The 70,121-nt window shown below is 50.4% G+C and overlaps 2 protein-coding genes across 2 annotated transcripts; one reads left to right on the top strand and one right to left on the bottom strand.

The window, feature by feature from the left end:
* The first annotated feature begins 4,040 nt into the window (after positions 1 to 4,040).
* Positions 4,041 to 53,528, top strand: HTRA1 (HtrA serine peptidase 1). The gene is made up of 9 exons (XM_031461924.2): positions 4,041 to 4,598; positions 29,076 to 29,175; positions 29,602 to 29,806; positions 46,314 to 46,508; positions 47,445 to 47,477; positions 49,397 to 49,511; positions 50,150 to 50,207; positions 51,668 to 51,763; positions 52,817 to 53,528. Exons 1-9 carry the CDS (start codon positions 4,127 to 4,129, stop codon positions 52,983 to 52,985), a joined length of 1,443 nt encoding a protein of 480 aa, XP_031317784.2. The 5' UTR covers positions 4,041 to 4,126; the 3' UTR covers positions 52,986 to 53,528.
* On the bottom strand, positions 47,589 to 48,001 carry LOC135321846 (large ribosomal subunit protein eL28-like). Its single transcript, XM_064488515.1, has one exon. It carries the CDS (start codon positions 47,985 to 47,987, stop codon positions 47,589 to 47,591), a length of 399 nt encoding a protein of 132 aa, XP_064344585.1. The 5' UTR covers positions 47,988 to 48,001.
* Positions 53,529 to 70,121: the final 16,593 nt, after the last annotated feature.

Raw genomic sequence — 70,121 nt, forward strand, 5'->3', positions numbered from 1 at the left:
CAGCTCAGTCAGTACCTCTCTAACATCCCGATTTCCCCTCTCCCCAGTGCCCCTGCATGTGTTTTCTTATCCTTCTCTCTACAGTGTAACAGGCGCTGGTTTCATGTAGCTCACGGGGTGCACCCGTGCTGCTATCTACACTTGAATGAATTAAAATGAAAGAAAAAGAAAATTCAGTTTCTCAGTCCCACTTGCCACATGTGCAATGCTCAGCAGGCACACATAGTGACTACTGTTCTGGACAGCACAAGTAGAGAGTGTTCCCGTCACTGCAGGAAATGCTGGACTTTGAGCTCCTTGGGGGCAGGGGCTCAGTCATTCACTACCACATCTCCAGTGTCCAGGAGAGTGTCTGGCAGATGCTCAAGAAGTTTCTCTTGAACTAAACACAGACTGTCTTCAGGGAAGCAGGACCAGGGAGTGCCTGTCGTCACAGAAGGTGATGGCCTTCTGACTGTGGAGTGGCGGGAGGGGATAGGAGGAAAGGGAGCCAGAACCAGCTCAGAGGTCACCTTTTATCTGGGGGGCCAGGGTTCTGTTACTATGGAGAGGGGGGAAATGGGTGCTAGTGGAAACTCAGGGTATCTGGCCCCCTGCGACCAGAGGACAGCCTGGCTTGAGGGCAGCTTGGATGAGAGCATGGAGCACTTTGGATATCAAGATAAGAAGTCTGGACTTCGTTTGAGTGGGACTGAGAGAAATCAGGGCGTAGGGGAGTGTGAAGACTGGAAGAGTCAGAATATTACTTGAGGAACTGAGCTTCCAGTCCTGTGGATTAGGAAAGGCAGTAGGGGCCCCCACCCATTCAGGGTCCTTCCTGCAGTCAGGAGGCCCCACGTGGGAGATCTTTCTCCTTTTGGGAAGCACAGGCATGTCTGCTTTGTTCCAGTGCAGAAGCCCCATTTCCTAACCCAGGCTTTGGCAACCATGGTGTTTCATTGTTCATTATTCATGAATAGACTTGACTTTGTTCAAAATTAAGGCTTACAAGCTGTAAATCTGGGCCACAGAGAGGATGGCAGGGAACTTGCCTGTGTGGCTTCAGAATTGCCCCCTTTTCTCTGGAAAAATCCTCTCTAGGAATCTGTGCCCAGACCCAGTGAGTGAGAAATGACTTTCCATGGTGTATTAAAAAAAATGCATCTTTTAAGAAACTGTCTTTATGAATGGCATCAGAGTGGGGGAGAAATGAAGGAGAGAAAGAGTAACCCTTTCAGATCAAAAGCATTATTTCTAGATACGGAGATGTTATGACAAAGGGAAGGTCAGTGATGAGCCCATGATGCCAGGTTTCACCTGCTTTATTCTGCGTCCTTTCAAATGTGCCCTCTCATGGACACACAATGGCAAACACAGAACATCCTCTGTGGACTGTTCAGGGCTCCCATAATCCTTCTAGAGGGACTTTAATTTTTTTTAACTGAGCATCCATGGACTTGTTGGGACACCACCGGTCAAGTTGTCTCCTCAGTGATCTGTGTTACCTTCAGAGCAGGGAGGTGAGCTGCACTCACAGCTGGGAGATGATCGTGATGTGATCGTGGTCCTTCTAAAATCTTGGGCATTTCCAATCCTGCTTCTCAGGTACTGCTCCGTCTTCCATTCCTCCCTCTGTTGATTCCTCCAGATGAAACCACCAGCATGGCTTTCAATGGCAGGAAGGTACATCTTGCTTCCCTGGTAGAACTGCCGTGTGGCGTCTACAGCTTGCACTTCTGATCATCACAGTCAAACACCTCTTCTAGGCTGTGAACCATCACAGGAGTGATTCTATTGCCAAAAACACACTTAGGTCAGTTGCTCCAGGGAGACCCGCAGTCACTGCCATTTTCTTGGTGAAGGTCCCTGAGGGCCTTACACAACTTGCAGAAAGTCACAGAATTAAGGACCGAAAGTGGGATCTGGGATCCAAGCCCATCAGATGACATGGTTCCTGCCTCCTTCACTAGGTCACGGTAACTCACACTGGAGGGGAGGAAGGGCGTTTCAGGTAGAGAGGAGAGCATGAGCAAGGCACAGAAACTTTAAACAGGAAGGTATGCTCCAGAAAATGCAAGTTATTCAGCGCTGGGGGAGTAAAGAGTGTGTGGTGGGGGGATGGGATGGAGAACGGGGCAAGGGAGTGATGGGGACTCAGTGGGATCCTCAGGGACTTATTCTCTGACAAGGGAGGAGCTTGGATAAACTGTGGTCACATTTTGTTTTGAATCGGTTAGTTCACTCTGCAGTCTGGCCACTTGGCTGGAGGGTGGAATGGGAGCTTGCAGAGTTTAGAAGGTGTCCTGGCTCCATCACTCTTAACTTGTGGTGTGACTCTGGGCAGTCACTTATCCTTTCTGGCCCTCAGTGTTGTCATCTGTCAAATGCGAGTATTGGGATGAAAAGAAGTTTTCACCAATTTATTCACCTCAGGCCCCGTTGATCTCATCTGCCCGCTGGACTGCAGTGGGGAAAGTGTTTATCTCCTGATGGGACTTTGCTAATTATTCCCTTCACCCAGTCCACCCCCTTTTGGGGCGATCACAGCTAGCCAGGCACTCAGAGCCTCTCATCAGCAGAGGTATTGCCCTCATCAGTATCTGGCTAAGTGAATTGTGGATGAAGGCCTCACTTCCCACAAGGATGAGGTTCTGGCTTTAGGAAGTACTGCCATGGGGTCTAGGGATCCCGATTGGGGACCCCAACGTCTTTGTCATGCCCCAGGCTGCTGGACCTCCTTCTTCAGGGATCTTGGTCCCAGGGATGCCTCTGGACCCTGGATGTTAACTTACCTCACATTGGGAGGTGCTCTGAGGGGGGGAGGGTTATACATATTTGGATTTTACTTTTATACTGTTTTTGTTGGAAAAGTACCACGTGCGCAAATACAGAAGAATGGTGAAAAGTCACTAAGCGTCTAGCGCCCCTCCCCACCAAGGGCGGCCGTCTCAGCCCAATTGTACCCACTCGCCCTTGGGAGCCTCTGCCCGGCCTGGCCCAAGGCTGCGCGAGCCCGCCTCTTTCTGGGTCCTCCGGCGCAAGCTTTGCCCGTCTGCTCGGTGTTGGTTTGGAGGCCGCCACCAGCCTGGCACAGCCTGGGCATGGGGACCCATCTCCAGGGTCGCCACTGCTCCTCCTGGGGACGCCGAGACTGGCATCTGTCCCAAATGATGCACTGAGGTCTCTCAAGTGCAAGATCAAAGGCGAACTCTTCCATTTAATAACAACAATGTATTGAGATAATCATGCACGTGGTGAAAAACTCAAACACTACAACGCCCCTCTCCCACCCAAGAATCCCCCGCCGACTCCGCGCATTATCAGCTTCTCGCGTTTCCTTCCGGAGCTGTTCCGTACATGTACAAGCACGCATCCCACCCATAACAACTTTTCAAAAGAATCTCATTCTGAAGATTATATTCTAATTACTTCTGCTCTTCTCTTTCTTTCACTTAACGGTGGGTTTGGGCGCTGGCTTTCTGCCAGGTCCACGGGCCCCGCCTTCTTTGTACAGCTGCACAGGGTCCACGGTCACGGTCTCGCGTGCCGCGCACTGGGGTCAGTTCCAGAGAGATGCTCGTCCTCCTCCTCTGGAGCGCGTGACCGGGGCGAGCGGTGTCACCGCCGCCCGGGGTCTGGGCCACGGCCCCTCCCGCGGCCGGGGCGGGACCCCAACTCGGCACTTTGCGGGAACCTTCCCGGGCGCTCGCGCGCGGGGCCGCCGCCGGTTCCCCTGTGTAGAGCCTCTTTTTCATTTTAAGGTCGCGAGTCGCGGGGAGGGAAACCGCGAAAGGAGGCTACGTGGGAAGCGTAGACCGGGAAACCGAGCCCCGAGAGCCGGCTGACCCACCCGCGCGCCGCCCCGCCCGCGCCCACGAGCCGCGCCGTGCCCAGGCGTGCCCGCCCTGCCCCCGCCGCGGGCGGTCCCCGGTCCAGCCGCCCGCCCGCCCTCCCGCCATCCGGCCGGCCCCCCTCCCGGGCGCCGTGCCCGTCCCCAAGGCGGCTCGTCACCGCCGCGAGGCCAATGGGCTGGGCCGCGCGGCCGCGCGCACTCGCACCCGCTCGCTCCGAGTCCCTCCCGCGCTCTCCCCGGCGCTGCTCCCAGGCCCTCGCCCAGCCCGCCGCCGCCGCTGCCGTCGGAGCCGCCATGCAGCCCCCGCGCGCCTCGTTCCTCCCGCTGCTGCTGCTGCTGCTCGCGGCGCCCGGCTCCGCGCTGCCTCCTCGGTCCGGCCGCTCGGCGCCCGGCGCCGCCGGGTGTCCGGAGCGCTGCGAGCCCTCGCGCTGCGCCCCGCCGCCGGGACACTGCGAGGGCGGCCGCGTCCGCGACGCGTGCGGCTGCTGCGAGGTGTGCGGCGCGCCGGAGGGGGCCGAGTGCGGTCTGCAGGAGGGTCCGTGCGGCGAGGGGCTGCAGTGCGTGGTGCCCTTCGGGGTGCCGGCCTCGGCCACGGTGCGGCGGCGCGCGCAGGCCGGCCTCTGCGTGTGCGCCAGCAGCGAGCCGGTGTGCGGCAGCGACGCCAAAACCTACGGCAACCTGTGCCAGCTGCGCGCCGCCAGCCGCCGCTCCGAGAGTCTGCACCAGCCGCCGGTCATCGTCCTGCAGCGCGGCGCCTGCGGCCAAGGTACCTGCACTCCGGGAGCTCCCGGGTCTCCCTGCCCCGTCCCCGACCCGCCCCCGCGGGACTGACGGGCTGGCCGACGGACAGCGAAGTGTTGAGGGGTGTTCCGAGTACCCACTGGCTGGGAGAGGCGGGCATTGGCCCCGGGGTGGCAGCGTTCCGCTGGCTTCCTCGGAACCGAGCTTTGCACCTAGCCCAGGGTCGGTTCCGCGCGCGGCGGGTCCTGGCCGCGCTCTGTCCCTGAGCCCGGAGCCCGGGTGACGGGACATCCCGCTCAATGGCTGGCTGCTGGGTGCCCCGCGGGGGGCCACACTGCATCAGGGCCCGGGGGACAAACAAGACAGGAATGTAGGCATAAAGAGAGTAGAGAAGTTCGGGGCTGGGAAAGGTGCCTTGGACTGAGCGAGCCCGAGGCGTTGGGACAAGGACTAATTTCTGGGGCTTTCCCTTCCTTCTCTGCATCTGCGCCCCTCCCCCCTTTAAAATTAAGCATGCATTCATTTTTTAAAAATTACTTATCCTGTCACTGAAAACTTTAACTTTTTATTTAAGAGTAACAGTACTGCCCGTCCAGCTCCCCAGTTTCCCCAGGTGACCCCCTGGGCAGGCACCGGTTTACTACCGCGGGCATTATAGCGGCGTCGCTGACTGCTTTGCTTCCCGTTTTGAGCCAACTCTACAAAAATGAAAGTGACTCCTTTTGAATTAGCTGAACGTGGCAATGGATCACGAAAAATGCAGAGGCAGGGGTTGGGGAGGGAGGGTTAGGGATGAGGAAGAAGTGTACATCTTTCCCTCTTTACGCATCTTTTCTCTATCAGCAAGCCCGGTCTTGGCGGGGGAGGTGGTGGTGATGGGGCGAAGGGTGGAGCGATCGTCTAACTCTCTCGCGGGACCTTCCGGAGAGATGCTTCTGCTCTCCAGTCAGAGAGACCATGTGGAAAAACAATACGGAGCTCAGCGTTGGCCAATCCAGCGGGGAAGGGACGGGCCAGCCCTGCTTGGCAGTGCACTTGGCTGCAGCCACACGCTGCCTCCTCACCGTGGCCAGTGCATGGAAAGGGAAAGCGGGGAGCCCAGCGTGAGGGGCTGGTCTAGGTTTTCTTTGTAGGAAAATAATGCGGCCGTAGGGCCTGCACAGTTTGACTGACACAGAGAGGAAGGTGCTAGAATGGGGTAGGTGACAGAGATGGTGTATTCCAGCAGCAGGGGAGCAGAGAGCCAGCCTCCGCCCTCAGGAAACAGACTAGAGGGTGGAGGAGAGTTATGCTGGAGAGAAGGGACCCTGCAGCGTCTGAGGTATGGGCATGAAAACACGTGCTGAGTCCGTGCGCCAGGTGTGTTACAGGTGTGACCCCACTTCGCGTTCACCACCTGGCGAGGAGGGAGCCCCTGCTGTCATTCTCACTTAAGGGTGGGGGAACTGCTTGCCCAAGGCCACTCAGCTGGAATTTGAACCTCCAGACAGTCTTACTCAAAAGCAACCCAGTGCTTAACTCAAGGCTGGGGAAGAGAGGTCAGGCAGGGTAAAGGAAGTTTCTGGGGGGGAAGGGGCGGGGAGGGCAGGAAGTGCATCCCAGGTGGCCTGGGGAGAAGGCTGAGCAAAGTCTTGTTTGGGAGGTGGTGAATAGATTGGTGTGGCTGGGAATGATTGGGGAAGGCATCCAGAGTGACCCGGCTGTTGGCACAGAGTACCGGGGCCGAAGAGGCTGGCCTGTGCTACGCGTACTCAGATGTTCTTGAACCAGGGCAGCTCAAAAAAAAAAAAAAAAAATTCCTGGATAGGACCAGCCTAGTGGTGGAATGCAGAATGTACCAGGGCGCGGAGTTAGGGCTAGTGCAATAGTCTGGGTGTGAGGTGATGACTTTAAAAAAGCACATTGTACGCTTCTGTCAAAAACAAGCCAGCTGTTACTGTTTGGAGTCTCGCTGCACGGGGCCTGGAGTAACTGGCACTATCCAAACACCTAATTTATTGCCAGTGAGGTGGAGTCACTTAGCAGGCCTTGGAGTTGGCAGAGTTGTTAATAGTCACCATGTGAAGGGAAACAGGTCCTCTCCCACTGGCCATCAGGCCTGCGGCAGGCTCCTGGGAGAGCCAGTGTGGGGACAGCCATGGAAGGATAAGCTTGGCGGTCTAGAAATGCCGGAGAGACAGACAGGGTGCAAAGCCATGTTCCTCTGTCCCTCTTTCTTCCTGCAAATATTTACTGAGCACTGCAGTGTGCCTGGCACTGCTTGTGTGTGTCTGCCTGGCACATTGGGGCACCTGGCAGATAGGTGGGTGGATGATGAATGAATAAGTGAATGAATGGAGAAACAAGAGGTGTTGGAGATACACGGCCATCCAGTCTTTCTTCAATGGAAAGCTTCGCTTTTGCTGCCCTTCACCCTCATCGAACACTCCACCCGCCCTTGACTTCCCGGAGGTACCTCTGAGGACAGGAGCCTGGGAGCCAAGACTTCATTCAGTGGAAGCCCTGCCCACGAGCAGGTCACCTGACGTCATTGTTAAATGCGGTGAATTGGCCGCCGGCTCTGGCTGAGAGGCTTGGCAGGAGTGCTGTTTTAGCTGGAGTGGACATGGGAGGCCTTACGGAGGAGGTGCTGTTGGACTAGAAGCCTGGAGTTGGAGCGAGGATGTGGAGAAGGAGCTCCCCAGACAGGAGCGGCTCCACGACTCACAGGATCATGAGGAGGGTTTGTCTGGAGCAGAGAGCCAGGCGGACAGGAGGGAGGAAATGCCGGCAAGGGGCACCCGGGAGCCACAGTGGATCGTTGGATGGCAAATGTGTCACCATCCAAAGGACAGCCCTTTTATCTATAAGCTGTTTAACAAAGACTTCAGAGAGAGCCTCTAATCATGGTGCTGGAAATGTGCTGGCAAATCATTTATTTCAGAAATCAACACTGCTGTCAGGGTTTGGATGAGAAAGTAGATGGTTATACCACAGAACAAAGCTGTCATCTGCCACCAGGAGCAGTTTGGATTAGTTTAATGCAAAAATTACATACCAGTCAGGGGATTACAGAAAAGAAAGAAATTGCAATTAATAATAGTCTGATAGTGAGGGTCACATACATTTTGTGCTTGTTATGTGCCAGGTACGTGTTAACCCATTTGATTCTTCTCACCACCCTGGGAGGGTGTCCTGCAGTCCTTCCTGTGTTATAGCTGGGAGAGAGAGTCCCAGAGCAGCACCTCGCCCAGGACTTGAACCCATGCATCTGGTCCACAGCCCATTCATAATCACCATGCTGTGCTGTTGACAGAGAAACTGAGATTATAAGCCAACCCCAGCTAAGCTGAAGCTAATAGCTGAAATAAACAGTGCTCCAGATGGCCGTGGCCTTGAGATGAAATGTAGGACACGACACAGCTCTCTCTCCACCAGCGCGGGGGCTGGAGGACACTGTGGCCCCCAGTTGCCTTCAAGGCAGCCTTTGATGAAGGAAAGCAAAAAAGCAGAAGGGGCTGTGATAAAGATGCTTGCAGACCAGAGCTCCAGGCCCCACCCTCTGCTCTTGGGGAGAGAAAGGTCTCTCTGGACTCCCAGACATTGCAACAGACCAGCCAGAATGGGCAGCCTTGCAGATCTCTGCTAAAAATGGACAGGAAGCCAGGAAGGGAGCCTGAAAAAAGCTCTCCAAACGTCAGGAGTCTAGTCCGTTTCTCCTAGCACTCACTCCGGGAAAGCCCCCCTCAAGCAGCAGCCCGCAGTCCCGAGGTCTCCAAGCCCAGGAACTCCCCATCCTGGTCTCATGCCAGGCCTGATGAGGGAGGGCTTCTGAAGGTGGAGGCCGGTCACGCCTTCCTGATGCAGAACCACCACTGGCTTAGATGTCTTCTGAACAGTTTATAAGGCTTGGCTCACTCTGGTTGATTATCGTCTTTTATTCTCTGTTGGTTTTGCTAAAGAGTTAAAATATTGAGGTTTTATAAAATTAGTAAGCCAAGAGTATAGAAGCCAAGCGTTTGAGTAACTTCATTCCATCCAGAAGGGCTGTAAATAGGTTGCATTAGCGCTTAAAATAACTGCATTCAGTAAGAGATTATGGCTGGGACCATGAGCTAACTGCGGTCAGACGCCCGACAGCCTCGGGACTGCGGGGCTGGATCCTGAGTCCGTTTGCCGTTGTGTGCTCCTGGACGCAGTTTGATGCCTTGGATTGAGAAATCAGACTTTCCATGAGCTTATATTTCAAGTGAATAGCTCTGGTCAGGCTTAATTTGAAGAAGAAATCAAGCTTGGCAGTGGGTGAGGGTTCCTTGGAAGGGGTGGAGGGGGCGGCAGGCGGAGACTGGCCCTGACCCTTCCTAGGCTGTTACCTGGCCAGGTGACCAGCCCCTGACCTCTCAGAGCCTTGGCAATGAGGGGATTGGACCACATCTCTCCGAGGGCTCTTCTAGCTGGAATGGTGTGTGATTCTTGTAGGAAAATGAGTCTCTGAAGAATTGTGGTAACCTCATCAGTGTTTTAGAGCCTGGGCTGGCGTCTTTAAGCGTTCTTTCTTTTTCTCAAATTATTGATGATTCAAGCCAAGGTTGGTGTTGAATGCCTTTGGCCCATCTTGGGCCTGGTGACCTTGCACTGCAACTTTGTGCCGGCTGCTGAAAGCCCCTGGATGGCCACCGTGGTGACATGCCCAGCCCCAAGGTATAAGCTCTGTTGAACCTGGTGCCCCTTGCTGACCTGGGGGCTCTGAGGCCAGGCTGCATGGGTCCTCTGGGGAGAGAATCCTCCCCGAGCCCTTTATCCTTCCTTCCCCATCTCTACTGAGAAACTGAGACATACAGCCATTCCAGATGCTTTTCCAGAAGGCTCCCAGAAATGGCCGGGAAGTTGGTGTGGCCCAGTGCTACTGGGTGACATGTGACTAGAGCCACCGACAGGTACCAATGGACAACTTGCTGAAGGACAGAAATGAGTGGCAGTGAAGACACATGTCTGTTGCTGCTGGAAGGTTGCTGAGTCCAGGTTTCAGAATTAGTGACATGAGTGCTATTTCTTAATTCATTCAGAGCATTTATTGAGCACCTACTGTGTACTCAGAAGGTCCAAGTATAGGGAATTACAGGTGAGTAAAGCTGTGTAGCCTATGATCTCAAGGAGTTCGTAATAGGTCATATCATACCCGGCTTAAGGAGTCAGATCACCACTTTCTAAATGTGTGACTTGTATGTGACGAACTCTCCAAGTCTCTTGTTTCCTCATCAGTAAAATAATAAAAATACATACATCGCATACGCATGTCCCAGGATTGTTGAAAGATGGAAGCACTCAATTATATGTTTTTGGTGCTTAGAGCTGTGCCCAGTGCATTACTAGAACTGGGTCAATATTAGCTGTAATAACATTTACCATCACCATCCCCATCATCAAGACATCTAACAAGGAGTCAGCTCAGTGGAGAAGTGCAGTGAGGATGTCTCCCTGCGGATAAGGTGGGCAGGTGGCTTAAAGACGGCATCACAGAGAAGGAGGGTGATGTGGGACCTGTGTGCTGGAGGCTGCCTTGGAATTTGCCAGTGAATACGTTAGAAAAGTTTCTCTGGGCAGAGGGAGTCAGATACCACCTTGGCTGTCACCTGCTGAAACCCCCAGTTGTTGTCTGGTTCGTCTGAGGCATGTGTGACTTCTCTTGAATGAAGAGCTGCGTGTCTGGAATCCCTGGGATTTTACAAATGTCACTCTTGAGTTGGTGATGCTCCAGAGACAGCGGGATATAGAAGCCCCAGGACCTTCTTGAATGATGCTTTGTTTGGTTTCCATGCTTTGGGACTTCTTCACGAGGAAAGATTTGTCACATCTTAAGGAAAAAAAAATTTGGGAGTCTACAGATAACCTATTATTTTAGATTCCTAGGACAAAGTGTGAAGTCAGCGCATTCCATAAAAACAGTCCTCCACAGCATCACGTGACAGCAGCTGGTCCCTCACCAGGAGATAATCATGTCTCCTTGGGCACATGATGGTTTTGGAAGGCATATTGTAGTGGCTGGAATTTTTGATAATTTTCAAATTTGAATAAGCCCTGTCTTAATGAGTCAGAGCCTTGTGCAACATTTTCAAACTTCAGGAAACATCTTTTTCATTAGTTGTGCAATCAGATCTTGAGAAGAAGACAGTAGGCCTGTCTGCATGATGAGCTGGGTGTTTTGTTTTTTTTTCCTCAGAGTTTGGCGAGATTTGCAGTAGAGTTCCCTTTCACATAGTCTCGGGTGAGATTTTACTGGATCATCCAACAGTTGAGTCATCTCACACCCCATGACTAGGAGAACCCTCTCTTTGGTGCCAGTATTCCAAGTGGCAGTCACCGTTTGGTGGGGATGGATGGACACAGAGGCTTCTTCTGCCAGTTGGGGTTGCCCAGACAGATGGCTGCCAACTGGTACAGAGGAGAGAAGTCTCAGCATTCAGGGTCACATCTGCTTTTCTTTTTCTCTGGCAGAGTGAGCTGGTATGGGGTCGGGGAGTGGTAAGATAGGGGACGGGGTTCTCCAGCACAGCCGGCTGGTGGGGAACAGCACTGGGCAGAACAGGGACGTGAAAGCTACCACCGCTGGGTGTGTTCAGGGGGTTGGGTGTGTGCTCATTGTGTTACGGGCCAACCTTGTGCTTCCCTCATCGCCACCCAGGGAGGGAGGAGCGTTATCTCGTCCTCTAGTAGAGGAAATAGGTGAGGCTCCAAGCAGTGACCGATAATTGTCCAAGGCGACCTGGGAGGACGACACAGAGTCAGGATCTGAGCCCAAGTTGGCCTCACCCCCAGCTGCCCTCAAGACTTCTTTGACTCAAGTGTTACTTGGAAGCGTGTTGTTTAATCTCCAGAGTCTTGGGGCTTTCCCAGCTCTCCTCTGTTATTTCTAGTTCAGTTTCATTGCAGTCTGAGAACAGACTTTGTATGATTTCTGTTCTTTTAAATTTGTTAGGATGTGTTTTCGGGTCAAGAATGCGGTCTCTCTTGCTGAGCGTCCCATATGAACAGCAGCCTCTTCTCCTCTTGTCGTGTGGAGTGTTCCATAAGCCTCAGTTAGGTCTTGGGGATTGATAATGCTTTTCGGGTCAACTGTGTCCTTACTGATCGTCTCCCTGCTTGGTCTGTCCATTCCTGGAAGATGAATGTTGAAGTTTCTGGAGTCTCTTCTGAAGCTCTGAACTGCTGTCTCCTTTATGGCCTCTGAGTGTTCTAGCCTCATCTTGGACCTTTTAGTTGCCAACTCCCTTTGGCCTCCGTTTCCTCATCTACAACGAGGGGATAACAGTGCTGCCAAGGAGACCTCAGAAGGACACTGTGAGGGTCAGATGAGATAATGAGTGTGAAGGTGCTTTGTCAACTTCCGGTGCTGGAGCACTGAGGTTGCAAGGAATTAGGACCTCGAATTGGCAATGCCAGACTCTTCCAGGACTCCCGGGAGAACCAGCACCAAACACGGGATCCAGAAATATGGAGAAAATAATATGCTTCCTGGGTGCCAAGACCTGGGTCACCTCTGGACTTGTCAAGCACTGACCTTCTGTTTCAGGGAAGCCAAAAGCAGAGCTCACTACCATCATCTCCCATGGCAGAATGCTTTGGCTCAAAACACTAGCATCCAAATATTATACAGGGCACACAACCATCTCTTGTGCCTACATCCTAGAGAACACATGCTCCTTATCGGGGAAGCTGTAGTCTGTATTCTGAGCTCCTCAGGCTGAGTTCCTATTGAACATTTGTTGGTCAAGAAATGGCCCAAGTTGAGGTTTCTTAGATCCTAGTTTGACATTTCTCCACCAGTTTGACATTTTTGGCTCTGAAAAATGTAGCTCAGTATGGTTCAGCCCTCACTGGCAAACACCCAGGAGGAAAAGTCTGGTCATAGCACAGAAGGTACAGGAGGAAGGGCAAGAACCCGGGACCACCTAGAAGGGCCCCATGTGCTCTGACATCTTCCCGTCTGTGGGGTTCTGTAGTACTGTCGTCCAGGTCTCTTCTCTTGGAGTGCCCACCGCTGGCCACCCATACAGTCCTCCGTCCTCTGAAAAGCATCACTGTGCTCTTGCCTTCCACAGCCCGCCTCTAACCACATCAACTCCCCGTTTTCATGTTTTCTGGGATCTGATGGACAGAGACACCTCCTTCCCTGCAGAGATGCTCTTGACTGGCCGAAGCCACCAGTTGGCTTATGGACAGAATCCCAGAGCACAAAATCTAAGTGCGGAAGGTTCTCGCAGTTCCCATGGCCCAACCCGTCACTTTAGAGAGAGGCATCCAAAGGGAATATGACTCTCACAAGCTGCTTAGCTCATCGGGGAGGGAGGCAGGGTTGTTGGCCAGTGTGGACTCCATCCTGAGGCCCAAGGCAGAGCCTTGGAGCCCTGCCCACCTCAGCTGCACCTTTCTGCTGGAGCTGGTGGGTATTTGGGACAGGCTAGGGTCCATGCACATGATTTTCCCAGGAGGCAGAGAAACCGGGTGCTTCCACTTAGTCTCCCACTAAACAATGATGCTGAAGAAAACTCCTCCCACCCCTCACCCCAAAAATCCCCTCTTTGGGTTGGAAGATGACCAAAAAGCTATCTATGTAATGACTGACTTCTCATCTCAAGAGTTATAAGCACATATTAATGCCCTTGAACCAAAATTACAGTGCTCTTGCTAAAAGGAAAAGAAATCAGTATAAACAGCCTGGTAAATGTGCCAGATAAGTCAGCGCTAAGACGCTTCAATGTCTTTTAAGCTGTGGTTAGATTTTCTTTGGGATGACTGTACCAAGATTTTCCTCTCTTAGCATAAAGGCTCTTTTTAACTTTTCACTGTACTGTTCCGATATCATGAGAAATGCATTCATACATTTGATGGCATATTGCACTGTACCAGTTTTTTAAAAAAGTTATAAAGAGAACTTGTTACGTTGAAAATGAAAGAAGACAAAAGATGCAGGATTCCCCCATCATTCCAGCAGCTTCATCACTTCTGTCCCGAGCAGCACCATGCTTTGGTTTACTAGTCCCTCTTTGTGTCCATTTGGGCCCTGGTTGCTATTGTAGACAATACAGAAACAAACGTTTTCATGTTCATGGTTATTTCTGTACTAGGGTGGTTCTTTTGGGATAGATCCTAAGAAGTGCAGTGGCTGGATGGAAGGGTGAGGACTTTCTATGTCCTTTGGTGTATGTTGCCAAATTATTTTCTAGGGGGTTGGACCCATATTCATTGCTCTCAGCTATAGAATTATCAACCTCCTAAATCACTGGAAGCTGGGGCAGCCAAGAAGAAATTCTCCCAAAAGACATCCTTCAGGATAAATGGAATAGGGCGGTACCAGCCGCTCTGCTCAGTCAGTAAATTACGTGGTCTGTCTTTAAGTGACTTTTATTCCCAGGTTGACTGATTTTAAAAGATAAGCAGCATTTGAGGTAGAATGAGAACTTTTAAAATTTGGTTTTGCTTGTGAATGGAGCTGTGATTACAGACTGACCGAAAGGGGATTGTGTGGTTGTCAGGTCAGCTGATCCAAAACTTGTGTTTTCGGCGATGGACCAGGACCAGCCAGGGGACGTGAAGGCCTGAGGTCACAAGCCCGGCTGTGTCAGAAACTCTGAGTCCCTGGCCACCCAGCCCAGGGCTCTGTGCCCTGAGCCTCCCGGCTGCCAGCTCTGTCCAGGATGCAGGAGGAGGCCAGACCGTGTTTGTTTGGAAAAGTGAACAATATGTTTATTCAAATGTTTGTTTACACATAGACCAAAATATAATGTAGACCAAAATATAACGTGAGCCACATGTATAAAATACAATTTTCTAGTAGCTACATTAAAGAAGTAAAAAGAAACAGTGATCCCTTTTTTCTTTTTTAATGAACTTCTATTGAGATATAATTCACGTGCCATAAAATTCACCCTTTCAGAGTGTACAGTTGAGAGTTTTTATGTTATCTACAGCGAGGTGCATCTATCATCACTATGTAATTCTAGAACAGTTTTATCACTCCAGAAAGTAATCCAGTACCCATTAGCAGCCACCCCATACTTCCCTTCTGCCCTAGGCAACCAGTAATCTGCTTTCTGTCTGTATGGATTTCCCTCTTCTGGACATTTAATGTAAAAGGAATCATGCGTTTGTGGTCCTTTGTGACAGGCTTCTTTCACTCAGCATAATGTGCTCATGTTGCAACGTGTATCCGAGCTTCATCTCGTTTTATGACTGAATAATATTCTGTTGTGTGAACATAGGAAGGCCATGCTTTTATTTTATTTCCTTTTCCTGATGGGGAAACCCTAATCCCAGCCCCCAAAGTCACTTTGAAAGTCTAGATGGCTGAGGTGGCCCTGACTTGTTCTATCGGGAGACACTGGAGCATGGGATGCAGGAAGCCAGCCTTGAAAATGAGAGTATTCTGTACAGATGGGAATTATATGCTGGAAGGAAAAGATCAGGAAATGCACTTTTCAGATTTATTAGATCATGTAACTTTTTCTGGAGCTGGCAAGGATGTCGGCAATGGTCTAGCCTACCCCCTCGTCTTACTGACGAGGTAACTGAGGCCCAGAGAGGGGAAATGGCTTGTCTTGGGTCTGAAAGCCCACTTTTCACTTCTCACGTGAGCTGAAGATTCCTTCTGACTTTTGTCTCAGTTTTATAAGTCCCCCTCATTGTCCTCCTCACACCTCAAGCAAATGGGCAGGGGATACTTCTCAGGAAGAACGGTCCCCTTCCTGGATGGAGGGTCTTGATTCACAGCCCCCCCCCCCCCATCTTCCCAGCTTCCTACCCCAAACCCCAGGCCCGCCCTCCTCCACTGGGGGCCGTGGGAGGGTGGCTGCTGACAGCTCAGGAGCCTGTCCCAGACGCATTAATAAGCAGAACCATCACTTCCCAGCCCGCTGCTTGTGGCTGGACGATTCGGGAGCCTGAACTGCCCTGGCTCCTTCAGACACAACAGCCAGGAGGAGCTGGCGCAGGAAGAGAACCCAGCTGAGAAATCTGGGAAGGTCATGACCAGAGCCAGATGCTTATCAAGAGGAGAGTTAATAGCGTTTTTGTGGACTGAGCAGTCAGCCTTTTCCCCAAGGATAATAATAGACACCATGTCGGCCATCCAGGAGACTTCCGAAAAAAGACATTGTGGGGTGGAATTGATGGGAAACTTTTCTCCTAATACATAAAATAGGTCAGCAAAGACGATTAAAGGTGACAGTACCCACCAAATCCACATTCACCACAGGTTTACAAGCAAGGACTTTTTTTTTTGGCCAGTGAGACTGAAAAGTGATTATCAAAGACAGGCACCTTTAAACATAGACGCGTTGTTCTGGAAAAGCCACCTTTTCCCGGGAAAGTGGTTGCTGCAGAACTGGGCCGTGCTGGTAACTGACAGCCAGCTGGCCAGGTGCCCCTCCAAGCTCGTTCCTCACCCGCAGGCTGTCTTAGACTTGTTTGGGTGGCCCTTTCTCTTCCTTCACTTCACCTGCCCAAGTCTTTGCAGCACCATCGACAACAGCCTTGGCCCAGCCCCTGCAAACAGTCATTTGCTCAGGGCACATGGATGTGGGGGACGGCTCTGCAGGCTGAGGTCTGGCGTCGGGTGAGCTTTTCCCACCCTGCGCCGTCTGGGAACTGCAGTGGAAAGAGGGGCTGCCAGCGCTTGGATGTGCCAGTGTGGGCAGGAGACTGAGGCCGGGCGCCCAGGCTCTGCCGCCTTCCCTCTTTATTCATCAGGAGGGATGAAATGGGTCACACCTCGCTCTCCTGAATTTTATTTATTTCCGTGCAAATGGCAGGGAGTGCAACAGCCCGCCATTCCATTTTGAATCTTAAAGAAAAAAAACCCAAAAAACAGTTGCTACTTGCGAATTCAGTTTAAGAAAAATAGTAAACTGACTATACTGCAATTAAAAAAATTAAGAAAAGAAAAATAAGGCTGAGGGCCTTTGGCCATGGGAAGCTTGTCTCCAAAGCTGCGTCTTTACCATCTCTTTCTCCCTTTGATTTGCAGACAGTGGCCCCAGTGATGTGCGGGACATTCAGGTTGATTTCAGACTTCAGCCAGCTGCCTTGGCCACAAGCAATGCCTTTCTCCTGCTAGTGCATTTTCTCTGCAGGGTTCAGAGAAACCTAGTTGCATGGGCCCCTCTGCCCTGGAATTTGCAGCCGCAGCACCGATTAGAATGGGGGTCTGGTTTTCTGGAATGTGCAAGGTCTCGCTTCTGTTTCTGCTGCCTTCATGGTCCAGACCAGCGCTGGGCCAGACTCTGGGTTGCCGCTATGGCTGACAAGTCTCCTTGGAATTCAATGGAGTGGGACAGACAGAAGGCAGTCACTCAAACTGCAGACATGGAGAAAATGAGTCTTGCTGGGCATCTTTGCTGCATTCACTGGGTTGTGCTTTTCTTTCCTCCCCCAGGCCCCAGCTCTTGCCAAAGGAGGCCCCATCCCCTTTACAGTTCATGCGTCATTACCCATTAGGAACCTGTTTAAAAAGATTCCTCTCCTGACCCTCAGGGAGAAAGTAGTCAAAGTTCAGTGGAAGAGGAGGAAGCACTGTGTTTCTCCGCTGTCCTGGCTGCTTTCAGCGCAGCCTGCCTGCTGCTCTTTCTTCCCCTCCGCTGGGCTGGACTTCTCCTCTGCCTTCAAGGTAATTCTCAAATTCATCACGCAGACTCACAAAGAGAGCTTTTCTTAGTGAAAAAGCATCCCCCGTGCTCTCCCTGACGGTGGGCCAGCCCTTCTCCCAGCTGTGTGGTGTCAGGTTAGTTAACTGCTGGCCTGTCTCCTGGGCCTGTCGCCACACGCCTGCACACCTGGGACAGGTGTCCCACCTGGGCCTCGGGTGCCCGCGCTTGGCCAGGTTCTGGAGGCCAGACTCCAGGCCTGCCACAAAGGTCCTGGTGTGGGAGAAGCGTGGCGGGGCCCCGGCGGGCAGTGGAAAGCTCAGTCTTCTGGCTTCTCTTTCCGCGGTGCCAGCGGCTGGCTGTTGCAGGCGCCCCCGCATCAGCCGGCCTTGGACTGCAGCCGCTCCTTCTCTCTGCTGCTTTGTCTCCCTGCAGGTACACCCCTGCCCCATCAGAAGTGTGGGGACCTTTGGCTCTGGGCAGTAGGCACAGGGGAAGTAGAGGGAAAAGCTTTGGATCCATCCCTGTGTCCCCTCCCCACCTGCACCCCCAGCCTTGCCAGGCTCCACATGGCCTCTCTGTAAAAGAACAGAGTGGGTGAACATGGGCCCCGGGCCCTTGTGACGATGTGCCTGGAGTGTGATAATTTCCTCCTGGTGGGATCCCTCTGGATTTGGGCCTGGATTTATTTAACATCCAGTAGCCTCCTTGTAGTTATGATCAATCTGACCGTACTGGGGACAAAGAAATGTCCGGACATGACCCCGGGACCACCTAAAGATGAGGAAGAAGACAGCCTCCGCCTGCAGCCCCATGGCAAAGAGTTCTGGGGTGTCACTGGATTCTAGGCCTGAATCTAGGCTGGCACTTGGAGGATGGGGCTCCAGAAACTGGATCCCATATGGGGGGGGGAGAAGCTCCTGCTTGGGGTGTTGGGGCTGTGGGAGGGTGGCTGATGACAGCTGAGGAGTGTGTCCCAGACCCTTACTCAACTGAACCATCCTCAGTGGCTATTTAAAGTGTTCATGGCGCCCCACTGGGAGTCTGCTGTGTTTGTTCCTTTATTTACAGTTTCTGAGCCTGTAGGAGACTGGCTGGCTGTGTCTGCTGGTGGCCAAGAGAAATTTCCCAAGGCTTTTGGGCAAGACTTTGAATCTAGAGCAGTGGTGGGTCCCAGCTGGCATCTCAGGGTAATTACTTCTCCTGGTCCTTCATATGAAAATGGGAACATGTTTTTCATTGGCTTTCATTTCCAGCCTCCTCTGTGCAATGCATTTGTGTCCTTGCCTTCAAAAGAACTGTATTTCCTTTGTCACTTATACCCAGGCCCACACCACAGAAAGGACGGGAGGCGTCAGGGGGACTGGGGCAAGTGCAGGAGGGTGGCTGCCCTGACCGGCCTGCCATAGTCCCTTGGTGAGCAGACCCTGGATGCATCCAGCCATCATTTTGGTGGAGTTTCTTCCCATATTGTCCTTTTCTCAGCATCCTGTCAGTTGTCAGGACTGGGCTGTGCTATGACTAGTAGTCTTTAAAATATGAATATCTTTGCTGGCACTTAAAGTTGAAGAAATTAGGTTAAAAATCCTGAGTGAATTCTTCCCTTAACTCCGTGGAGCTGAGAGGGACCTTGGAAGCCACTAGGTTGAGCCTCCTTATTTTAAAGTGGAGCAGCCTTTGGTTTGAGGGGGCTGGCCTCACGGCCTGTGAGCTGTGCTCAGCATCCTAGGTCATGGGAGATGGGCACCTGCCTCCCAGTTCTTGGAGTGTTGCCTCCGCCCCTGTAGGCTGACTCCTGGGCTCAACCAGATTAAGGCAGCATCTCTATCAGGTCCTGAGCAAATGTGATGCTTCTCAGTATTTCATGGGCATTTTGGATTTTAAATCAAATGACTTTGGAATACAGGTAGGGCCGGTTTCACGGGTGTGCGACCTGTCCAGTCCCGCTGGATTTGCTTAGGAGGACGCTGCATGGTTTAATGCTCTGCTGTGACTATCTTGGAATTCATAATAATTTTGAAACAAGGAGCCCCCACATTTTCCTTTTGCACTGGGCTCTGCAAATCATCTAGCTGGTCCTGAATATAGGACAGTGCATTAAAATGCGAGTGATTTGATCAATCTGCTCCTGCAGCTGATTTGAATTTGGGGAACATGCTGTTCCCGTTGAATAAAGGAGGATTCATCCCTTTTCCCTCGAATACACTGCGTTCTGTTTTCCAAATTAGCTCTACTTATCGACTCAGTCGAGAATTTGGAAGGCGCGATTGTTCTTGCTGGAAGCGAAGGTTGGGTCGTTAATCCTGAATCCTGGCTCTGAGTTCTCAGGCTTGGGAGTGGGAAGTGTGTTCCCACAACTGTGTGGGCCACAGGGGGCCGGAGGCTGGGGTGAAAGGGCTGGGACCTGGAAGCGAGGCCGCAGATGCAGAGCAAAGAGCTCCAGCCCAGGAGCCGGACAGATGGGGTCAGCCTCCTGCCTCTCCTGGTCCCCAGCTCTGAAGCTTTGAGCAACGTGCTTGACTTCTCTGAGCCTCAGTTTCCTCATCTCTCTGTAGACAGGGGGATCCACCCTGCAGGTTTGCAGGAATAACTAGAGAAAAATGTATTCGGTGCTGAGCATTGTGCTTGACGCACAGGGGATGCTCTGTAAATGCATGCTATTATTCTTGCTGGTGTTAGTACTTTACCGCCAAGACTGAAAGTTGGGTAGGATTGACCAGGTGCTGGGGAGGGGAATAAGAGTTTTAGGCAGGAAGGAAAATAGATGTGAATGCAAGGAGGCGGGGTGGAGCGTGGTATTTCTGGAGGTCTGGCAAGAGGTTTGCAGGAGTGGAGATTGTGCATTAAGGTGTCTTGGGAGGCAGAGCTGGGGACTCAGAGCTACGGGCTGGAGTGGCTTGTGGGGGAGACAGGAGACAGGGATGCCATGGGGTCCTGCATTAAGTTCACGCACCCCAAGTGGCAATTTTGTTGGGGGAGACTTCGAAAACAGGCCAGACCTGCCTGAGTTAGAATGTAAAGGTGGGATTCTGAGACGTTGCAGAAGTATGAGCAGTGCCTCGCGGAGGGGCTGAATTGTACCTGGGAGGCTGAGCGCAGGGCTGAGAGCTGGCAGGCGACCTTGTGGCCTCAAGATGGGCATGAAGTTTAGTGCTTTACCTGCTTCTCTCACTCAGAACCCCCAGTCCCCAGAAGAAGCGGTCTTAGCTCCACGTTGCAGGAGGAGAGAGACCGAGGCTTGGACAGGGAGGGCCACTGCCTGAAGTGACCCAGCTGTGAGGGGCAGAGTCAGGACTGGAGTTGCCCTGGAATTACAAAGAACCTGGTGACCTTTCCCAGCCCTGCCAATCCTGCTAGAAGGAACTGGGGTGGGGATTCAGCTCAGCCCGTCTCTCCCAGACACACTGAGTTTGTGAACCCGAGTTGCCACGCCAGGTGGCAGCTCAGCATGGAGAAGGGACAAGGGACAGAGCCGAGGGGCAGAACATCCAGATCCAATTCTAGGATGACTGGAGCTGGGTCTGGGGCACCTGCACTGACGTGGAGCAGGGGCTGCTCTGGAGGGCTCCCTTGGTCCTTCTAAAGTGGATCTGTCCCACGCTGGCCATGGTGACTGGTCGGTGACTGGCAGCCCAGCTGGTGTCCTGTAGGGGCAGCTCAGGTGTCCTGCTGGCCTGGTTCAGGCGTCTCCATTCTACCCTGTGAGCCAGCCATGTGCTCTGGAGGGTCAGGGAGCCGCGAGGGTGTCCCGCCACCTGGGCGGGGATTGGCATGCCTACCTTTCCCCTGGCAGATCCAGGTTTGATGGGCTCTGAAACTTGTACGATTCGGGGCACCCTTTTTAAGAAAAAGAATTCAAAATTATGAATGCAACCTTAGGCATGGAAATGATTCTTTATTTAGATTGAAAAAACAAACTGCCACAAATTAAAATTGTATGAAGTGGGCAAATACTACAAACTCCACACAACCCAGAAAAATGTCATGATGTTGTTAGTAACTACCAGGTGGACCTTCACCTTTAAAATACTCCTCCCTCCCCCACTCTTCGGCTGTAGGCTCTTTGATCAGCTTTTCATGTGACATATTTTGTAATGTTTCCTATGGAGAGACAAGAATGATTATTATTATTACTCGTATTAGTAATTTAGTCTTTCCGGGCATACTTCTCTGCTGCCCACATACTTCCAGAATGGATCGGTGTGGTCCATATGTGTAACCTCTGGCCTCAGGTAGGGGAGCAGGCAGGGTGGCAGTGTCAGTGTCCCTGGAAACCATTTCTGTCCCAGGACAGGTAACTTAACTAGATGCAGAAGTGACTTCAAAGCACATGAATATACATCATTAAACCCAAAGAAGATGATCCCTTCGGTTTTATTTTCCCTTCAGCCACGTTCCCAAATGCCCACAGCCTCTCGGACAGGACAGAAGATGTGTGACAGAGGGAACGAGACACTGCAGTTTAAATATTTTCCTTCTACAGTTGTCCCAGAAGCCTCTGACCACCGAATGCTTGGCTAGGGCCCTCGCAGGGCGAATGCGGGCTCTAAGCCGCAGCCTTGTTTACCTTTCCTGTAAATGCACTTCTGCTCCGAACTGTGGCAGCTGTGCCGGAGTCAGGATTATCTGCTGGAGAGAGCGCGAGAGACATCAGGCTGAGGTTCCCAGACTTGCATGGTTTGTGACACTCTTGGTGTCTGAGTAATTTTTCACGCCCCACCATCCACCCAACCTGGGCCAACAGAAGGATTTGGCTGTTTCATTTGTCAAGTAATTAGGTCCCAACAACTTAATAAGTATTTGCATCCTTCCAACACGGTAGTCATTTGACAAAAAAAAAAAGGAAAAAAAAAAAGACATTTTAATTGCATTATTCAATATCCACAATTACTTACAAGTGGTCAGTGTGCGCCTGTTGGCTGCCATACAGTCTCTCAAATCTTGGAACCAGATTGGATCCCACCACCCCATTTCCAGTTCAGCATTGATTTTTGTATGGTACTTGCTTTTAATCACAGTGACCACCAGAAATCCAAATCCACAAAGATATGGGACCATCAGAAGAACGTAGCACAATCTGATTTCAACTCTGTGAGCAACCTAAAGCTTCTTCTCAGGGTGTCCACCAGATACTTGACAGTCCAGGGTATCAAGCAGCACTGTGTTTCCCCAGAAAACTTGGAATATCCTGTGGGTTTGCTGTGGCACTCGGGGGTGGCTCGCTGCAGAGTTTGAGAACCACAGCCTTAGGACTGGAAAGATTTCTTTCTTCTTCTGCCTCACATCTAATCTTTACCTGACATTTTTGCCATAAAGTTGAAAGAAACACACATTTCAATGCATTTAAAGCGCGTATGCAATTGTGTGCTAAACCTTTTCTGTTTTTGTTTTTTGGGGCGGGGAGGGTAATCAGGTTTATTTTATTTTTTTTAAGAGGAGGTACTGGGGATGCGCTCTGCCACTTGAGCTATACCCTCCGCCCTGAAACGTTTTGAGAGAAATACAGATAAAAGTCTGTCCTTTGATTCATAGTCCTCTCATTGTGATTTACACTTTCACTGCAACAAATTTTCTTCCTTGTGATAATGTGTGTCAAGTACTTCACTTAGTGCCTGGCTCTTATCAGTAAGCACTGAATAATGGAAGTGTCTCTTATTCAATTTTGATAATAATTATTGAAACTTAACACTATTGGGGGGCGTGTCCAGGACACGTGGTTCTCAAACTGTGTGTATATCTCTCTTCCTATAAAGAAGTTGTTGAAAGTAGTTAAGAAGTATTATCTGTAAAACTCCAGGGATGATGGGTTCCAAGGAAGCAACATTTGTGGAGTTTTGTGCATGAGTAGTAGTTCATAAAGAGGAAAGATGAATAATTTACTGTCTTTGGATGGGAACCTGGCAAATGTTGGCTACTCTTAATGGGTCATTTGTTATGTTAAAAATCAGCAGTGATAAATATTTATTAGGTAAGTAGAAAGATCTGTCTTTTGTAAAATGTGACTCAACATTCTTCTAATCTTAGTTTTTCAGAATTTTTCTGTTTAAAATAAAATCATGTAGTATGTCATTCAATTTTTCTCTTTTTGAGAATTATTTTGATATCCTAGGTTCTTTGCTTCTCACATAAATTTTAGAAATAGCTTATCAATTTCTACAAAAACTCCTGCTGGGATTTTCTTTGGGAGTATATTGAGTCTGTAGAGCAATTTTAGGAAAATTGATAGCTTAGTAATAGCCTTTTGACCCCTAAGTATTTATTTAGGTTTTCTTTAATTCAGTTCAGCAGTGTTTTGCAGCTTTCAGTGTAAGGTCTTGCATATATTCTCTTTCTGTTTGCTGAGTGTTTTTTTTTTTTTATCATGAATGGATATTCAGTTATGTCAGCTCTTCTTTTTGCATCTGTTGAGATGATTGGGTTTTCTTTTTTTAGTATGTTACTGCAGTAAGTTACATTGTTAGGCTTTCAGACGCTACACCTACCTTATTCATCCCTTCCTGGGATAAACCCCACCTGGTAATGATATGGTATCCTTTTTATTATATTGCTAAATTCTGTTAGTTAAAAAATTTAAGGACATTTAGTCTATGTTCATGTTGGATATTAGTCTATAATTTTCTTATAATATCTTTGGATTTTATATTAGGGTGATGCTGACTTTATAACGTAAGCTGAGCAGTGTTTCCCTTCTGTTTTTAGAGAAAGTTTGTGAAGTGTTATGTTGCTTCTTTCTTAACCGTTTGGTGGAATTCACCAATGAAGCCACATGGGCCTGACATTTTCTCTGTGGGAACATTTTTAACGATAAATACAATTTCTTTAATAGGTACGTAGGATTATTCAAGTTATCAATATCTTCTTGAGTGAGCTTTGATAAATTATGTCTTTAAAAGAAATTTGTCCATTTCACATAAGCTGTAGAATGTACGTGCGTAAGTTCATTCATAATACTCCCTTATCCTGCTTTTAATGTCTGTAAGGTCTGCAGGGGTGATCTTTCTTTGATTCCCTATATTGGTCATTTTTGCTTTTTCTCTTTTTTCATTAATCAAGAAGGTAGAAAATACCTACCTTTCACTTTTCTGAATTCTGAATTGCCAGCTTTCTGAATGCCAGCTCATTCCAACTTTCTGTTCAATAGTGGAGCAGCTAGAAGGGCCAGGCCTCGACCCTGCTTGAGACCTCTCAGCCTCATTACCTTCCACCACGTGAGCTCTGGCCTAACTGAACCAGGCCCTCGCTTTGCAGAGGGGGTCGTATTTGTCTCCTTCTGGTGCAGCTCAGCTTCCGTTCATGCTGGATTCTTCTGCTGACCCAGCTCCTTGTCTCTGTCTGAGATGGCTGTGAGGTGCTCTCATAAGCTGGGCAACAGAGGTACACGTCACAGCCAGAAAAGCTGGCCTGCCACACAGCTTCCCCCTGCTGCCTCTGCGCTGGTGGCCACAATGGCCCTGCTGGGGGGCGTGTCCAGGACGCGCATAAATGTGCCAAGGTGGGGAGAGTGGTTCTCCGGACGCCTTCACCTCTCCCTTCGCTTCTCTGCTGTGCCGCTGAGGTGTGTGGTGCTCACACCTGTCCAGGGCTGCCCCTGAGCAGCACCTTCACCAGTTCCTTTTTTTTTTTTTTAAATTTTTAAACCGTATGCCATGACTTGGCCAAGCACTTCATCATATACAGGAGCTCATAAAATCAGCACCAGAAACACATGTAGTAGGTGTTATCATCATTGCATTTTATGGACGAAGGGATAAAACTTGGAGGCGTTAGTTCACACACTTAAGGTCACACAGCAAGTAAATCCTACGCCAGGTGTCACACTCCAGTCCTTCTGAGACCAGAACCTGTGCTCTTGTTATGGAAACGACAGGCCAGTCAAGAAACAAGCACCACTCGGAGGGTTGGAGTACTTAGATATATTACGCCGGCGGGCTCAGAGGGGCTTCTGCTCCGAAGCTCTGAGCACCTCCAAGACGTGCGCATGAGGTTTTATAGGGTAAAGTACAAGCTTGGGGTATTCGGCCAATAGGCATGGAACAGCTTTAGCAGCATTATCATCACAAAAGTGGAGGCGGGGAGGCAGCAAACCAACATTCCAAAGCCAGTTATGTATCTTTGAAAATCCAGCTGGCTAGCAAAAAAACGTAAACAGCAAACCAACACTAATTAACTTAGATTTACAAGTTAGTCCAGCAGAACTCAGATCAGTATTTCAATACTTAGACTTGTGAGTTATCTTGTTAGCCCAGCCCAGCCTCTCCTTCACATTCCTAGACCTGTGAGTTATCTTGTTAGACCAGCCCAGCTTTTCCTTCACACTCTTACCCAGTCTCCCCATGCTGAGCGGCCTGGACACCCCAGCCTTTTGTCTATCTGCATCACTCAGAAAGTGGGTCGTGGCAGAGCCAGCCTGGGTCCATCTCTGGGAATTTTCCGCCCAGGCAGACCCCTCGGGGAGGAAGACAGTTGACCTGCAGTTGAGATCGGAGCAGATGGCGCCAGCCAGGGTTTCTAAAGACCAGGAGGCAGCAGCGGCTTCCCCTGGTTTGATGGACGACCTTTTAAATGGAGCAGGACCCTAGCACTGAGCCAAGCTGCTCTTAGCAACACTATTCCTCATTCTGAGATCGCATTTGGAGAAGACAAACGCTTCTTCTTTGGCTCAACATTTTGCCCACCTTTGAACTCTTAGTTGGCAGTTCAGCTGTTTCTGCTCTATTTCATCCTCCCACTGACCTCGATCCACTGATGATGATAACAGAGGTCATTCATTGCTTTTTCACCCAAGCTGCACAATCAAGGCTTGTCAGTGGAGCTTTTCAGTATGGTCTGTGCACCCACTGCTCCTCCTTCCTGTTCACTCATCTGCAGAATTAGGAGAGTCCTGTGCCCAGTCGCAAATTCCACAAGCTCCTTATCTTGCTGTGGCATGTTGGAGTGAGAGGGAGACTCAGGGATTACATCATAGAATGTTGGAGAGGAACAGACTTCACAGCTCATTCTAGAGGTGGTTGGCCCCATTTTACAGACGGGAAATGGAGACCACCCAGTAGACTATGGATGGAGCCCGGGAGTTCTAGTGTCCCGTCCAGGGTCCTCCCTGCTCTCCCACATTGCTGTCCCAGGTGGGCAGGTCTGGGGCCACTTTCTCTAGGGTGCGAGAAAGCAACTGCTTCTCATTTTAGTTGGAAAAACCCATTCACTTTCACCCCTGATGTGGGCAGATTCTCCCAGGCCTACGTGGAAAGTAGAAAAAGGAAGTAAGTGAATGAGTTTTTAGTGGCAAGACTCTAGTAATTGTCCTTCTTGTGAGGATCTCAGAAACTCCATCCTTCCCTGGGGGTTGCTGGCCTTGTTAAAGGAGTTCAAACTGCTTTTGACCTTTCCCAGGGAGCTGGTCTAGGAAACCCACATGCATCTGTTTACAGCTGCCTTTGGGTGATGTTCACCAGGTTCTGTGTCCAGGAGTAATGTTTCTGTCCCCTTATTTATGGCTCCCATTGGAGACTTAGGGAGAAACATCAATTAAACACAGCTACCTGGAATCCTGGGAGGGCAGCAGACACGGGTGGGGCCAGTATGAAACAGAAAAGTTGTAGATTTGGCCAGATTTGTCTGTGATTTATACAATCTCTTAAGAAAAGTTGGTATCTATGGAGAAGTCATTTATAGTTTATGAGCCTCAGTTTCCCTAAATATAACATGGGAGCAGCATCTGATTTTCCTCTTCTACAGGAAGGGGACCATGTGAAAAGGTTTTGGAAGCAAAAGTAGTAAGCATGATGCTATCATGACTTTGTGGAATTGGTTTATCTTGCTGAGTACTTGCAAGTCTTTTCCTGCCCCTTGGAAAAATCAAGCCATGCAAAAAGAGAGCAGATTCCAACTGTGAAATAAAGCATCAGCCACATGGATCCGTCTCTGGGACCAAGAGGGGCCCTTTGTTCACCCATGGTCCCTCACTCACCTCCAGGAGGGAAAGCTTGGGAGGATGTCCTGTGCCCAGAGGTCTTGAGCCGGAAAGCTGAGACCCTTGCTGGGGTCTGGACAGAAGCTGTGGTGTCCTAGGGTCGTCTACGGACATGCAGCTCTGAGAGCCACAGGGGCTTGAGAAATGTCATAGTTTCCACAGTCACGAGCCCGGGGAATGGCTGTGCCCGCCTCGCAGAGGGAGGCGTGTGCGTACGTGTGAATTTATGTATGTGCGCGAATGTAAGAGTATGTGTATTGAATGTGTTTCTGTGAGAGTTGGAGGGAGTCTGCGTGAGTGTGTATGCATGAGTGCGAGTGCGTACGTGTGTGTGGATGAGTTTGTGTACGTGTGAGTGTGAGTGCTCATGAGTGTGTTTGTGTGAGTGTATGTGTGTGCATGTGTAATTGTGTGTATGTTGGGGACGGGGCGCACGGGCCCTTTGGTGAGCTGGGGCATTTTTGCAGGCCAGCTGTTCCCTCGTAAACTATGGGCTGTTTGTGAGTCCTGCTGAGTGACCAGTGACAGGAGAGACCAGTGCTTCTCAGACCCTCTGTGGTGAATGATCAGCATTCTTTTCCTTTTATTTCCTGCCCATCGCGGACCAATACTTTTGTAAAATATGCTAAAAATGAATTACTACCAAGATGTAATTAAAAAGATACAGAATACCAGCCCCAATTTCAAATTTTTAGATGCAAGAGGCATAAAATTCCTCTGTCAAATTGCTCTGAAGGTTTCAGAAAGCTCCCTGTGGGTTTCTGCACGGGGCCGGGTGGTTGCAGGGTGGCGGAGCCGCCCAGCGCTGCCCTGAGCTGGACCCACGGGCCGAGGCGGAGATGCGAGAAGGGCTGGGATGTGTGGGTCTCTAGCTGCAGACTAGCCTGGAACCCCTCTGATGTTCGAGCAGAGACTTAATGAAGGGTCTCAGCAGGTGGCACGGATTTGGGGCCAAAGTAAGAGGCTCAGGCTGCGCCTCCCAGCCACGCCACCTCTGCCACCCGCGTGCCAGCAAAGTGGGGGCTCTCGGACCCTGAGTCTCTGGTCTCTGAGCTCATTTCTGAGTCAGAAGCCATGGGTGTGTGCACCTGGCTGGTGGTAACTAACTTTCTGCTTTGCTGGGAGCCCGACATTGGATGTGTGATAGCTTTGTCTGAAAGTAGCTTTACAAATGCCCCCCATATGGGGATTCACTAATTATAGTGCATATATTTTATACAGAGAATTACAATCATTTGATTTTTCTTTTTTTCTCCAACAGCATCAAAGCGTGTCTTGTACCTTTTGGTCTGGGGTGTCTCGGGGTGGAGGGAGTGGACTGAATGGTCAAGGTGTGGTGGAAAACTGCTGTGGGGACAGACAGCAGGAAAGACACAATCTGTCTTTGCCTTAACGCTTTTTCATAATAGTCTTTTTAAAATCTGAAGCATCTGATGAGCATCCCATCAAAACAGCCTCAGCCTACCCCCGATGGTGGTGATGTGCTGAGAAGGACGGTTTTGTGGTGCTGGGGAGTCGGGGAAGGGACTCTGGCAGAGGATGATGCCATTTCAAGGTGACCCTGGATGGCCAACTTTTTGGAATAGCCAGTAAGAGGTTCAGGTGTTTGCCGATGCCTCTGGCTCAACATTTTCGGGGTGAAATCTTTGAGCGCAAGGAAGTCAAGCAAAGGGGTCATCTTTGCTGGATTTTGCTATCTTATCTGAGTGGGTATTTTCTCAAGAGCCAGAAAGACTTTTGCAACTGAGCCCAAGTCTAGGATCTTGTCCTCACCTCCCTTCTGGTTCTAGAGACCTCTGTGCGCATCTTTTGGCTCCTCTAACCCACACTTTTCTCTAGGTGACCGCAGCACAGGGCACCTTAAATATCTTGTCTTTGTTAAGCATCTTAAATATCCTGTCTTTGTTTCTGTTCTCAGGGCAGGAAGATCCAAACAGTCTGCGCCATAAATACAACTTTATTGCCGACGTGGTGGAGAAGATCGCTCCTGCCGTGGTTCACATCGAACTGTTTCGCAAGTAAAGAGAGCCTTCGTTTTCTTCCACTGCCTCTGAAGCTCCCACCAAAAACGCTGCCGTTAACAAAACATCAGAGCTATTTTTGAGACACTTTAGAGTGTCACTGAATATAGTCCTACAGGAAGATAAGCATTTCTCCCTTGGGATGTTTTCCTGTTTGACTATTTAAATCTACATTCTTGACCCTTCTAGATGTTTTAAGAACCTCTGGTTCTGAAGAGGTTCCCTAAGAATATTTTCTAAGTGGAATTTTTAGATGCATATCAAAGTCAGCCTAATACTCCATTTTTTAAAGTTAAATAAACCCAATATATAAAGTAGCAATTGCTGAGTGTGTGTTGCTGTTACCAAACCAATTCATCAATGTGTCAAAGAATTGATTTTTAAGGTGTTTCAGCCTTAACTGGGTACCTTTTTTGGTTCTAGGCTTCCTTTTTCTAAGAGGGAGGTGCCGGTGGCCAGTGGGTCTGGGTTTATCGTGTCTGAAGATGGACTGATTGTAACAAATGCCCACGTGGTGACCAACAAGCATCGGGTCAAAGTTGAGCTGAAGAACGGTGCCACCTATGAAGCCAAAATCAAAGATGTGGATGAGAAGGCAGACATTGCACTGATCAAAATTGACCACCAGGTAAATGTGTTCCCACCTCCAGGACCACGTTCTCAGGTGCCTTGGCTAAAATTTAGCAGAACCTGGAGAGATCAAAAGGACTGGAACTCCCTGATTTCATGAGATTCTCAGGGAGAGCACCAAAGCGGGTCTGAACCAGTCAAGTCTGGACCAAAGGAGAGCATTTAGGAGATGCTGAGTGTGGTCTGGGGTGGGGAAAGGGAGGGAGCTCATGGGAGCTTCTTTAATAAGCAGGCGATAAGAGCAGAGTTCTAACAACAGTATTTTTTGTTTGTTGTTTGCTTGTTTTAATGGAGGGACTGGGGATTGCATCCAGGACCTTGAGCATGCTAAGAATGTGCTCTACCACTGAGCTATTTCCCTCCCTTCTCTGCTTTAAATTTTTATAAAGTAAAGCAATAGGTTTGTGAAGAAATGAGTAGATAAGCAGTGAAATTGAGTCTCCCTTCTATTCCTGCCCCCGAGGCAACTGTTGCTACAGGTTTTTGTTTATTTGTGCACTCACCCGTGTATAGAGTATTTACCGGTTTTGAAGTTAGCCATCATTAGCATGTAAACAGCCGCTGTGAAAACAAACCAGGTCTCCCCAGTTGGGTCTTTGCAGAGTTAGGAGATGTATTTTAAAGCAATACTCCGTACTCAAAGTTTTGGAAATCTTGAGTTAAAACAAAGCTACTGAATTTCTTCCTCGTAGCCACTTCTCAGCGCTTTTAATATGCTCATGTGGCTCTCCTGCCAAAGGATGTGTGCAGGGAAAACTACAAATATCTCAGTGTAGAACTTGTCGTTCCCCCGCCTCCCCAAAACTGAGACATTAAGAGCTCAGTTTAGGAAATGGTTTGCTTTCTATTGAAATATTCTTCTTGTAGTCATTTTCCCTCTGTTGATTTGTTTAGCGAAGTCTTTCTCTCTGAAATTGAATCCCATTGCTGTTAGACTGTCAGAAATTTCCACTTGCTGATCTGTTGATGACAGGGGTTTGGTTTGCTCCGTGCCAGGTGCTAAGGAGGTTGTGTCTTCTGGTTTCTCCAGGCCCCTGTCATTTTTCCCGGACTTCCTGTGGAAGGAGGACTCAGCGTAGGTTCGAACCTCGTTTCTGGCCCAGGAACAGATCGTAGACTGAGAGCCAGGAGGAATCTTCCTTTCCAGCTCTCCGTACATTTTACCTGGATGGGGGCTGTGAGGTCAGACCCGGGTGGCACAGCACAGACTGTTCATCCGGACAGAAACGGGTTCTGTGCCCGGTGTAGGTGACTGGCCTTTAATGAGGTTGCAATTGCATATTATTTCTGTTGGGTTGCCGTGGAATTTCTGTAACAACTCGTCTTTCAAAATGTGCTTATTGGTCACAGCGTAATCATAATAACTTCTACTCGACAAGCTCCAAAGCTGGACCAGGCTCTGACTTCATTTGTCACTGTCACCTGACCTTCAAGTTAGCTGTATCGTTCCCATTTTATATAGGAAGAAACAGCGGTTCAGAGAGCTTAAGCCACCTGCCTGAGGCCACACAGCTATGCTGTGGTGAGTTACAGCCTCCGAAGCCAGCCAGACTTCCCAAGTGCCCAAGCCCACGGTCATTATAGGAAGGATACAGCTGGTCTTCTGTTGTGATGGGTGGTCTGATGGGATGGCTCAACTTTAAATAGCCCATGGGGAGGCTGGCGCACCCCTGTTTAGGAACAGGCTGCTTGAAAGGAGTCCAGGATGTGGTAGTCTCACCGGAAGGAGGCTGGCCAGAATAGCACATCCTGTGGCTGCACGCGGGGCTTCTCAGCTCCTCCGAGCCCTGGGAGGGCAGCCCGCCGTGGGGGCTCTCTGCAGGCAGGACGCTGGTCGGATGCTGTGTGCGCTGCCCCCGCTGAGTAATTTCATGTTTGGCACGCGTGGGTGAATCCCATGCAACTGCTCTGGCCCGGGGATATTCTTTTCAGATTTTGAGCCAAGGTGGAGAGTGTCTCCTCCTGTCATCCCCGGCATGTCTAGGCAGGATGTGAACTCCACAGACCAGCTTTGCAGGGTGTTTCTGACCCGGCTCTCGCTGTTCCCGGGAGGCTAGCCTTCTGCCAGCAGCATGCTATTTGAGATGAGTTTCTAGCCCAAGAAAAAGGAGCTTGCAAATTTAAAGTTGAACTAATGTGGCTTTTCAAAATGGAATCGGAAATGAAAGGATATTGAATTGCAAACACCCACACAAGAGACTGGTTTCCACTGACTAACCTTTTTTTTTTTTTTTGCTGATAGTCATTGGAAGTGGGAGAGTGAAAACATCTCTTCCAGCTCTTTCTATTTTGTTCCCTTAGTTTGATGATGGATTATTTAGGAGAAGGGGGCGGAGACCGGCTTGTAATGAGGCTCAGTTTGGATGGAGCCTCTCACCTCGGTGAATACAAATTTGCCCAAACGATTTTATAACGTGCAGGCAATGCGTTGGTTGGGGGGTTGGAGGGGAAAGGGGGAGGTGGGCTTGCTTTGCACTGTGTCTCCTCCGGAGCAAGAAACAGAGCAGGAAATCTCAGAAGAAGCAGAACAGAACCAACAAAAATTAGACTCATGGACCGAAATCATTCCAAATGGCGCTTATGCTATGAGGTCAAGGTCCAGCCTCCCCAGGGCCATTTCCAAATAACTCAGTAAAACTTGTGTGACCACCCCCCACATACATGGGCCCAGTGGTTAAGTTGGTGGCTCACAAGCTGGGCCCATTTCCTCTCCGCAGCACCAGCATTTCATGTGAAGGGTTCTCCATTACTTAAACAGCAATCCTCCTTCCTGAGCGTGCTATTCTTGCCACTTTTAATGAATGGAAATGACCGCGGACACCTGTTGTCACTGTCCACTTGTCACCCACGCCGCTCCCTCTTCTTTTGGGAGCAGCAGCCAGCATTTTCCTTTGGGGTCTACTTCTTCCGCACTGGACAGTCTTGGTGGGGACATCAGTCATGGCGCCCCACCCCCTGGGGCCAAGGGGTGGGCACAGGACCATCAGATCGAGCAGGTCCTCCTCTTGGAGCTGCAGCTGGATGTCACTGGCAGATAAACTACATGGGGAAGGCTGGTGTAGCCCCCGCTACTGAGACCTCCGGCGCTGAGTCCCTGTCCTTTCTGAGCCTGATCTGCCTCCTTTCTCTTCCATTCTTCAGGCCCCCCTCACATTTTCAGTAAACCTCCCTTGCCTTGAAGTTGCCAGAGATATTTCTGGGCTTGCAACCAAAGGCCTTTTTTGCTTTTCACTGCTGAGCAGACACATGTGCACTCACTTTCCCCGCTGTCTTGAGCCAGGAAGAACTTTTGGAAGAAAGCTCACTGAGCAGGGCAGCCGTCTTTTCCTGCTCTGCTGCCCCCACCAAGCTGGAGGAGGAGGGTGTCCCCCAACAGGCCCGCCCCCTCCAACCGCAGCTGGCCTGGACATTTCTTTCTGTGCTTCTGTCCTAGCATTTGCAACTCCCCTTTTTTTGGAGCCGTGACTGGGGCCAGCATTCACCAGGGGAGGGAAGTAAGGACAGTGTGCATGCAAACAGTTTAATAGAAAGCAGCTTTGAGGGCAAACTAGTTCAGCTTCAGATAAAAACAGGTTCCAAATGTGTTTAACATGACGCTGGCTGTGTTTGCAGAACATTTAAAAATTTTATCCAAAGGCAGCATTTTGTCCGTGCAGTTTTTTGCTGAGTCGTTCAGGAAGAGAGAGAGAAAATATTTGGTTTCTTTAGGCCAGAGTGCAGGACAGAAATACTGGGGATGGACTGAAGGAGGGAAGAGAGGAAAGTCACTTTTGTCCCAGCTGTTTCTCCAGCCAAGTTGATTAGGAACAAGCAAGAGAAAAGCACATACACCCCCGTTGATGGTTGCAACTTTCAGATGTGTCCTGTCTGCCCCCTGGGAGCCCCTTCATTCTTACAGAGAGATCTTAACTCCTTAGCGGGGCCTTCAAGACCCACCCAGCCTGATGGGCACCCCTCTCTCCCCATCTCCTCTGCTCTCTCTGCCCCTCACCCACTCTGCTTAGCTACCCCCTCCTCTGTTGTCTCCCACAAAGCAGGGGTGTTCTCCTGGAGCCTTGGCCTCCCTTCTCGGGGTGTCTCCCTCCAGCTTCTCCATAGGTGACCCTCCGCTCTTTAGGCCTTGGATTAAAATCTGCCTCAGACAGCCCTTCCCTGACCCACTGCCCAGGGGTGTGCCCCACGTCCCAATCCCCCCATCACTCGGGGCACATGTCACCCCTGAGATGATCACATCTCACTGTTCATCTTTCCCTCCTCATCTCTTCATCGTTACAATTGTCTTCTTCACTTGTAGATTTAAGTTCCTCTGTGCTGCTAGAGTGGGAGGGACACACCTGTCTTTGTCACTTGTCACGTAGTAGATGTGCTCACCAGCAAAGTCCAGGGGATGAATTCAGAGCCCTCTGCCCAGGAGGAAGCAGGCCCACTCACCGTGGGAAGGGGGTGCAGGAAGGCCCCAGGGCCCATACCATGAGTTACTCCCCTGCTTCCTGGGGACGAGGTGACTGGGCAGCAGGCTGCTGGCAGAGCAGAACCCCCACCCTCCAGACTCTGAGGCTAGTGCTCATCCGATCCCGAGGGCTCCCTGCAGTGTGGATGGCGTGTGGCTTTGCTGGGGCCCCAGGAGCTCTGAGGTCTTTGGGAACTCAAAGCCCTGGTGAGGTGGTGAGGTTTCCTGTGGGCTTTTCCCTGACGCCAGCAGCCCGGGGAGTATTTGGAAGCAGCCCTGTCGAGGCTTGTGTGGTGATTCTCTGCCTTCACCCCTAGGCCTGCATCAGTTCCCGGCTACCTTCGGGCCAGATGCCACCTACAGCCCTGTTTGAAGTGGCTGAAGAGTGACACCTCCGGGCCCAGGGGCTGCTTTGTTGGCAGAGGGTCCTTTTCCTGCTGGGCTGGCTGCTGGAGCCAGAGGAGCTGACGCCACTGATTGTGAAGTTCAGAACTGGGGTCTCTTTGGCGGGTATCGAGGGGCCTGGGCCCTTCAGGCAGGAGTCCTGGGAGCTGCTGGGCCGGCTCTGGTCCCCGCAGGCCTGTCTCTCAGAACTTGGTCTGCTGTGTGGGGGGTCTGCTGGGCTGACTTCTCTGAGCCAGGAGGGTCCAGGCGGCCCCAGGGACGATGGCGAGGGAGGGGAGTGGTGTGTCAGGCGTGACTCATGCCCCCTGTTCAGCCAGTTCGCCTCAGACAACCTGACTGTCAGAAGACGGCGCTGACTCAGCCGCCTGAGCCCGTCCAGAAGTGAATCAGATAACACGGAGCCTGGGCTGGAGCGGCCGCCCATCTCCTGGAGTCCGTCACTCATCCTTGTAAAGTAACGGGAGCCTGGAATGCGGCTTGCAGTACCATAGCTACCCACGTATTTTGTTTCTGTATTTTTCCATTTCGAATTCCCCCGACTCCCTCCGTCCGGGTCCCGGTCGTTTTGTGGTTTGTCCTCTTTCCCTCACCGAACCGTCAGGGCTGCACTGCGTTGGCTCAGAGGCCACAGCCCCTGACGATTTTTATGAGGCTTCTATTACCGTATTGATTTCTAACCATTTTTAGGGGGATGTGAATCAATATTTCATTAGGTGATGTCAGTCCAGACGCTGGCGTGGAGGCCGGCCTCTTTGCTCTGGGCCAGCCTTTGTCCCGGGGCTCCCGGGGACGCGGCTCCTGCGTGTTCCAATGGCAGCTTCTCGTGGAATGTGAAAACATTTCAGTTCCCCAAACTATCAAAACCGGAGCCCTGTGTGTTCTCTGGCCCCTTTTCAAGAACTTCGTTGATTGTTAAGGAAATTCTTTGGCGATGTTTTTCTCTTAATATGGTAATGCTTTTTTTTTTTTCACTTTGGCAGTCTCTCTTCAGGGAATTAGACTAAGACGATCCTTTATGGTTCTGACCAAGCAGTTCCCAGCTTGTGGGGACTGAATTTGTAGGTGCCCCGCTGGGAGTGTCTCCTGTCCCTTTCACTGAGCGGGGAGGGCATACATCGGTTCCATTTGCCAGGTTAGTGAGTGTGTAGCCACGTGTTGGGGTCCAGGGTTGGCTAACTGTGGCTGCAGGCCAAATCTGGGCCCCCATCTTTTTTTGTAAATAAAGTTTTATTGAAACACGGCTATGCCTGTTTGCTTATGTAAAGTCTATGGCTGCTTTTGCTGACAGCAGCAGAGTTGAATAGTTGGGATGGAGACCACATGGCCCGTGAAGCCAAAAGCACTTACTTTTTGGCCTTTCCCAGAAAAAGTTTGCCAACCCTGGTGTGAGATGATTAACACCTTATTCTAGAGGAGCCGAATGTGCTTGGAGCCGAAGATGCTCTTAAGACCCAGGTGAGGTGAAGCATGAGGTGACCCCGGGGGGAAGGGCAGGGAAGCTGCCCTCGTGTTCTTGCTCTTGGGAGACTGTGCTTCTTTGCTGAAGAAAAGGCTTCGGTCTTGCCGGATGAAGCACAGAGAGGCCTAGTTTTGACCCATTTCTCTGTGATATCTGTAGAGAGGAATTTTGTGAATTCCAAGATGTTTTGCAAATGACTATCCAATTTTCAATCCTGATGATCTGTTAAGGTCTCGTTTGTTTTTTCTTTCAGTTATTCCTTATCCATTCACGGAGTCCGTAAATATTTACTGCGTATTTATTTGGCCAAACACTGTGTTAGGTACTGAGGATGTAACAGCCATGGGCAAAAGCCACAGAGCTTATGGTCTAGTGCGGGAAACAGGTCAACTAGGGTAAATGTGGTGGTGGGTACAAGGAAGGAACAAATGGAAGGAGCGGTAGGAGGCACTGGGGGCTGGGGAGCCCTCCGATGCTAGTGTAGGCGGGGAAGCTTATCTGAGCAGGTGACGTCAAGGCTGAGACATGATGGACAGGTAGAGCCAGCCAAAGGGAAGATCAGGGGACTAGAGTTGCTTAGTTTTTCCTTTTCTGCTCAGTCTGAGGACCTGGACCTTGGGCCTAATGTAAACTTATTTCCCAGTGAGTTCATTAGGGCCCCCCAGAACACAAGCTTATCCTTGGGATTAGCTGATTCCTCTGCGTATTGTCTACGCCCCTTGTTGGCTTTGGTTCTTTGAGGTTCCTGGCTGTGCTCTGGAAAGCTCCAATTTCTTATGTAGTTTATCTCCTGAGAGTCTAGAGGTGCACAGGGTTCATAATGAGCTGGTCACCTTTCATTCATGGCAAGATGGGGGCAGTTTCCCAAAATGGGTTTTCTAAAACCATCCAGACCACCTTCTATGGTGAGGCAAAAATAAGGCCTTCTGGTGAATTGAGGACCGATTGTTCTAATAAATGTGCTAATTAACAGGTCACTCTTGTTCAGTAGGGCCCCAGAATCTGATAACGAGAACATGTGACTCATGGTTTTTCCCTCTTTGCCTTGGCTGCTAAGCAGCTCATAGAAACTGTTGGCCCTGTGGCTAGAATATTCTCTATGCCCCATTTTATGTTGTGAATATATATGAATTAACTTATTGTAATAAGCCCTGTGTCATTGACCATCTCAAGTTATTTTTACATAGAGGAGGTTATACATCTTTAAAATTTTTTTTTTTAAAGAATGATACATCCTGGACAACTTCCCTGCATATGGACCACACAGGCTCTAAGTGGTTGTAGGGGAGCGGCGTGAGGGGAGCCACTGCGCCTTCAATTCAGTTCCGCAGATACTGAGTGGCTGCCATGTGTTGAGCACTGAGCCTACCAAACACAGTGAGACCGTGGCCCTTCCCTTTGGGGAGCTGGTGGGTATAAGTTGTCCCTTTGTCCACCTAAGCCCTGAGCCTGCAACTTTACAGATGCCTGAAAACCAGGCTGCATCCAGAGTCAGTTAGCTGCCGTCCTTGGCTAACCCCAAATATTGGACTAATCCCCCTTTTGAGATTCTGATGGCTCTTTTAAGATCTGGTTTGTTTATTCTTTCATTTATTCACTTTCACATCCGTTGATTTTCATAAACATTTCTTGGCCAAACAACGTTGTAGCAGCAGTGGCCAACTTGAAGTCACGGATAAAAGTAGAAGGCTGACGTCCGGAGAAGACCAGAGTCACACTTGATGAGACAGTGCTTTTCCTCCTGCAGATGCCACCGAATATATACAGTCACTGGCCGCTGGGCTCCCGTATAGAACTGTTGATATTTTATGGTTTAAATAACAAGCATACGGGAATAGAAATGCCGGTGTTTCTTGATACAGCTTAAAGGGGAGTAAATATTCTGGTGGTGTTTGTAAACTGGGGAGGAAGTGTGTCTTATTTGCTCTTTCTCTTTTGTTTTTGTGCAACCGTCACTCCCTGTTCTTTTTCTCTCTTTGCTTCCATCTCCCCCACTTCTCTTCTCTCTCCCACTTGAATCACGGCCCCACCACCCTCCCATTCTTCCCACGTCTTCCCTTCCTCCCCTCCCTGTATGGCAACTAGAGAAGTCACTCTGGGGCAACGGGTGCTGGTAACTCTTGATGACACCGTTCTTCTGAGCTCTGTGTGTGTTGTGATCTCCTTGCCGTGTAGGAGAGCCGTCCCGCCCTGGCCCCTCGGCTCACCTGCTCACTGCAGCCACCCTCCCTTGGTTGTGCCCTTGACCTTGTCATCACTGATCTCCACCTTCTCTGATCTGAATCCCAAGCATCTCATTCTTGGTCCATCACCTTCTCACCAGGCCTGGCTGCTTGGTGGGCATGTGACCCCAGCACTCACAGGCCCTGTGCTCAGAAGGGAACCCCGCTTGACGGTTTAATTCTCTGAGGTCTCCGTTTTAATTTTATCTTTGAATTTGTGTTTCGTAAGTGAATTTGCTGAGACAGTAGAGTGTGTGCTGGGGGCTTGGAGCCCTCCCCAGGATGGGTTCTTGGCTTCCCTGCTCCCCAGTGCCTGGGACCCCTGGCTACACACAGCGATCACTGCCACCCTCTTCCCCCAGGGAGTGCAGGCACAGGAAAAGTCGGATTTGAGTGCAAACACCCTATGGCATTTGGGGCAGCAGATAGTGGCAGGGCTCAGGTGGATGATGCCACAGGGCATTTTCCCAGCAACAAGGCAGGGACAAGCCTCTCCCACCCCATCCAGGGGCCTAGTGCATCCTGGTGCAGAAGGAAGTTGCAGTGCCCTTGGGGGTCATCCATCCTCTGTGAGTTGGGACAGTGGGCCCTTGGGATGGGAAGATGCCTGGCTTGACTTCCCTGCCCCTGATCGGGCACAGTGCATGGGTCTGTCCAGGAGCTGGTGAGCAGAGCCCTGAGTCTGAGGCCCCTGGGTCTGCATTCCCTCCATGAATGTGTTTGTGCCCCAGGGAGCATGACACCAACCAGCAGATGAAAACATCAGGACGGATCAAGAGAGAGAATGTGGAAGAAAAGAAAAAGCTTTGTATTTTAGTTCCTTTAATGGTACTTTTTATGCACTTTATGAACAAGGGGTCTATACTTTCATTTTGTCCTGGGCCCTGCAAATTATGTAGCAGATTTCTAGTTCGTCTGGGTCCACTGATCTGCCCACCTTTCCACAGCCCCTCGCGAGCTCATGTCCCTCCTCGCCCAGACTGATCTCTGTCTCTCAGGTCAGTCTTAGATGCTCACAGCCTCCTGAAGTCCTCCGAGGTCTAGTTTGTTGTACCTTAGGAAGCATGCAAGTTCAATGGGTCTGCTTCTTGCTGAGTAGGGGGCACGTGCTGTTTTCCCCCACTGTATATATTTCTTTTTTTTTTTTTTTAAAGAAAATGAAATGTTAGCATAACTCTTTCCAGAAGACGCGCTGAATCACTTAGCTGAGTCTCAGCCAGTTACTGCAACATTAGCCTTTGAAGCAAATTTCAGCCAGCACCCAGGGCCAGCCTGGGAGCCCCAGCCCCTTGAAAATGCGTGTGCCAGGCAGCTGGCAAAGACAGTGGCGTCTGCAGATTGAACAACAAAAATATTTTTGTAACAGGAGCACTTTATACTTTGCAAGGAAGAGAAAGAGCAGTGGACTTGCATCATGAGGTTAAAAAAAAAAGCTGCCAATTTTTCTTCTAGTTTTATTGGTCTTCCTCTCTCCCGGTTCCAGGGAGTGAGGCTGCGATGAGAGGAGGGCTCAGGGCTGTGAGACAAAAGCCAGGGTGGCCAGAAGCTGAGATGTTGATGGGTCATGGCTTTTAGGTCCTCTCTAGATGATTACCGGCTGAGCCAGCGCCTGGAGGATTCCAGGAGTCGCCTCTCCTCTTGCAGCTGTAAGAGTTTGCAGGGATCAGCTGACCCCGTTGCGGAGTTGTATGGAAAGAGGTTTATTAAGGACTCAGGGGCCTGTTTTGATCTGACCAGTTTAACCATTTTCTGCTAATAGGGTTTTTGGGAAATCTACCAGGTCTTCTGGAGAGATCCCTCACTGTCAGAGCTGCGATGACCCCGACTTTAAAAGCGGTAAAACTGAGACCCAGAGAAGTTGTCAAGTGGCCCAAGGTCAGAGTGAGTTAATTCAGATGTCCTGCTCCTTGGGACTGGGCGCCCCCAGGCTACGTGGCAGCCACGGTGGTGTGTATGTGTGTATGTGTGTGTGAATGTGTGCAGGTGTGTGTATTTTGTCTGTGTCTTCACTTCTGCACTGCCCTTTGTTGACGCTGGAGAATAAGCCAGAAGGACCCGTCAGCCGGGGGCCTTACTCAGCACTATGGTTTCTTCCCTGCGGGCATCAGCAGCTGTGACGCACCTTTGGGGGAGCCCAGGCCACACAGAGAGCCGGTGAAGCCACCAGTGCCACAGAGGCCTGCCTCCCCCACCCCAGCCGGGGCTTGTCTGAGGATATTTCAGGCTCCCATCGGGAGAAAGAGCGTGGCCGGGGCTCCCACCCTGAGGACTTACCAACTCAGCTTCCTCTGACTGGCCTGTCTGGATTTTCCTTCATCTCCGCCGTGACCCTGGCGTGTCCTCTCTGCGGCTGTCTCCCACCCCGTGGAAAGGTCTGGCACAGAGCAGCTCTTTTTTGATGGCTGGCTGCGTGCCCTGAACACCTGGGCTGTGGGCAGAGTGGGCTGGCGAGAACATGTGGAGTCTGGGTACCTCCACCACCAGCAGTGGTGGGACTGTCAGTCCCGTGTCCCACCTGCTCACGGCGCGGCTGGTTGTGAAGGCCGAGGGGGTGACAGGGCACGAGGCATGGAGGGGGTGAGAGTAAGGGAGGAGGTGCGTCTACACTGGCCAGGCCCTGCTCGGGCCGCTCGGATCTTGCGCTGACTGCCGTGTGCAGCTGTGACCATTGCTCTCCTTTGAAGCAGACTTCTCTTGCTCCCACCCCACCCCCGAAAAACCTGCATGAAGGACTTAGAGCCCTTTCGAGAGCCCTTTTGAGACCACTGGGAAAGGAACCATTTCTTCCTAGGCTTTGGTGGACTCCGATGGCGGCCTACCACGCGGCCTTCCTCCTCCCTGCTGCCGCAGCCCTGAGTTAGTTTCAGGTCCACTAGTTTTAGGTCCACTCCTGACCCCACTCCATTCCTAATTCAGGCAAGTCCCCAGAGGGCTAAGGCAGTCATGGGGGCCACAGTCCCCCTCGCCAAAGGGCAGTTGAGGGTAACCTGATGACTGGACAGTGGCCGATGACCCAGGAGGAGGACTGTGCGGGGCCCTTCTGGAGTCTCAAGCTGTTCGAAAGAGATGCAGTAGGGAGAAAGGATCTTGTTACTTCCATGGGGCATCTTCACATCCTCAGGAATGCCTGGAATGGTGATGGCCCTCTTGTGACCTTGAGAACAGGCTGCTGTCGGTCAGATGGAAAGATGGAGGAAGCCCCTCCTTGACCTTGTCCTTGAGCCTTTGAAGTGATCAGCCCTGCCCCTACCCTACCCTTGAACAGGTGAAATTTACTCCATTTCACTTTGGGTTTTCTGTTACTTGCAGCGGGGAAAAAAAAAAAAAACCCTAATTGATGCACCCAAAACATTTTTAGTGTTGACTTCTATATTTAGCCCTTAGGGAAGATTCTAGGCTGAGTTGCCGTTAGGGAGGGAGATGGATGTTATCTCTTTTTACTGCTCTGTGTCCTCCTGGCTTGTATGTATCCCCGCCCATCAGACAGTAAGCCTGGAGGGCACGGGTGGGTTTCATTGATCTTTTGTGTTCTCTGTGCCAGGCCCCAAATGGATGCTCAGGGGAGGTTTGTTGAGAAGTTCTGTTTCATGTAGGCAGGGTTTCGTGCTGCCAGGCCCTCTGGTGGTTGTTCTTTTGTTTGTTGTAATCTAAACGAATGGTGAGAGCCTTCTTTACTCATGCTGTGCGCCAACCTCTTCTAAGTTTTTGCAGTAAATCCATCACACAGTTAGTATCCTGCCTACAGCTCGTGTTTAGTAACCTAACACGGACATGGTATGTCTGGAGTCCACACGCAGGACGTCTGACAACCTCATCTGGGCTGTTTCTCCCTCGACCAGGGTGGCGTGACCGACAACCCGGGTGCTCAGGGGATCCGGGTTCCCTTCCAGGCCCTCTTGTTGGCTGTTCCGTGAGGCTGTGTGTTTAGTACAAGTGAGCCACTTGCAGGCTGAGGTGGGTGTGCATTTTAGCCTAGACTTCCCCTCTCCCCTGCTGGCCTCCCAGGCTCTTCCCTCTCTTGAGCAAGAGCCCGACCTTGAAAACTGGCAGTGTGGTGGATTCACCTTGGGATGCCCTTTGTCCTGGAAGGACTGGGCCAGCATGAGCTACAGGCTCTCCTGGTGAGGCTCCGGGAGCCTCGGGGTTTAGCTTCTGCCCCCGGGAGCTCTTTCACGTCGCTGCTTTGCTGCATCCCCTGCCCCCGCTCCCCTGCAGTGGCTGGAGAACCTGAGGTGATGCATGCGCGTGCCCGTTCTTCCTCCTCCCCCGTTGTTCCTCCCATCTGCCAAATGGAGGATGGATGTCTGCACTCTTCCTTTGTAGGCGAACTGCAAGGCTCCAGCGAGATGCTGAGATGTGGGAAGTGGCTGTCAGGAGAGGGGCTGGCGTCTCCATGATGGCCTGTGGCCTGGCCGCTTCAGAGGGAGACTCAGACAGAGTGTCTGCAGCCGGAGCCTTGAGACGGCTTTGATGTGGGTGGCGCGGGAACCAGCCTGCGGATGGCGGCGCAGGGTTAAAGCAGGAACGCATGGCCCCGGCGTTTCCCATCCACGGATCAAGGCTGAGGCGTGCCTTGGCGCTTCCAGCCATATCTGCATTTCATCTCCCCCAGGTCCCCTCATGGAGCATGTGTCTAGACAGCTCTGGAATAACATGCTCAATTACCAAGTAGGAATTTGGCCAGCGGAGGTATAGCTGCGCTGAGCAGACAGGCCAGAGGTGAGGACAGAGGCTCAGGATGAGCCCCACCTGGACCTGGAACAGGCTGGAGAGCCTGACGTCACGGGGCCGGCCGGCACCTGGGGGGAGCAGGGGCCAGACGGCTCCCATAAGGCATTTTGACCTCACGAAGAGCCGTAAATCTGGCCTGGCCCACACCTCTGTCCCACGTGACTCCCTTGTAACGATTTCTGCCTACAACCAGAATTCCAGGTTAACACTTACAAGCAGAGAGGTGGGGGGCCTGTTCTCTTATTTAGCCAAGCTGCTTATGAGCCTCGAGGAGTCACTACTCCTCTGAGCCTCACACATCCGTACAATGCGGGGAATCACGCCCCAACTGCCCGGGTGGTCATGGAAGTGCTTTGTCACCTGGGAGGTCAGAGATCATCCCTTTTACACCAATCCAGGCTCATGTTCTAGGAATCCCGCCTTGATGTGTGTCCACTTGCTGATTTCTGTCTTAACGATTGTCCTTCAGAATCTATGAGACGTTTGAATGAATAAAAACTTAAACTTGCTGTTGCCATCGGTGTAGGTTTGGCTAAATGACCACCTGTGATCCGAATTTCCTCCCCTTGTGTTCAAGTGAGGACTGGTTCTCTAGGAGACTCTGGGCTCTTATCACTGGTGTCCGTTCATCCAACCCTGCCTGGTCACTTTAGTGTGGACGACTTCACTGCGCCGAGCCAAGCTTGTCCACAGGGTTCTCTGGGCCTCGTTACTGGTCGCAGGCTTGGCCCTCCCACAGCTGAATGACATGCAGGCCCTCGGGGTTCTCCTCCCCTCCTGGGGGTCTCTCTGTCCTCACAGCTTCTGCTTCCCCAAGAGCTTCTGTCTTCTCTCCACATCCCCTGGGCCTGAGCTCAGACTTGGAAGAGAGGAGTTCCAGAGGGAACTGTCTTTAGGCCCCTCTGCCTTCTAAACCCCCTGAGAGACGAGGGCCTGGCTCTGGCCCCCTTCCTGGGGGGAGGAGGTGGAGTGGCAGGCCGGGGAATTGAGACCTCCACAATGAGTCCTGCCATGTAACTTTCTCATGTGCTTCCAGCTTGTGGCTGAGCTGATGTGGGCTGGGCCCACCTTTTTGGGTTTGAACTTGACCTCTTGTCTTGAAGTTGGTGGAAAGCAACTAATCCTGGGCAGCCTGGCAGATCCTGCCCAGGAGACTTCACCGCTGCGTCCCCTTGCCCACCCCTCAAGCCCAGCCCTGAAGGCCATTCCTGGGCCCTGAAGAACGGCAGTGTCCATGGTGGGCCTCCCCCAGAGTGGCCAAGTGCACATCGCCAGCCCTGACTCCTGCCCATCCACCCGCTGTGCCTGTTGGATGAAGTCATTCTTGGCAAGGGCGGCTGGCGCTGGCCCAGGGTAAACAGGCCGGGCTGAGCTCATTGGCGTGCTGCTGGACTCTGATGAGCTCGGGGAGGGGGAGCTGCAGGCCTCCCCTTCTAGAGCAGCCCTACGTGCTTCAGCCTCAGGTGACTCCCAAGGGCGAAGTGTCACTGTCAGGGCAGACCTGAGCCGCCAGTCTTCTCCTGAGTGGAGGGCTGGATGACATGGACTAGCTGGCAGGAGTTTAGTTGGTGGGGTTCCCCCCACTGAGTCTGCACAGACCCCAATGTTAATAACAATAACCAACACACCTGATGCTTACCTGTCCCACTTACATGATGCTTGGTGGAGCCAGGTGTCAATCAAAGAGCTGCTCAGATCTTAAGTCACTTAATTCTCACAACAAACTGATGAGGAAAGTGTGCTAAATTATACCTGTTTTCCAGATGAGAACACTGAGAGAGGTTGGAAGCTCAGGCCCAGAGCTAATCAGGCCACCTGGCTCCGGGTCAGTGTGCTTGACCGTGGTGCTCTCCTGGGAGGTCTCCCTGTCTGTGATTTGAGGGGCAATCCTCTTATGCAGCCCCCTAAAGTTTTAGGTCTTGGATCCTTCCTTCAACATCCCTTCTTCCTCCATGAGTTTGACTCAACATGTTCCTGACCAGCATCTTCCTTACTGGGGACCGCAGGGGATCTTTGTGGCTTGGTATCGTGTAGTGGATGAGAGAATCTGGGTTCAGGGTTGCTGTTTTAAGTCCCTGGCCTATCACAAGTCACTCAGTTGCTTGGAGACTCCATTTCCTCATCTGTTAAATGGGCCCACCTCATGAGCTGGTGTCTGCTCCACCCCCAGCAGAGGGGATGCTGAGCTCCACCCACCCCACCCTCCCAGCCCCCTCTCCTCTTTCCTTCTTTTTTCGAGGCAGACAAACATGAAGATGCTTGTAATTAGCATGAGGCCTGGGCTAGGTCTTTGCTTTCTGGGCTGGCCCTCATTGTTCAGAGCAGCTGCTCATTTTGACTTGGGAAACAAAGGTGAAAGGAACTTGGTTTGCTTTGCTCCAGGGAGGAAGGGAGGGAGGAGAGCCTAGAGCCTTCGGATGGCAGCCCTGCTCTCCTCAGCCCTGGTGATGCGAGCTGGCTTTCTTTTGTCAGTTTGGGTCTGAACACTAGTTTGGGGCTCCTGACTGCCTGGCTGCCATAGGACACTGGGGATACATCAGGCTTTGTTGGGTTAATCAGCCCACTTGGGCCCAGAGCAGAGGGGGTTGATGGAAGACTGTTCCTGGTGAGGAGAGGGCCCATCTCTTGGGTCTTGGCATCTCAGGGCTCTGGATGCCTTGCTGCCCCCAGCCCCATCCCTGCCCCTGCCCAGGACGGCATGTGCTCAGCACAGAGATGCACCGGACTGAGTCAGGGCAGCTCCGAGCCTGCACAACTCCCGCTTCTCCAGGCCCGGGACGGATGTGCCTATGATAAGTGGGGGCAAATCCAGTCTTTCCCTCCACCTGGGGGTGTGGGCTCCGGGTCCTCCCTGGGACTTGACTCTCTGAGACCACTGCAGTCAGGCTTGCCCCAAATCTTAAATTTGTCCCCCTGTCTCCCAGTCTCAAGGTTTGAGAGCAGGTCTGTGCTGATAGCTTCAAGATGTGCCGAGACCCTGAGTCGGCCTCCAGGGTCCTTCCCACGTCTTGGCGTGCGGCTTCAGTGCTCGCTTGACCCACAACAGCTTATGACGCGCTGATTATCTTGGGTGGGAGGGAAGTTAGTCCTCAGCCGGGAAGGGATGTGAGGCTGGACCTCGGTTTCCTACAAGGCCTGGTGAATTCTAGCGGCCCTCACTTCTTGGTGTTCCACATCTGTGCATTTATCTGTTCCATTAACTTAACCAAACGCAGCAACGCCAACCTTGTGTTTCCAGGGAAAGCTGCCCGTGCTACTGCTTGGCCGCTCCTCCGAGCTGCGGCCGGGAGAGTTCGTGGTCGCCATCGGAAGCCCGTTTTCCCTTCAAAACACAGTCACCACTGGGATTGTCAGCACCACCCAGCGCGGCGGCAAAGAGCTGGGGCTCCGGAACTCGGACATGGACTACATCCAGACTGATGCCATCATCAATGTGAGCCGGCTGCTGCAGCCCATGGGGGTCGGACGGGGTTTGGGAACCAGGAGTGGAGTCGGGATCCCCAAGGTGCTTCCAAGGGGTTCCCTTTGAACCTTTAAAGCAGACAAGGCCGAGGGCTTGTCCTCAGCCTGTTGGCAATTTCCAGGGACTCCTGTGATGGTCACTTTAGTTTGCTAGAGCCTGCAGCCTGGAGGAGCTCTCCATCCTTCCCCTACCTCAAAGGTCAGCGGCCCCTGGTCAGAACTTCTTGTGCAGCTTGGTGGCAGGAGGGACACTCACCTTGGCACAGGCTCTGTAGCCCCCAGAGGTGTTTGCACTGCTTTGGGGTACAGTCTGAGCACCAGGCCCACCCATTCAACATCTAATGAGGTCAGGGATAATCCTGCACAATCTCATCAACGGAATCTTTTTTTAAGTCACATTTTTCCACTTCAGCTGTTTCCCTGTAGGACTGACATTTCTAAAAAGCATTTCCCCTACATCTGTCCACTAAATAAGAAACACAGCGTGTTTTGTGCGTGTGCCGCCTCTAATAGGCTTTATTCCCAAACTTTCTTGTGATCTGCATAAAGTAATGAAAATAGGACAAACCTGTGGATTTCCAGTCCCAACAGCAAAGTAGGGGGTCACACAGGTTAGTGGGGCGGGGAGTTCGGATGTGAAATGCCGTGATACGGGAGCAAGTGGGCCGGAGCCTTTTGCCAAGAAAAGATTTGTTGGGTGTTTTAGGAAGTTTGTAGTTGGCCTCTGGGCTTTGAAGCAATATACAAATGTATGTGTGTATGTATGTGTAATCTCCCATTTATGGCACATCTAAAATTTTCTGAAAGTTGTTAAGGTCCTTTTTTTCCAGCAAAATATTAGGTTGACAGTAAATTGGACCATGTCATGACGTGAACTCATAACCTTTTAATTTTTGCTTAATTTCAGTATGGAAACTCTGGAGGCCCATTAGTAAACCTGGTAAGGCCTTTAAAAAGCTATGCACATGCTTTTTTTTTTTTTTTTTTTGCTTTCGCTTTCTTTTCTTTTCTTTTTTCGGCTGACATCTTTATTGCTTTTGGGAGGGGGTGCTCAGGAGCTTTTGGTGGGGCGGGTCTGCTTCCTCTTCACCGTCACCGGCTTCTGGCTGTGCAGGATGGCTCTGGCTCTGCGGATGGCAGCCACGCGCAGATCCATGCGGATCATGTGACGGATGCTGCTGAGGGTGGCCCGAGCATTTTTGTTGGTGGTGGTCCGCACACAGAAAGTGGCTGGCTTGGGCTGGCGGGACCTCTGCTTCATCACCACCAAGACACCTTTGCCGTCGGCTGCTGGCTCCACGCCCACCGTCTTGCGGTGGATCAGTCCCTCGTAGCGGAAGGAGTTGCGGGCCTTCAGGTTATTGGGTTCCGGGCTGTACGCCTGCTTGCGCCTCTTGATTAAGAAGCTGGAGCAGTTCTGCACGACTGTCCGTTGCAGATGCGCAGACATGGCGGCAGCTCCTCTCTTTTCGGCGGCCGGAGACGGTCTTTTGCTTTCTTTTCAAACATGAGCTTACCAAAGCACATCATCAAATTCTTTTAAAGTGAAATCTGTGAAATTTAAAGTGAACGTACCGTACCTTGCAAATTACTCTTACCTTTTCTGGAAAGAGTCAGGCCTGCTGGCATTGCAATTGGAAATGTTATGCCAGTGGAATGCTTGTGTTACAATATGACAAGCAAATGCAGTGGAATTCAGGTCCAATCCAGGAGAAGCTAAAGGAGCTCGTCTTTATTTTGAAGGTGTCAGCAGTCCTGGCCTATCCCTGAAGGCATGTTCCTCAAATAAAGTCTCCAGGCTGCGGAGGGAGCTGGCTCGGCTCATCCACAGTCTTTGTCTTGGCTGGGAGCCCTCCCTTAAGACCTGGCTGGAACGAGGAGTTACCCGGCTCACAAAGATGTCGCCTAAGCTTATATTTAAACTCATAAGCACACAAAGGGAAGCCTTGGAATCAGACTGTCAGAGCCGAGATCACCCATCTCAACTCTCCTTTACAGGTGGTAAAATTGAGGCCCTGTTTAGCCAAGCCCAGGATAGCAGTGCCACCTGGCTGGTCCCTGGAGCTGGGGGCTGAATTCTCAGTGCTACAGGAAGTGTGGGAGGAGTGACTTACACTCTCCTGGCAGTTCCCTGTTCTAAGCCTGAGCTGAACAAACCTGCAACAATAGTGTTCGGAATAATGGTTGGATGGCGTGAGGCGAGGCTTTTGTTCTGGGATCATTTCCTATGGTGTGGCGTTCACTCGACTGAGACTTTATCTTGAATCGAAGCACACCGGGTAGATTGGCTTCCTCCACAATTTAAAGCTACTCGGTGACACGCAGAGGAAATGAGACACAATGTGGCCCCTCTGCCTCCTGCCAGCCCCCGCAGTGCCCCTGAGGCTGCTCTGAGATGAGGCTTTGTTTTCCTGGTGATGGAGCGAGTCTGCCCTAAGCACCAAGGTGGTTTCTCCCTGATGTCAGCAGAGGAGTCTTAAGAGCATTAAAAATAGAGAAGCAGGAAGGTGTGGACATCACCTGAAGGACTCTGGGGGTTTTAGAAATGTATTTCTGGTCAAAGGAGCAAATATGCACTTTGAGATTGTTTGATGCTGCGCTTGCATCCTGGCGATCACCGAGGTTCCAGTCTGAAGTGGGTGTTGGGTCTTCCGTCACTGAGTATGGCTTATGCTGTGCAAGTCAGGCCTTTCCATCTACGACCCAGCAGCCTCCTCCCTCCATTCCGCCCACCCTACCCCTCTCGTTCTGGAAAGTAGCTCTGAGACTTCTTTCATGCAAATCCTCCATTCTCTTTGGGTGTGGAGCTTCCGGTCAATCTTCACGGATTCAGTCAGCTGTTTCCATCTTGCTTTTCAGGATGGTGAAGTGATTGGAATTAACACACTGAAAGTGACAGCTGGAATCTCCTTTGCGATCCCATCTGATAAGATTAAAAAGTTCCTAACGGAATCCCACGACCGACAAGCCAAAGGTACAGCAAGGCCCAGGCAGTCCACAGGAGGTTTAGGCCCGGGGCTGGGCTGCCCCTTGGGGACTTGGGGCAGGGCCAAGGGCACGCTTGAAGGTCAGCCACGCTTTTCCTATCAAGAAGGAAAGGAATGCACACTGTAAGCCCCTGGTATTAGGTCATAGATGTTTGACAACTTTTGACCTACAGTCGTGACTGTTTTTTAGGGTTTGACCTAACAGGTATGGGGCATGAGCCTAGGTGATTTCTGTACATCATTTTACTGCATTATTGGTTATGTCATTTAATTCCTTTGCCCAGTCAGGTGGGAATTATTAGTCCCATTTTACTGATGAGAAAACTGAGATCCAGGAGCTCCTTCATTCCGCAAACGCTTATTGACCCGTCTGCTCGAGGTCAGGTTGGGGGTTCAGGGCTCATCAGGTTCCCTTGCAGGCGTGATGTTTACCTTCTGCCTGGAGGAGGGAGGAGGCAGGCAGGGGGCCCAGTCAGGAATTCGAATCACAACCTGAGTGCCTCCCCCGACGGCCCTGACCTTATGCTCCAAACAAGGGGGTTGGACCCCATGGCTCCTGGTGTCCCAGGCACAGCCACCAACTGGGCTGACCTTCTCTTGTCCTTTTTTTTTTCTGTCACACCAGGCAAAGCCATCACCAAGAAGAAGTATATTGGCATCCGAATGATGTCTCTCACATCCAGGTGGGTCCCAGGACCTCCGTGTCTGTCTGTGTCTTAAATTTAAAACAAACATGAACTTCAGAAGACTCTCACTGGCACCCCTGGAAGAGAAACCTTACTTTGCCTCCAGACAGCTCAGTTTCTGGTTAAAATCAAGTACCATCAGGAAAGAGAGGAGGGGCCATTAGCCTTGGCCTCTGGTTTTATCTTTTCTGTTTGTTTTGGGGTTCTGAGTGGGTCCTTCCTTCTGGAAGATTCTGCTCTCCTCTTCGAAGGCAGGCCGGGGTGCTGGGCAGTCTCCCTCCTGCTTTCCTTTCATCACTTGTTCTGTTGAAACCACATTCCTGGAGTGCCCCCAGCACCTCCCTCAGCCCCAGAGCGCCCTGCCTTTCCTGAGCTCTGCCGCCTGTGGGCTGTGCTCCTGGAATGCCGGTCAGACTCAGCATGACCGATGGCTTGTTTTCCTGAGCTGATGGAAGTTGTGGTGTGTGGCTGCCAAGCTTATAGCACTGGTGTTTTAACCTTGGTGGAAAAATCTGGTGTAATCGCAGGAGTCCTGAGACCTAAGGACCTGCTTGAAACTGTGGTAGGTAAAGCTGGCAAAGAGCAGAATGTGTTAATATAGAATTAATATCTTAATTATTATAATTACTTACCTATTAATTAATTGTGAACATAGCACTGTAGTTCAGATACATATAGTGGTGCCTTTCTTAGCGCTCCAGAATGCGGGCTGATTTGCCAAGATGGCACTGTGAATCAGGTCTTGTCCTGGAACTCTGGTCTGGAGACGGAGGCGTAGGGAGGGAATACAGGCCCCAGGATCTAGGTCCCTGGGTCCTCATCCCAGATCTGCTACTCCCTGGCTTGTGACCTCGGGATGACCTGACCCCTGAGTGCCTCAGTTTCCTCCTCTCCAGGTGAGGGTAACAGTGCAGGCGTCTTGGTGTGTGGTGAGGATTGAGAGATCTCATGCGTGTCAGAACTCGGATGAATGGGTGGTGGCCGTGATCACTAGTGGTCATGGTGGTAACACCCCTTACTAATCACGTGATTGCTCTGTGCCTGGCACCGGGCCAGGTCCTGGACCTAAATAATCTCATCTAATCCTCATGACAACCCCATGTCATTATCCCTGTTTTGCAGGTGAGAAAAACAAGGCACAGAGAGGTTAAGCAACTGCCCAAGATCACACAGTGGGAAAGAGGCAGAGCTGGGGTTCCAAAGCAGGCCAGCTGCTATATTGTACTGACTCCTTAAGCTACTGTCAATTAATTAGTAATAATAATGATAAAACAGTTCCCTTGCTGTTACCTAGTAAACTGTGACACTAGTCAACAGGCAATTTAAAGTGGAAGTGAAACCCTTGAGGGATTTTACCTTAGAATCAGGGACAGGAGGAGAAGCCAGGCAGGAGCCCCGTCTCAGCAGTGGAAGGCCTGTTACTTAATGTTAACACAAGTGCTTTTTCTCCTGAGCAGCAAAGCCAAAGAGCTGAAGGACCGCCACCGAGACTTCCCAGATGTGCTTTCAGGAGCGTATATCATTGAAGTAATTCCTGACACCCCCGCAGAAGCGTGAGTTCGCCGTTTTTCCCCCCTTTCCCAATACCCCTGTGTTTCCTGGAGGCAGTGGGATGAGAGGGTGGTTCTTTTCATATCAGCTCAGGTGACAGTGAGAATCCTTGACAAAGTGGTCAGACATCCTTGGTCAATCCTGCCGGTCAGGCCTTCCGACCTGGTTCAGCTTAGGACTCATCAGCAAAAGGGTGCTTCCTTTCTGCAGAAGTCCTCTTCATGAGCGGGTATTAGATGGAAAGAGTGAAATTGGACTTGTTATGAGTCTCCAGGATGGGCCTGGCTGAGGAAGGAGGGTTTAGGGAGAAGTGTCCCTGAGACCTTGGACAGTGATCCCACGCTAAGCTTCTGGAGGCATCTCCTCCTGAAGCCTTCTCTAATTGTCTGTTATCAGTCAGGCCATGCTTGTCCATACCCCTCAAAAAGTAACCCAGGGAACATCAAAGTACGTGAAAAGAAGTAGCTCAACTCACAGTCAGGGTTTGTTACCTGGTTTCACGCAAAGAGAGAAGTGCCAGACCAAGGAGGGGCCAGCTGACTGTTTCCAGCCATTTACAGAAAAGGTTTGCTGACCCCTGTGCTAGACCATTAAGGACCAAAACAGCTTATTTGATGCTGTCATACAGAAGAGCTTAAGTTTCAGCAACAAGAACACAAAGCGGGTGTCTCACAGTAGAACCATCAGGCCATCCCTGTGGGAGCTGCTCTGAGTTGTGACCCATCACAAGCAAGTTGGCCACCGTCATTGTAGGTGGTGGAGGCTTATATCCTCACCCACTTTGGGATCATTCTGTGATAAGGTCACGCTAGTGTTGGTAGGCATTTCTGCAATGGACATGATTGATGATTTGGCCCAAAAGCCTCAAAAGGAAATAATGCGACCCACTGGCGGTTCAAGCCATTCTCACATAAGCTAACTGCCACCCCACCCTGTTTGCTCTGGGTTTTTAGGTTGTAAACTGTGCCCCTGTTGATGTTAAAGCTGATCCCCTCTCATGGAGTTAGACCAGGAGGAATGGGAACATTACGATTGTGTTTCCCTTTGTGTTGCAGGGGTGGGCTCAAGGAAAATGATGTCATAATCAGCATCAATGGACAGTCGGTGGTCTCCGCCAATGACGTCAGCGACGTCATTAAGAAGGAAAGCACTCTCAACATGGTTGTCCGCAGGGGCAATGAAGACATTATGATCACCGTGATTCCCGAAGAAATCGACCCGTAGGCAGAGGCATGAGCTGGACTTCATGTTTCCCTCAAAGACTCTCCAGGGGACGCTGCACGATGACTCTGGGCTGGTGGCACCGGGTGCCCAAGACTTTTGACTGCCATGTTGCTTGTTCAGCAGAAACACTCTGGCCAACGAATCCTTCTTGATAGTTCGCAGGCAAAGCAAATGTAATGTTGTAGCCCCGCAGACAGAAGCTCGCCCTTCTGTATCCTATGTATGCAGTGTGCTTTTTCTTGCCAGCTTGGACTGTTCCTGCTTGGACAGTCAGCATTTGTCTCCTTTAACTGAGTCGTCATCTTAGTCCAACTAAGGCTGTTGCTATAACGTGTAGATGAGAGCAAGGTCCCATGGAAGCCAGAATGGTACTGGGCGCGTTTGTGCTTTCCTCCAGGTCAGCCCCCAGAGGAAGGAGATGCCGAGACCGCGGGAGGGTGAACGCTGGCTTCCCAAACGGCCAAAGTTGCCTCTTTTAGGAATCTCTTCAGAACTGGGAGCACAATGACTTGGAGTTTGACCTATTAAAAATACTTCGTCATACTTTGCTTTCTGGTGTCCTTCTTTCCCGGAAACAGCTGGTTGCAGTCTCTTTGAATTGATTGTAACGACAGCGGGCTCCTCATTAACCGCATTGTCCACGTGGGCTGAGCCCGAGGGCCTATCAGTTACTTCAGAGTCATCCTAGGGGCTCTGCCAGTGCTGTGGAAAACTGCTCAGCCACCCTGGCTTCACGGAAGGGGCCTTGAAGACGGTTGCACTTGCATCTGGAGCTTTTCAAACTAAAGAGGGGCTGTCAGCCAAGATGTCCACACGTCGTGCCGTTGGTCAGCCAAGATTTTCTGGGCCTCTGCTCTGTGCCAGGTACGGCACAGGGCTGAGTGTAGAGGGGGAAATACAGAGCGGGACCCCAGAGCTTCCGTTGAGAAAGCAGGTCTCTTCCTGAAAGGGAGATGGTTCAGGAGACCAGGACAGGACCCAAGAACAGCCTTAAATCCCTAGAAAGCATAGGCTAAAGCTGATTCCAGTTGTCCTGGGCTCTGAAATAGAGCTAGACCTTAAGTCTTGGTGGGGTGGGAGCAGGGCTCCTGTACACATGCCCTTGAACAGGTGCAAGCTTAAGCAATGGTGGGCACTTCTATCTCTGTAAAAGCTTCCAGGGAAGCTGGACCCCAGAAGATGGCTGCAAAACTTAGCTGGGAAGTTTGCACAGTTCTGAGTCCCTGTGGGGAAGCACACACTGCAGGGAGGCTCTTTGCAGCAGAAGCAGACGCTGAAGGCTTTCTAAGCATCAGCAGTCAAAAGGGGGACCTTGGACAGGATGGAGGTTCAGTTCTCTGGACGAGAGCTTAATCCTTCCCCGACCACTAGATCTCTCAGATCCGTTTGTAGCTGGCGAGGCCGTGGGAGGCTGAAGGCCCAAGTGAAATGGAGGCGCAGCAAAGCCAAGCCCTAGTCAGTATCGATGCTCAGCCGCTGAGCAGCGCGGTTCTGTGGAACCCGGTGCACCCCTTTGCGCTCTGCTTAGATGGCCTCGTGGGGTCAGGAAGGAGTCAGCAAATCTCTTTCCTCCTGGCGCGGGTTTTGCATTCCCTCCCTCCTCACTGAAGGTGGTGACTCAGAGAACGGCTTGTGGCTTCAGGGGTTCATGCTCAGACGTTTTGCCTGCGGGCCTGCCTCTCTGGTGGTCCCCGGGGCTGAGGGGCCGCCGCAGGTGGGGAAGATATGCTGGGTGGCATTGAGGTCAGAGCAGCCCGGTCCCCGCCCATCTGTCTTCAGCCTGTCATCCGCTCGGGAGATCACAGATGGTTCTTCTGGAAGGAATCAGCCTGGCGGCTGACGGGCTTGAATCCTCCATAAACACTCAGCAGCATCTCCCGAAGGTCCACAGGACGCTGGGTGGGGTCAGAGTTTTGCCTGTGTATGTGGCAACACACAAGGCTGCAGAAAGGACAGTGTGGCATGTTGTCGGCACACGATGTGTTTGGTTACAAGGCAGCAGTGACCTGTGGGACCCTGTGTTCTGGGGGCTGCACGTCCTAGCACCCCATACTCATCCCTTAAGCTTTCACAGGACCTCTCAAGAACAGATGTTTAATCCTGCTTTGGCCTGTGATGGAGGTTTTGTGCAACGTGAATGAGACTTAAAACCAGGGAGGCAGAGCTAAGTGGAAAGAGCATGGCTTTTGGAGCTCAAGGGGCTTGGGTTCAACTCCACTGTCTTCATTTTACTGGCTGTGTGACCTCTGAGCCACTTACTTAACCTCTCTGCCCCTGTTTTCCATCTGTAATATGGGGGTAATATTAGTATCTACTTCCTGTGACTGTTGTGGGGATTGAATGAATTAACACACAGCACATAGCAAGCACTCAACGAACACTAGCAGTATATATGTTAACTGTCTTTGAGGCTCAGTTTCTCCCTGGGTAAAATGAGGAATAATAATGTCCCCCTTGGACTGGAGTTGGGAGGGTTAACCACGATGGCATGTGGTTACAGCTGCCATTGTAGTTGTTAGTCTGCCCTCGTTCTGGTCTTCAAGGACACTCACAGTAGCTGACATCTGTTGGGTGCTTGCTGTGTGACAGACACCATGCTGAGCATCTTACCTTTATTAGCTGGTCATTCAGTCCTCAGATCAGGCAGATGCTAGCTGGAGGAGCAGCAGCTGCCCCTCTTCTCTGTCTCTGCAAAGCCCCCTCTGCTCACCGATGTATCTTCCAATCTTGGCTCCCATGGCACCCGTCCCCTGGTTCCAGCTTTTGTGAAAATTCTAGCAATGATGCTGGGTTTCGCCAGCACGTTTGCATCACTGAACCATCCCCATCCAACCCTGCCAGATGTTTTGCTAGATGCTTTGGCCAGGAGAGAGGCCCCGAGTACAGGGGTCTCTTCTCTGCGCCTTCCCGGCCCAGCTACGGGGTGTTGTGCCGGCCGCTCTGCACAGGACCCTACTCTTCTCTGGCTTAATTTCTCCACCTGAAAATTTGGAATAAGGCCCCTGTCTGGTAAGCGTGGTGAAGGGCAGCGTGTGTTTATCAGAACCTGCTCAGAGCTTGTCTCCACCCGGTTAGCACTTCAGATAGCCCATGCCTTGGAATGGTGGTGATCTGATTCGCTGGCAAGGGTACTAGGCCCATTTTGGTAAATGTCTCTGATGTCAGAGCCAGGCTCGCTGAGGTTGTGCAGAAGCCGGTGTATGTCTGGGTGAATGGGCCAGTCCAGGTTCAAGGTTACTGTGAAAGCTGCCATCATTTCTGAAGTTGTATATAGTGGGAGGAGAGGGGTCCTGGAAGGTCCCGGGCCTAGTAGCCCCACCCCTCACCTCCGGGTCAGCCCTCCTTTCCCCACTGCCTGCCTGCCTGGGTGCGGGTCTCCCCCGCTCCACAGTGCCTCCTGCAGCTTTCTCCCAGGGTCATCTTTACAGCCCATGCCACCGCCCAGCTCTCCTGCAGGGACCCCCACGCAGTTCTAAAGAATTATCGCCAGAATTGGTTCACGAGATGTGACCATTTGCCACCTGGATCTGAGAGGACCATCAGGATGCTCGCTCAGAGAGCCTCCTGGTTTTGAAAATAGTGCTGTTGGTTACACTTCTGAGCAACCCCCCTACCTTGTTCCCCACCCCAGGACGCAGTGAGCCACAGTGCACAGAAAGGAAGCTGCCTGCCAAGCACAAGGCCAGTTCTTGGAATGAAGTAATGCCCATGTGTCGGAAGCACACATCAGGAGGGCCCTGGCCTTTGCGGGCGCTGAGCCTGGTTCTGCAGGGTCTACCTGGGCCGCTGAGCCCCGTCTGTGTCCTGCCTCTGGGGCTCCTCTGGGCAGACTCACCGCTATCCACGGCGGCTCCCAGGCGGAGGCTGTGGTCCTCTGGCACTTCCAGCAAAATGTGGCTGGAGCACACATCGAGCAGAGGCCTTCCTGCCATTAGGAAGCTGTTTAATTTAGAACTTTTAAACTTAAATGTAGCTCAGTGGTAGAGCACATGTTTAGCATGAATGGGCCCTAGGTTCAGTCCCTAGTACCTTCATTAAAAAGAAAAAAAAAAAAAAACCTTTAAAAGGTGATTGCCTCAGTGTGATGGTGCCTGCCAAAAATTAGCAAACATCAAGTGAAATAAATGCTAACAAATGTATTACTAGTTTAAAAAAAAACATAAAATGAAAAGTGACTCAGACTCTTTATGGAAACAGTTTTCTGTTAAATGTGTCTCACTGGGTTAGGGAAGATTTTGTAAATGAATTGCCTGATCCTCTTTCACCCTGTCTCCTCCTCCTCTTGTCCCTCACCATTGTTGAATCCCCCTTTTATTGACACTGAGGCACAGAGCAGTTAAGTAACCAGCCCAAAGTCACACAGCAAGGAAGAAGCTAAAGCCGCTGCATTGGAACCAGGGGTCTGGCTCCAAGCCCTCTCTCTCAACCAGGAGGCCGAGGCCGTTATCCCCTTTGGCTGATGGCTCCTGGTGACATTTGTAACTGAAGACCCACATTTCCACTGTGGTACAATTTCCCTTTGGCCCATCTCTGAAGCCGTAAAACGCTTAGCGGCCGTTTTGCGAGAATCACTTTGCCAACTAGGAAAGCTCCCACGGTTTTCCAGGCATCGCGCCCCCCAGAAAGGGTCATACATGCTGCAGGCAGGCGGAGAGAGCCTGAAGCTCGCCTGCCTCGCCTTCTCACAGGTTCCCCTAGACCCCCGGCTCTGTTAACTCCCAGGTGCCCGTCTGCCTTCGTGCCTTTTCTGCTGTGCCATCATCTCATGAGTCATTAGATCCAGAACACGGTCTGAAACGATACCCAGGGTAAGAAATGCGCAGCATCGTCGGAGGCTGGCCCCGATACTGAGCACAGAGAATATGTCCTAGGACCCTCCAGGGAGAGGAGATCACTAAACCACTTACGGGGCCTCAGACCGCATCAGAAATCCCGACAATCAGAATCCTCCACGTCTGTGGCTGTTTTCTCATTTGTCATGCTTGTCCTCTCCTCGTAAATTAACTGCACTGACATGTAACAACTGGAATTAAGAAAAGTGGAGTCTGGAGAAGTCTGAGCTGCTCTCCTGTATTAATGAAAGTAGATCAGAGGGAATGGGGATTTCGAGAGAACTCAAGACAGGCTGCTGAGTCAGGGGCTTGCCAGATCGTTTTCTACTTTTAATCTGGGTCACGCACCCATTCCTGTGACCTTTTATCCAGCACTGGTTCTGCGCCCTGTGCTGCGCTAAGGCTTTCCAGCACCGTCTCAGGGAGTTCTCAGGGTGCCTTAGTCAATCTTGCTGTCCCTCTTTTTAGAGGAGGAAACTGAAGCTCAGAGGGGCGGTGTTCCTCTTTCAGTGACTGAGGTCAGAGCCCAGGGTCGAAACCAGGCTGTCTGCCTCCTGAACCTGTTCACTGGTTCCCACTGCAGGGGCTTCCGGCGCAGCCTCCCGATGGTGCTCACAATCCTGTCCTGGCTGCTTCAGTGTTTCAGAGCCCCAAGCCCGGTCCCCATCCTGGATGTGGGTGGGGAAAGGGGGTAAACATTCGCCAGCACAGTTTTCTTGTCTGTAAAAATCACTTTAAGCTGAAAAATCCACGGAGAGTAAAAACAAAAGCATCTGGAAGGAAAACTTACATCCACACAAAAACCTGCACATGGAGATTTTAGCAGCTTTATTCAGAATTGCCAAGACTTAGAAGCGACCGAGGTGCTCTTCAGTAGGTGAATGGGTAAGTAAACTGTGATACAGCCGGTGTTGGAATATTACCCAGTGCTGAAAAGAAATGAGCTGTCAAACCATGAAAAGCCATGGAGGAATTTTAAATGCTTATAACTAAGTGAAAGAAGCCAATTTGTAAAGGCTACATGCTGTATGATCCCAACTGTATGACGTTCTGAGAAAGGCAAAACTATGGAAATAGTGAAAAATCAGTGTCTGCTGAGAATCAGGGGGAGAGAATCAGGTGGAACACAGAGGATTTTTAGGACAACAAAACTATTTTGTATGATACTGTAGTGATGGACACATACCTTAGTCCAAACCTATAGAATGTACAACACTAGAGTGAACCCTAATGTAAACCGTGGACTCTGGGTGACAATGATGTCAGCGTAGGTTCCCCAGGCGTAACAAAGGTCCCACCCTGGTCGGGGATGCTGACAGGCAGGAGGCTGCGCATTGGGGTGGGGGTGGGGGTAAAGGGTGTATGGGAACTCTACTTTCTGCTCAATTTTGCTGTGAAACTAAAACTGCTCTCAAAAATAGTCTATTACTTAAAATTTAAAAACAAACATCTGAACAGCATGAACTCACAATCAAGCCCTAGAGCCAAAGGAAGCACCTGCCTGACCCAGAAAGTGACTTCAGATTCTGCTCACTGACAATGGGCCTCCAGCAGCGGCCCCGTTCTGCTTCCTGTGGCCCAGATTGCAAATCCAAGACATGTGTTCCGGGCAAAGGTGAGAGGCGAGGGCTTTTTAGAGCCTGCAAAGGAAGAGATTCTCCAGCAGGTTCAAGGCTGCAAAGTTAACCCTGAAATAAAAATGAAAACCCCAACCGCGTTGGTGGGAGGGTGGCTGCCGGCCCCAGTGTGGAGCCACGTAGCTCCAAGCCCCGTTCCTTGCAACCTGCTCTGCCAGTGCTTCCCGACCCCAGAGACACATGTTCTGATGGAACAAAATCTGTTCTTGACGGAGGAGGCCGGGGATGGGGTGGGGGAGCCAGGAGTGCTGTGCTTTGGGCTGGTGTGTGTGGGGGCTCCAGCTGGGCCACACCTGTGTCTTTCTACATCCTGGGTGCAAGCAGGGCCCCTTCTATGACAGTGACCTGCTCTTGTGACAAAACCTCTCAGAGCCCAAGCAGGATCCAGGAGGCTTTGATGACCAGGGCTGCCTCAGCTCCATGAAGCCATAGTCACCTCCCTCCTGGGCTGTTGGGCGGTGCCTTTTGGCCTGGTGCATGGCCCACCTGCCCCAGGTGCACTTGCCTGGCAAACAGGTTCTCTTCCCTCTGTCAAGGCCCCGGCCAAGCCTGCTTGGGGGGTGGGGGTTGGGCTACTAAGTCTGGGACCACCCCATCCCTGCTCACACAGGGCCCCTCTCCTTCCACTGGTTCATTTTACAACCTTCTCTCTAACCGTGAGGCAGGCATAGCATATCTGAGCTCCAGAACAGCTGCGTTCTGCGTTATTGGGGCTGGGAGAAGAGGAAAGAGCCCATTCAATATTGTGTCTGGGCTGACAGCGTAGGTGTGTCCACTAGGGGGAGAACTGACCTCATGAAACTCCAGGGAGGTGTCGGGGACCTGGATGTGAGAGGGAAGCTACGGGTGTCTGGAGGAAGCAAGGAGAGGACTGGCTTGCGAGCCTTCGGCAGGAGTGGGCATCTTCCTCCAGCACAGCCAAGCCTGGGATGGGGGCGGTCCTGAGCCCCCCGCCTCTCCTGCTTCCCTTCTGCGCTCTGGCCACGGCAGCCTCCTTCTCTTCCGTGTACACGCCAACCTCGTTTGCTTATTGCTTGTTTCTTCTGCTAAAATGTAAGCCCTGTGGGAGCAGCAACTTTATGCACAGTCGCTCCAGCGCCCCCAAGAACGTGGGGCGAGGAGCAGGAAACAGTTGAAGGATGGATGAAACACTGGGCGGCTGTAGAGAAATGTCTGCCATCTGCTCAGGTTTTCAGGGTCCCTCCCAGTCAATGGGAAGCATCCTGCTGCCTCTGTCCTACACTTTGAAATTTGAGACGATTTTAGACCTAAGGGGCAGGGGAGCACCACTGGGGCCCCTCTCTGATCTTTAATCTGGGTAGTTGGTTTCCTCCCCTGCTGTATTTATCTTCTCTGCTCATGGTTCTCTTTACTTGCCAATCATCTCTCCCATTTTTGAAGATCAGCAGGACTTAAGTCTCCCCTGCGGCACTGGGCTGTGATCTGGTGTCCACCACTGTGTATTTGTTCCTAGGGACACACCTGGTCTGAGCATCCCTTCCACTGTGATTTCTGACCCCAGAGACCCACTGGAGCGGAGCCTGGGAACCTGCACGCTAACAGGCACTGTACTGAGAAACTCTGCCTGGGAGATCAGATCTGTTTCCACCTCACGCTGGGCCCTCTTCCTCCTGGCAAGAAATGCTGGGAACCCAGACGATAAGTGAGTCTTCTCCAGGGTGGGAAACTGTCAGGCTGAGAACATTTATTTACAGCCATTTCTGCCCTCCTCTGTTCCCACACCCCCCAGGCCTCCAGGCATCTGCCATCACTGATGTTTTCTCAGGCTCTGATGTGAGTCATTAACTACTCGCAGGGACGCTGAGCAAGTGATTCACTCCCCCAGACCTCTTGAATCTTCCCTGTTATTAAATGTTGAGGCCACAGAGGGTTCCAGAAAACAAACAGCGGGGAGACGGGGGAGGGGCATTGAGTGTGAGGTTCCAGTCCAGCGTGAGGCAGAGGCAGAACTGGGTCAGAATCCACTTGCTGTTGGGTGCCCAGCCTGGGAAGTGCGTTTCAGCCAGTGACCCAGGTGATGCTGGGTCTCTTGGGGCCCCAGTTTGATTCTGTCTCTGTCTCCCAGAATAGCGAACACCTACCTTCCCTTTAAACAGATTTAACGATTGCTCCCACTTTGCTATATTTGCTGTTTTTAAATAAATAAAAAAGAAATTCTCTACAAATAGATCTGGACTTCCCTTTGACCACCTAATCCCCTTCCTCCTGCCTCTTCACCCCAGTGGCAACCATTGCTATAATTTGGTGTGTCACTTTTTCATACATTTATATTCCTGCATATATATCTATGGGCAATATGTATAGTTTTGTATGGAATTTAAGAATTTCATTAAGGACATCATAGTATTTTTCTATAACTTTGTTTTTATACAACTTTGTTTTTTGGGATTTATCCTGTTCAGATACAGGTATGTGGGTAGACATTCTATATTTCACTCCTTTGTAGTATTCCGTCACATGAATGTGCCATGATGAGTTTTTCTGTTTCCTGATTGATGGACCTTTATGGTGATGGGGTTCAGTGTCTTGATCTGTAAAATGGGAATCACACATTGTGGAGTCTATGTGAGGGGGCACGGGGAAGCGCACTTCCCAAGGCACTTGGCCATAGAATCTTCCTAAGACCTGCAGGGAGTGGTTTTCCAGATGCCAGGATGAGTCCTGTTGCAGGACACACTGTGCCCAGTGTCTTCTCCAATATCCAGCAATGACAGCCTTTCTGGTTGGCCCCGTAAATGGAGGGCTTGTGACCCAGTGAGCGGGGTCAGCCCAGGGGGCTCCACTGTAAGACTGGAAGGATTTTTAGGAGTCATCTAATCCAATTTCGTTCACAAATTACCACCGTGAGCTGTCCATTCCTTCCTATCCCTTGAGGGCAGCTCAATCTTCTATTGGGTCAAAAATCTGTATCCTCATAAGGTCCACTTTCTGGCCCTGGTTCTGCCTGCAGGGGTCATACAGGCCATCTGAGTCCTCAGTGGACCTCAGCATATTGTACATTGAACAGCAGCAGCTCCATCCATCCCTACTCCTGTCTTTCGTTCTCTCTGCCAAACATCCACGATTTAAGGCAATGCAGCCTTCCTAGGATACATTCTCCCATCCCCTCGCCATCCTGGTCATCCTCTGAACATGTTTTCTGTTTCTAATCTTAGACGATAGATTCCTAGTGAATTGAGATCCCGCTGAAATGTTTGGGACGGCAGCGAATGCCAGAAATGAGCATGGGGTACCCCGCTGTGGATGCTGTTTGCTTAAGTACAAACAATTTTGTACTAAGCACCTATTGTTTATTTTTTTTGCTCAGTGTCATCTCCCCATTCACAACTTTTCCTGGAGCCATCTCTTCACCCAGTTCACATGAAAAGTGCAATGGGTCTCTGGGCAGTCATTTCCAAGAACAGTTTCCTGCCTCCCGGCCCAGTGAGGGGACCAGGGTGCTGCAAGCTCTGGAAAGTGGTTAAGGCTTCCACACCCCTTCCTCCCCTGCCCCCCTCTCTCTGTCGCTTGTGGACACCCGTTCTTTATTGCAGACTTGACTCACTCTTATGTAGACTGCCGTATGAATGCAGTGTGAAGCTCTGCTTTCCAATGTGTTGGCCTTTTAGGTTGGAAGTAAGAGATTCTGGGTTAAGGTCGTGGATCTCTTTAAAAGAAAATCCAGGGAGAGGGAGGGGAAGATAGAGTGAAGCAAGAGGAGCGGGAGAGAGCTCTGATGGAGCAGGGAAGAGGAAGGAGAGAGTCCCAAGGAGATTGAGGGAGCCCCTGTTTCCCACCCCCTCCCGGGGACCCTCAGTGTCCCAGACCTCAGTGACCACAGGACACCCTGGATGCACAATGAATCTCCCTTTGTGCATGAGCTGCTTCCAGTTACTTTCTGTTTCTTGCAACCACGAGAGTTGATTCATGCAAACCCAGAGTCAAGCCAACTCGACTGCCAGAACTGGCCATGTGACCACTGCCAAGTCGCGTCTGCTGCCTTGTCCCCTCTCTTCAGGGTCTCTATTCTGGAGTCCTTGACTGCCCAATTTTGTACTGTGTTTTTATTCTAAGCCACCTTCATTTCCTTGGAAGGCAGTAGGGCACAGCACCGGAGTCAGTAAGACCCACGAGCAAAGGGGAAACTGTTAAAATGCTCAAAATGGACTTTTTTAGGGACCCCATTCCACCACTTCATCTGGTCCAGAGAGAAGATCGGCCCCCAGATGGGAAACACCTGTGCTTGTAATTGATCTTGCAGGTGACTCAGCCGGGGGAACTGTGCAGCCTAAGGCCTCAGGAAACGTGTGAGGTCTGGGTCAGCGTCCACATCCCGCCACACCCAGTAGCTGGAAAATCGAACCACCTGAAGGAAGTACGTTCCCCACCCTGTTCCATCTCTGGCCACCCAGTATATCAGCTTGGAGGCTTTTGATTTTCTGCAGGGCCAAGGAGAAGCTTTGCTGGGGAGGAGGTGAGGCACCTTGGTTCTGGTCCAAGCTTAGCCACTTATTAACCAGGTTGGGTTGGCCAGGGGAACCTTTGATTCTCTGTGTGTGTATGTGTGTTAGTGGGTCTAATGAATCCTAGGTCCACTTATCTCAAAGTTTTGAGAGAAGGAAATTAAAAAAAAATGGGTTAAAGAGTTCTTGCCAAGTAGTAGTAATAATGACAAGAATGGCTACCACTTGCTGAAGCCAGAAGTGTGCTGACTCTTAATGTGGGCGAGAGTATGGAGAAAAGGGAACCCTCCTACACTGTTGATGGGAATGCAAATTAATGCAGCCACTATGGAGAACGGTATGGAGGTTTCTCAAAAAACTGAAAATAGAACTACGATACGACCCAGCAGTTCCACTCCTGGGTATATATCTGAAAACACTCCAAAAACACTAATTCAAAAAGATATATGCACCTCAATGTTCATGGAAACATTGTTTACAATTGCCCCGATGTGGAAGCAACCTAAACGTCCATTGACAGGTGAATGGATGAAGAAGACGTGGTGTATTTATATACAATGGAATACAACTCAGCCATAAAAAATGACTTTTTGTCTTTTGCAGCAACATGGGTGGACTTGGGAGGGCATTATGCCAAGTGAAACATGTCAGACAGAGAAAGACAAATACTGTATGGTATCACTTAAATATGGAACCTAAAAAAGAAAACAAACTAGTGAATACAACAAAAAAGAAGCAGACCCAGATATAGAGAACAAACTAGTGGTTACCTGGGGGGAGAGGGAAGCGGGGAGGTTAATATAGGGGTAATGGGTCAGGAGATACAACCTACTGTATATAAAATAAATAAGCTACAAGGATATATTGTTCAATACAAGGAATATAGCCAATAGTTTATAATAACTATAAATGGAGTATAACCTTTAAAAATTGTGACTCGCTATATTGTACACCTGTGACTTACATAATATTGTACATCAACTATACATCAATTTAAAAAAAAGAACTGTGTTCACTTTCATATGGTCCTTGTAACACCCTGCAGTGCAGGTATTATCGGCCCGATTTTAGAGGTAAGCAAAGTAAGCTTTTGTTCACTGACTAGCTTGTTCCAGATGCTCAGCTAAGAAGAGTAGGGAGTTGACCCCCAGGTCTTTTCTGACTCTAGGATCCATGAGACATATGTTTCTCTTCTTCCAGCAGGCATCCTTCTGCTGGAAGGCAGCATTTTGCTGACTCACAGGCGTGTGCACATGCTCTTTAAGAAGACTCAGAGCAAGTGTGGTTTTATAGCTCTGGCTGGAAGAGAGGACCCTGCTGTTTGACTGTAGAGCTGTCTGCAGCCCCGGGGAATGGCCTCGCTCACACCACAGCAGATGGTTCTTTGTTTTGGGGCAGACTTGGAGGTCTTTGGGACTATAAAGGTGAAGGCTCCAAGCTAGGGGAAACTCCTGATCTAGAAGGAGGGAGGAGATGGCTGAACTGCTTTATTGAAGAAGATGAGAGGGATTTGGATTTTTGCTGGGGCAGCCCTGAGAGAGAGGTTAGCAGATCCAGAAGAACCGAGGGCAGAGGGGCAAAGAGAAAGTCAGTGGGAAATTCCTGAAGCGGGGAGAGCTGAAGGAGGTGTTTATACTTGCAGAGCTTGCGTTTCTATCAACTCCCTTCATTGCCCCCAAACGTGGGTAAAGTTTGCTGATGAAACTTTAGGTCAATGCTTGGCAGAGGAGCAAACGGCTGAGGTGGCAAGACCACGGTGAGACCAGCTGCAAAGCTGGGCGGGCATAGGAAGCTGGAGCCAGTGCTGATTTCCCGTATGAGTTACAGAAACCAAGGGGGCTGTGCTGATGCCCCCAAAAGATGGCATGGGATATAAAGCTTTTATATTCAAATATTGGAGACCAGGGTCACTCTGCAAACCTGAAGACTTGAGGATGCACAGGCACCTGACATCTGGTTTCTCAGCTCCTTATGATGTATCATTTCTGCTTTCCAATTTCCTTCTCATATTCTGATGCCACCACCATATTGTATCCAGAGGATGTTGGGTACCTGTCTGGGACTTTCCTATTCCTGCAGTCTTATTCCCTCTCTGAGCAGGGTCTGGCACTCAGAGAAGGAGAATGTGGCAAGTTTCCCACCTTCTTCCTAGTTGCATCAAACCCAAACTCACCTGCTCTAAACATTTAGGAAGCAACTGCCAAGCAGCAAGGAAGAATCAGCCGTCCACCACCGGGATGGTCATCAACAGTCCCCGTCAGACTTACTTTTCTCACAAACCCGACCCAATGTTTTAAAAGGAAACCTGAGGAGGGAGCCGTTCCCTGGCAGCGGGTGGGGACCATAACTAGCAGCTCAGGCAGGGACCGAGATGGCTGCTGCCGGCTGCTTCCAGCTGTGTTGGCGGTGCTGGGTTGCTATGGAAACAGTTTCCTGATTGGAGCCAAGGGTATTTCCTTTGGCTTGACCACACCCCCAACTCCTTTTTATTCTGACGGAAGTAGCCAAGTAAATTGGCAGGAGATCTTGACGGCTGGATGTGGAACTTGTATCCTCTGGGAAAGACAGTGGCTGCAAGTTATTTTCCTTGGACACTACATTTTTCACGGACAGTTTGTCTTTTGCTGTGTCCTTTGGGCCTTGAAGGGGAATAGTGTGTGATGATCGGTTAAGGGGAACATCATCTCTGGTGTTTCCCAAATCCGCTTTCTTTTTTGGAGCGGACGCGAGAATTAGGTTTGTTTATTTGTTTATTAAATGGAGGTACTGGGGATTGAACCCAGAACCTGGTGCACGCTAAGCACCGAGCTATACCCTCTCCCCCATCCTTTTTCTATGTCCAACATATTAGTCTCACGGCACACACCTCATTACCAGTCACTTTACATATATTATCTTATTTAATCGTCCCATAACCCTATGGAGTAGGTATCATATTAATCTACATATAAGGAAACTGAGGCTTTGGCTTGGTTTGACTCCAAAACTTACGTTTTTACCCACCATTTTCACCAACTAGCCATGGCTCAGCTGGAAAGCCTTTTCTTTTTTCTTTCTTTCTTTTTTAAATTGAATAGTTGTGGAACAGTATCATAGATTACAGATATACACTATAGTGATTCACAATTTTTAAAGGTTATACTCCATTTATAGGTATTATAAAATGTTGGCTATATTCCCTGGGAGACGCCAACCCCGACTTCTCCCACGTAAGGGAGCCCCCTCCCCCAGCCCTGTTTCCTGGGTTCCTAGGTCTGTGTTTGTCTGAAGTAGGCTGAATAATGCCTCCCGCCCCCCCGTCCCCCGTGTCCTCATCCTAATCCCTGAAATCTGTGACTGTATCACCTCACATGGCTGAAGGGACTTTTCAGGTGTGATTAAATAAAGGATCTTGGGATGTGCAGATTATTCTGGGCTAGCTGGGTGGGCCCGCTGTAATCACAAAGAGCCTTGTAAGAGAGAGGCAGGAGGATAGGAAGGAGAGAAAGCACATGTGACTACCGAAGCAGAGGTTGGAGTGATGTGCTTTGAAGAGGAAGGAAGGGACCGTCATCCAGGGAGGACAGGCACCTCTAGAAAATAGAAAAAGGAAGGAACTAGATTCTCCTCTAGAGCTTCCAGAAGGGACACAGCCCAGCCAAACCTTGATTTTTAACCCTTAAGACACATTTTATACTTCTTCTCTCCAGAACTATGAGATAATAAATTTGTGTTGTTTTAAATGACCCAGTTTGTGTTGATTTGTTACACAAGCAATAAAAAACTAACAGTCTGTGTCATGATTTTTTTTCCCTGCACTTCTATCCACCTACTCAGCCAGGATGTAAGTTTCCGAAGCCTGGACTCACTTAATTCAGTAGCTATATTTTGAGCACTCACTATATCTCTGAGCATACTGTCTCTGTGGAAAGCAGTGCAAGCATAAGTAAAATATCTCTCTACCCTTAAGAAAACCACATCTAAAATCTTTGTATTCTTAGAGGTCCCAGTTTAAAAGCTGGCACAAAAGAGATGAGTAGCGACTAGCTAGTGACTGAAGGTTCCCATTGTTGTGGGATACAAGGGAGGGAGGGCCAGTTGGTGAACCAGTGACTCGTGGGCTTGTAAAAGAATTCACCAGAGATAAAGTATGGGAAGAGAAAGGAGTTTATTAGGGTATGCTGTTGTAGGCTACAGCGGGCCACACAGACGAGAGAGGTGCCAGCATGAGCACCAGGATGGAAATACAGGGTCTTTTATTGGGGGAGGAGTTGGTGGCCACACGGGCTGGGAGCGGTGTGATTAGCTTGTGCCCAAGTTCTGATTGGTTATAGGTGAAGCAAGAAGTTTAGGGTCCAGGAAGGGCAGTGGGGTTTATGACTCTGACAAGGTGGGCTGAAACAAGTCATCCTGATTTGTTATGAAATTAAGCATTATCTGAGGCTATCAGTTTCTTAGGGTAAAACACGCACAGCAAAGAATGTGCTTTATCTGTTGAGAGATCACAGGCAGACATCTGAGAGGCAGAAATGGGGGTTATTGGACTCTGAAGCATGTCAGTTGGCCCAACATCCATCATACAAAGAAAGCAGTAACAAGACAAAATGCAAATAATCTGGGTACACTTTTATCAGTAAAATTAAAATAGATGTCTTCTGATTTTTAAATGAACAGTAGTGAAAACTATTTCTTTAAAAAATAAGATTTTTATTCTTAAGAAATAGAATTATCCTATTATTATTATGATTATTCTATAGAATAAATTCTTATTCTTAAGAAATAAGAACCAAGAGAAGGGGAGGCACTGGAGCCTGGAGGACGTGAGAGGGAGGGAGAATTGATGAGAGGCTGGAAGGAGGGATAAGGTGAAGTCTAGGGGCCAAGGGGCTGGAAGGTTCTGGGAAGAGAAGGGGCTTGGTAAACTGTTCTCAGCATACTTGCCTCTGATTTACAATCACTTATTGCTACCTTTGAATTGCTGACTAAACACATTAGCCACTTCTCAGAGGTTAAAATGGCTTTTATCCTTAGACCTTAAACCGGACTGTGGGTCAGCCCCAGGGCATTGCTGATGGGCTTCCTGCCAGGGTTGGGGGTTGCCCCGGACCCAGATGGTCAACTACATCCCTTCAACGTGCAGTCTCAAAGGTCACCTGTGTCAGAATTACCTGAGCAAACAGTAAGACTCCTAACCCCTGCCCAGACCCCTTGATTCTGACGTTACCTAAGATTTGAGAAGCGTGGCTTTTCTGGTTATTGGACAAAAGGTTTTTGAAATAGTAACAGTCTTAGCAGTTTTATGAACTTAATTAGCTTGAAGTTTGGGGGCCTTAGTACACCTGGGCTGGACCAACTAATTCTTGTGACTAATTCTCCTTTTAGATTTCTACAGAGTACAGAAAGTCCAGATAAAACATATCTCCTAATTGCCCTCTATTAGCAATTACTGGGAGTAACAACAGTAAGCATTTTATAGCATTTCCAGTCAGTTTCCCTAAATGAAAATTTATCGTTCCATCTGTTCAGCTCCTTATGCCATCTGTGTACTACTTGATAGTATGATAGGTGGCCCCTAAGGGAGCCTGATGTTTGAAGACTAGAGGATGCTGGACTTCGCCTGGACAACTTTCCAGCATCAAAATTATTCATAATAAAGTCACTCTAGAGGCATGTGTTTTCCCACAATCTAAGCGACTGATAACCTAGATGTCAGCAATTTGGTTGTTTTATAACATAAGTAATGAAAACAAATCTTTCTGGCAGATTATTTTTGCACAGTACATTACTGGCATGGTCTAAATTGTGACGAAACACTGTAAATGGTTAACTAAGGTATAAGGATGAACACACTGGATCATGTCCCTGCGTTGGATGTTAGGAGGCTGGTATGATGCCTCATGCTGATTCCAGCTTGTTCAGCTAGTTTTCGGCAGCTCCCCAGGAGCTGGGCTTCTGGAACACTAGCCTTGGGCTTGGGGTGGAAGACGTGAGTTCCTCATGATCAAACGAATGGGAAACTGAATGGTTTCTTCTTAAAACTGACTTTGAAAAGGAAAGTCAGCAGGTAGCCCTCAACTCTTCCTAGATCAAGGATCCATGTTGTGTGGTGCTCAAGTCTAGATACACTGTATTTTATTTATTTGTTTGTTTGTTTGTTTATATATATTTATTTTTAAACATTTTTATTGAGTTATAGTCATTTTACAATGTGTCAAGTTCCAATGT

The sequence above is a fragment of the Camelus dromedarius genome, chromosome 8 (assembly GCF_036321535.1).
Source record: "Camelus dromedarius isolate mCamDro1 chromosome 8, mCamDro1.pat, whole genome shotgun sequence".
Taxonomy (NCBI): domain Eukaryota; kingdom Metazoa; phylum Chordata; class Mammalia; order Artiodactyla; family Camelidae; genus Camelus; species Camelus dromedarius.

What these genes read in the sequence shown, in the direction of transcription:
- HTRA1 (XM_031461924.2), top strand. Translation starts at nt 4,127, where the DNA reads ATGCAGCCCCCGCGCGCCTCGTTCCTCCCGCTGCTGCTGCTGCTGCTC. An exon ending in AGACTGATGCCATCATCAAT is followed by an intron (nt 46,509 to 47,444) that starts GTGAGCCGGCTG and finishes GCTTAATTTCAG; the next exon opens with TATGGAAACTCTGGAGGCCC. An exon ending in ATGATGTCTCTCACATCCAG is followed by an intron (nt 50,208 to 51,667) that starts GTGGGTCCCAGG and finishes TCTCCTGAGCAG; the next exon opens with CAAAGCCAAAGAGCTGAAGG.
- LOC135321846 (XM_064488515.1), bottom strand. Translation starts at nt 47,987, where the DNA reads ATGTCTGCGCATCTGCAACGGACAGTCGTGCAGAACTGCTCCAGCTTC.